At 56.2% G+C, this 60948-nt stretch overlaps 2 protein-coding genes across 3 annotated transcripts in view; both read left to right on the plus strand.

Annotated features, from left to right (window-relative positions):
- Positions 1-9064, plus strand: part of LEMD2 (LEM domain nuclear envelope protein 2) — a 16483-nt gene extending 7419 nt beyond the window's left edge. The window contains exons 4-9 of one of the 2 annotated variants that reach the window (XM_070456594.1): positions 1223-1299; positions 2228-2307; positions 3942-4087; positions 5041-5142; positions 5220-5322; positions 7754-9064. In XM_070456594.1, coding sequence (XP_070312695.1) covers positions 1223-1299; positions 2228-2307; positions 3942-4087; positions 5041-5142; positions 5220-5322; positions 7754-7904 — 659 coding nt within the window. In that variant the 3' untranslated portion in view covers positions 7905-9064. The remainder of the gene's footprint in view (positions 1-1222; positions 1300-2227; positions 2308-3941; positions 4088-5040; positions 5143-5219; positions 5323-7753) is intronic. The other variant, XM_070456595.1, reaches the window with a different exon arrangement.
- Positions 9065-29525: 20461 nt separating this feature from the next.
- Positions 29526-54216, plus strand: IP6K3 (inositol hexakisphosphate kinase 3). The gene is made up of 6 exons (XM_020881918.2): positions 29526-30404; positions 40187-40558; positions 47311-47518; positions 48501-48676; positions 49932-50107; positions 52795-54216. The coding sequence occupies exons 2-6, from the start codon at positions 40372-40374 to the stop codon at positions 53212-53214; spliced, it is 1167 nt and encodes a 388-aa protein (XP_020737577.2). The 5' UTR covers positions 29526-30404; positions 40187-40371; the 3' UTR covers positions 53215-54216.
- Positions 54217-60948: the final 6732 nt, after the last annotated feature.

Below are 60948 nucleotides of genomic sequence, written 5' to 3' on the forward strand. Positions count from 1 at the left end.
AGGCCATTGCGGCTCCATCCTGCAGGCAGGGAGGCTTGGAGCAGGGGATTGACAGGGAGCCAGGTGCAGGAAGGCAGCGCTTTGAGTGGAAGAGTCATCTAAGCAGGATCATTTTAAAGCTTGACCAAACGTGGATGAGAAAGGGGAGAGGAGGAAACCAGGAGACCTTGGCAGTGGTCCCAGCGGCCCTAAGCAGGGCAGAGCAGTCTGGGGTCGGGCGGGAGCACGGGAGAAGCCAGCTGGGTCTCGGGGGGGCCTGGAAGGACGAGGCCAGCTTTGAAGTAAGAAGATCTGGCTGCTGGGGGACGAGGAGCAGGCTTCAGTTCATTCTCAGGATTTTGTAATGTTATCTTCAGCCACTCTCTCCCCAGCACACAGACACATACATACAGACTGGCCCTCTGGGGCCCAGGCTGTGTGTGCCAGGCTGAGGACAGTCAGGCCGTTGAGGGGTTAAGGCCCAGCGTCGCACAGTCCCTGCTCCCGCGGGGTCTCGTGGCAAAGCAGCTGCTGGCGGGTAAGCCACAGCGGGCCATTGGGAGCTAAGGGCTATGGCGGGGCCCCAGGGCCAGCCTTCTGGCTAAACGAGGCCCCAGTGGCTGCGGTGTTTTCAGATGGGCTGGTCCATGGGCCAGGCCTGGAAGCCTGGGCCGGACGAAGGGCGAGGCTCCCAGCTCCACCCTAAGTGAGAGCCGGCTGCCCAGGGTGCTCGGCAGAGGGCTTTGGAGCACCGGGCCGGGGTCCCAGCACACGGACACCTCTTCTTCCTTGGCCATCGCTCCCCAGGGCCCCTCAAAACCTGGCATTCTAGGTCACCAGCCTGTGCCATGAGTCAGAAACCCTGCAGTGCAGTGGCCTCCCTGCCTTTCTTTTTCCCAGTCTGTGTCTATTTATAGTCCCATCCCAGTACCTTCCAGAGCTATCTGTCTGATCCTTTTAGGGATCAATTGCAAACAGGCCTTGGTATTGGGCAGCTTTTTAGTCATTTAATGCAAATCGCTGCACTGCTTTGCAGGTCAGGTTTTAATGATCTGGCCTCGATCCAAGCTAAGTGGCTTTTGATCTTGCTGCACAGTGAAGATGCCCCACAGCTGTCAGGGCCGGCGGGCCACACGCTCCCCGTCAGAGCTGATGGCTTGATTCTTGCTGCCGTGTTCAGTCGGTTGCCAGGTACATTTTTTTCACCTCTTTGTGTTTGAATGTGTGTTTTTCCCCCTCCTAGGTAATTTTGAATGTGGAAATCCAGAGAAGCTAAAGAGCAAGTGCATTCCTGTCATGGAAGCCCAGGAATATATAGCAGTAAGTAGGCTGGCGTGTGCGTCCATTCCCCGGAGGTCCTGGTGCTTCTGTATTGATCTTTCAAGCCCTGTGTTTTGTTTTGTTTTATTTTCCTCATTTTGTGTTTGCTTTTTGGCTTGTTTGCTTTCCCGTTTTTAAAAAAAAAAAGTTCTTTTTTTTTTTTAACGCAGTTGAGTGCTCAGCTCCCTGAAGTTAAGGCAGCAGTGGGGTGACTGGGCCCAGGATGAGCTGAGAGCTGGGGCCGGCCTGCAGGCAGCTCGCTCCTGACCTGCTGCCCCCTCCAGCTGGCCGGGCCGCTGCCCTGCCCCTTCCCGGAGTGGCCCTGGGTTCACTCTTCTGGCTCATTTTCCTCTCGCAGCAGCTTGTTTAGGACATGTCACCTGCCATTCCACTTCCCCTCAGGATCACCGTGTGGGTTGCTTTGGGTGTATTTGATTTTCGATGTGGCCTCAGGATGACAGAATTGTAGGTTTCTGGAACTGGCAGAAACCCAAGGGGTCACCTCGTCCAGCTTTCCTTTCACAGATGAGGCAGCTGGGGCCCGGAGAGGGGAGGGCCTTTGCCCGAGGCCACACGGCCAGCTGTGGCCGCAGGGAGGGCTCCCACCCCCACGTTTTCTTCCACGTCCCTCCAAATGAGCTGCCAGCTCTCTGGCCTGGCGCCGCCATCCTTGAGGAAATTGCATTCCTCTGGCTGCCGCAGACCTGCCCCGTTTTCCTGTGCACACTTCCTCATCACCTCCTCCAACAGCTGCTTCTCTGGGATCATCTGCCCCAGATCGCCATCCCGCCAGTTTGCTCTGCGTTTAGCGGAGCAGGGCTTGGGGGCACGCGGGGGACACGGAGGGGGCTTCCTCAACCCAGCAGGACCGTTGTGTTCCCGCTGCTCTGCCTAGATGGAGCGCTAATCTCCCTGCCCCCTCCCACAGAACGTGACCAGCAGCTCCTCCACCAAGTTTGAAGCCGCGCTGACCTGGATACTGAGCAGTAACAAGGACGTGGGCATCTGGTGAGTGAGACCCTGTCCTTGCCCGGCAGCTCTGGCATCTGGGGTCCGGAGGTGGAGGCCAGGTCTCCCAGCTGAGTCGTCAAGGGCCAGGCCTGAAGCTGGGCAGCATAGAGAGAAGGGTCAGCAATGCCACGGAAGGAGCAGTTTAGGATGAGACGCGAAAATCCAGGTGTCAGGGTGACTGCCTGGCAGTCCAGCTACACCTGTTTCAAGTAACCCAGGCTGGGCCCTGTGGTTTGCTGGAGAAGGCATTTTTCTGCTCTGTCTTTCCTTGGTGTTAGTTTTCATTTGCAGATGAGGCAATTCTGTATGGTTTCACTCAGTATGGAAACTGTAAATGGAGAGACCGGGTTTTATTCCAGCTGGGCGGTTTGGCCTGTTCTGTCCCTGGCGAGCATGATTCGCAGAAACAGTGCCCTCTTCACCTTCCTGCAAGGCCCCCGACCGGCTCCTCAGCCCAGGGGTGGGGGCACCAGCCACTTGCAGACTCGGGAGTCCCCTGCTGGGGAGACCCTGCCTCGGCACCCCCCACTCCTCAGGGTTTGTCAGGCCTCTGTTCAGGTTACAGCTGCTGATATTAAAGCACACTCTGGGGTTTTGTTCTCTTCCTCTCTAATCCACTCAAATTACTAATTCCATCAGCAGTGCAGCCAGCAGAAGCCCCTCGGGCAGCTGAGCCTGAAGCTTGATAACTGGATGCATGGCATTAGAATTCATTGGCTTTAAAAAATAATAATAATAAAGCTTCCCTGAGTGGCTGAGTGATTTTCCCGAGTGTTAGAAAAGGCAAAGAACACGGATTTTTATCCTCGGCAGCACACGCTGAAGCTGCCAACCCACGAATGATGACACCGCCTTTTCCCGTTGGAGGGGGCAGCCTGGCTTGAGCCCGGCCACCACGACAAGCATTAGAAGTAGGTCGCGGGACTTTGCTCTACAGCAGTAATTGACGTGATATTGTAAATCAATATACTTCAACGTAAAACATTTTTTTAAAAAAGAAGTCGGTCATGAGAAATCCCGACAGTTCAAGTGAACCAGCCGTTCACTGTGCCGTCCAGAGCAGGGACTTGTCACTTCCTAGAAGGACGGGGGTCGGTGGCGTCTCCCAGCGTCCCACTGCCCCCCTCGCTGGGGCTGGGGTCTGGCCTCTGGGAGCCGGTCCTCTTCGTGCTCCAGGGCCTTGTGGCGCCCCGTGGCCTCTGCACTTAAACAGCTGACAAGCCTCCTCATCGCCAAGGAGAAGCACCCCCTCCCAGACTCTTTCAGTCCCTCCCCATGCCTCGCAAAGCCAGCGATTCCGTAAACATTTCCATTTCTCTGTGCTGGGAGGTGGGAATCCAATTTACAGTTTAATCTTCCACACGCTGAGAGGGGTTGTCAACGACCCAACAGAGGGGGGCGTCACTTTAGCGGCAGGGGTTCAAGCCTGCTGCCGTCTTTAAAGCTTTATTCTTTCTAAGTAGCCAACGTGGGAAATTTCTGGAAAGAGTGCAGTCAGGGTACCAAGCCTATTTATCAGCAAGTGGAGGCTTCCCAGCCCCCTCCTTCCTCCTCTTTCTGCTGAAAGGGAGACTTCTACGGTGGCTCCTCGGGGCTTTTGAGCCTGTTTACAGCCCTGTGTCCCGTCTCAGGTTGAAAGGGGAGGACCCGTCTGAGCTGGTGACCACGGTGGACAAGGTGGTCTGCCTGGAGTCCTCGCGGCCCCGCATGGGTGTTGGCTGCCGCCTGAGCCGCGCCCTGCTCACAGCTGTAACCAACGTGCTCATCTTCTTCTGGTGTAAGTCCTGCCACCCTGTCCCCCTGCCCCGACCCCGGGGCTCAGCAACACTTTGGGGCACGGGAGACAAGGTCTAGAAACCCAGGCCCGCAGAGTTCATTTCTGCCCAGTGAACCTGAGGCCTGTCTAGTGAAACGGAAATGATCCGGTCCACCACTGTCCTGGTCGGCTTTCCTTTGGAGACCCGGCAGCTGGCGCACAAAGGTTAACTAGAAAATCTTGATGTGGGGTGGGGGCCATCAGCATCCCAAAGGGGCACCTGGCCTGGGCTGGAGTTGGGCACCGTCCTTCCCGGGGCTCCAGAGTGCAGGCCGCGTGGCGGGGAAGACGCAGCTGGAGCTTGGCCTGATTTTACTCCCTGAACAATGTAAGCACTTGCTGGAGAGCTGCAGACACCTGATGAAAGTGAGCCAGGCCCAGGGCGCTGAGCAGCAAAGGGGAGTCTCCTGACATCAGTGGCTGCCTTTGAGCGGAGACCTTGGGGTGTCTCTGAAGGCGAAAGCCCATGTCACAGAAGCTGCCTGACTCTGCAGAGAGAGCCGGCTTACAAATCACAGGCCATCTGGGCGTGCGCACGGCTCCCTTCCCGACGCAGGCAGGCACAGACATCATTATCGGCAGCAGCATCTCGAATACAAAGGGCCTGGCATGTATATATGTATGAATGCGAGTTCTGGTTCACAAGGGAGAAGATGAAAGCCCCAGACGAGGCTAGGAGGAGGACTAGGACGCCGCTCTTGTGACAGCTGGCAGGAGGAAGATGACCACTTAATAGCTTGTCTCCTCCCTGACCCCGCATTTCCCATCCTCCGTTTCCTGCTTGCTAGCCGGGTTGACACAGTAGGGACGCCACCCCCTTGGCCTCCAGCACAGCCACCTGCCCCGTGAGAGCCAATGGGCTCCTGGCCGGGGAAAGGGACGGGCGGGATTAACCAGGCCGTGTCCCCTCCCAGGCTTGGCGTTCCTGTGGGGGCTCCTGATCCTCCTGAAGTACCGGTGGCGGAAGTTGGAAGAGGAGGAGCAGGCCATGTATGAGATGGTGAAGAAGATCATAGGTGTGTGGCCCCCGGGAGAGGGCTGCTGGCCCCCCTGCCGAGGGGCCTCGCTCTGAACAGCACCCTCTGTCCTGCAGACGTGGTCCAGGACCACTACGTGGACTGGGAGCAGGACATGGAGCGCTACCCCTACGTGGGCATCCTGCACGTGCGCGACACCCTGATCCCGCCACAGAGCCGGTGAGTCTCCAGGCAGACCTCGCTGAGCGCCGCGGGAGTCGTGCAGGGCGGGGGCCGTCAGCCCCGGGGTCCCGGCGTGAGGCTCCATCCCCACCTCTGCCCCCTGCCATCACTCGTTAGGGCAGAATGCGGACGCGCGGTGCAGAGGCGTGGTCCCCCTGCTCTGGAGACTGCAGCGCTGTTAGCGTTGCCTCTCTGCACAGCGTGTCCTCGGTCTCCTCCTCCCTGAGTGGCTCTGCGGGGAAGGGCCTGATGGGGCTCCACGAATGGAGGTCAGGGACAGAACGGTCAGGTCTCTGGTTCCACCGCTCTGGGACTCTCCTGCTCTGCCCTCTGGATGCTGTCAGCTGGCGGGAGGTCCACGTGGGCGCAGAGTCGTGGCTGACAGGCAGAGCAGCGCTGGCCGTGTAGCCGGCGGAGGGGAGGTGGGCCCCCTGCCGCTCTCCTGAGCAAGGGAAAGCATCCCCAGAAGCCACTAGGGACACAGCTCTGAGGTCCCACTGGCCAGGGACTCATCTCTCCTTGAATCAGTTACTGGCGAGGAAGAGGAGGTTGTTTTTCATACGACTTTAGCCATGATGCACAGTCAGAAACATGTCTTACCTAAGCTAGCACAGTCCAATTCCCATACACAAATGCACACGCCTGTACTTGGAAACAGCGTTTCGCAGCAGTGAATGGGCTCACGGCTCGTGGGAGGAGTTGGCCAGCCGCTCATGCACAACTCCGGGACCTCTGTCCCTGTGGGCTGCAGATGCTGGATGGATCCCTGACAAAACCAGGGGTGGGCTCGAATCAGGGGAGAGTCCCAGGAGGTGGCCAGCAGGGAGGGCCCACCGCAGTGTGGGCTCAGACTCTGCCCAGTTCTCCAGCCAGATGCCGCCCTCTCGGGTGGTGCTAAGCAGTCCCCCTCGCTGGTTGCTTGCTGCGGGCTGGGCGCCGCTCTGAGCCCTCCATGGGTGCAGCTTTCGCACTCCACCCTCAAGCATGGTCCTGGGTGGGGGAACGGCGAGGACCCCACTTTACAGCTGAGAACCCTGAGGCATAAGGACGGCAAGGAGCCTGCTCGGAGGCGGTGGGCTGGGGCCTTTGCTCCCGGTGCCGGGCTCTGGTTGTCCGTCCAGGAGGAGCTGGAGAAGCAGAGCTTGCACAGGCCCCTTTCCGACGTGAGGATGCTGAGGCCCTCACGTCCACCCCGGCCCAGGAGCCTCCCGCGGACCGACACGGTATAGGGTGACCAGTTATCCTAGCCATTGGGCCCCCGTACGAGACCCCGCAGCCCTCCAGCTCTCGGGGAGGCCGCTGGTGGCCACTCGGTCAGGGCAGCCGAGCCCTTGGCTCACGGGGACACAGGCGGCCAGTCAGCTCTGCAGTGGGTGTGCTGCCCTGCGGAGAGGGCCTGCTTGTGGGCGGTGAGGGAGGTCTGAAGAGCTTGTTCAGGGAGGCACGCGGGGCAGCTTGTTCATCACTTGGTAACGGGCGGCCCGGGAAGGGGCTGAGTGAGGCCACCGTCCCTCCCAGCTCAGGAGCCCGCTGTGAGGTCTCAGTCCTCGGCGCGCTGTGGCCAGGGCCAGACCAGCCAAGTGAGGACTGCTGAACAGCCCAGGAGTTTGGACCTGACCCCCCCTGGAAGAAAGCCCCGAGACCCCGCTCTGCCTCCTGAGTCAGGGGCCACCTCCGGAGCTTCCCTCCATCTGCGCTCCCCACTGAACGCCCTGCTCCACACACCCCCACATTTCACTGCATGCTTGGGGTGCTGGAGAGTGGTCTGCAGTCAGACATGAGGCTGGGTCTCACCAAAGGGTAGATGTCAGAGCAGCCCTCCCCCACCACTCTGGGATCTTCCTCTCTGGTCTAGAGGAGCAGAGGAAATAGGAGGCTGTCTGAGGGGGTGCAGGGCCCCGGGGACCCCAAAGAGCAGGGGCTCTGGTCACTGCAAAGACGGCCCAATCTGGGGGCTCTGTCTCCACAGGCAGCTCCAATGTCCAGGCCTCCCCTGCTGCAGGCTTAGTTCAGCCCCATCCCCTGAAGTGCTGTGGAGTCTGGACTCAACAGCCCAGTGGTCACTCTCTAATTAGCCCACACGAGACATTAAAATGCAGCCCGCACTGGAGGGGGGCGGTGGGCCTGCCGCAGTATCAAGTCCTAGCAAGAGTCTTCCCACTTGGACAACTGCAGTGGGGGGGCTGCAGCCCCTTTCAGCTCCCTTTAATTGAAAGCTTTTGGAGCAGAGACGGTTGAGGAAGCATTTCTCTGGGCTCATGAAATTTCTCTCTTCTGCAAGAGTCCTGTTAGCACCTGACCACTCTTCCCTCAGATAGATAAATTCGGGGTGTGCTCCCAGCTTTGGTACAGAGGGCATCCACAGCCCAGCTCCCTTGGCAGCCCTGGGCCGGCTGGCCTCCTGACCCTCCCCTCCCCGTCTCCACAGGAGGCGCATGAAGCGGGTGTGGGACCGGGCGGTGGAGTTCCTGGCCTCCAACGAATCCCGGATCCAGACTGAGTCCCACCGCGTGGCCGGGGAAGATATGCTGGTGTGGAGATGGACTAAGCCCTCTTCCTTCTCTGACTCAGAGCGATAAACCCTGGGCGGGGGCTGGTACCTAATCAGTCTGTCCCAGGCCAGTCCACTCCGGGATGCGAGAGGGCCACGCCCTGCTGGTGCTGAATTCACACTTGCCTTGATTCACCCGCCTCCTGACCTTGGTTCAAAGGTGTGAGACTCTGCAGAGACGGGCTCTGTGGGAAAACGTGAGCGTCCTCAGGGGGCAAGGGAAGGAGACAGGGGGCAGCTGCCTCTGCATCTGGCCGATCCGCTCTGCCCAGTGTTGCTCGCAGAAAGAGGAGAGGGGTTGGTTTTTCACGAAGAAATAAAAGCGCAGGGGCCATGAGCCCCTGCAGAGCAAGTGTGCGCCTGGTGGGCCCACCGCACCTGCGGGAGGTGGTTTGGGGTGGCAGGCTGGGGCAGCAGGGCGCGGGGAGCAGCTTGGTCATGTGCCTTCGCGGGGTGTTCCTGGGGATCCCAGGAGTGAGGGAGAAAGCCTCCTTGAGCTGGGTGGGGCCTGTGATCCCGAGGGGAAGGGGCTGGAAGTTAGAACTAAGTACCCCAGGAGAACTGTTTAGACACGGCCTAGGCGCGCCCCCGCTCTGGCTGGGGGCCTGAGCAGGTGGGGTGACCTCCCGGAAGGAACCCTCCAGAGAGGCCAGTCGGGCTGCCGCCAGCTGGGTGGCCCCGAGGAGCCTGGAACTCCCGGTGGGTGAGGATCGCTGAGTTGACAGTGACCACCCCACCTCCCCACCCCGGGGCGATTTGCTGGAACCTCTGCTGTTGGGTTCCAGGTAGGGGTGAGGCCGACCCAGCACCCCCAAACCCTCGCAGGGGCCTGATGAGCTCAGGGCCGGGGGCCCCTCCGGCTGAGCTGCATCCCCACAGGCTCTCGTCCGCGGCGGGCCGTGGAGGGGGTGAGCCGAGGAGATGGAACAGCTGCCTCCAAAAGGCGTTAAGCAGCTCTCTCTGGTCTTACTGGTCTTTTTTGTTTCCTTAATAAAGCACCAGTCTCCCTCATTTGAGCAATACTCTCTCATTTCCTCTGATGTCTGGGGTGATGGGCGGGCCTGGAATCCCAGCGCCTGCCCCGTGGCAAAGCAGGTCTCATAAGCAGGCTCCAGCCAGAAGAAACTGCAGCAGACTTCACTATCAGGGCTGAAACTGTTGGATAAATAAATACTTATTAAAAATGGATGTGGTTCTCGTCTGTGGTTCTTTCCTCTCCCCTCAAAGCAATGTGTAAGGAGAGGCAACGTGCAGAGTTATTAAGCGCTGGCCAGGGAGACATGGTCTGCAGGAGAAGGCGGGAGCAGCCTCAGGCAAATCACACACCTTGGACCCTCAGTTTCCACTTTATAACACAGTGTGACGACGCTGCCCTGCAGGCTGAACTCAAAAGATACGTGCCTGGGCTCTGGGTAGTAAGGAGTGGGGGCCGCTTTCTCCTGCCCCATTTCTGCCTCCCTCGAAGCCCCAGAGGCTCCCAGAGGTGCTGAGCACCTTCCGTAGGAGGGGGAGAAAGAGCTGGGTGAGGTTGGACAGGGTGTCTCGGCCACTGATGGTGACTCCCAGAGAGGCAGGAAGTGGACATTGATGGCAAACTTGTCTTTTCGGGGCTGGCCACTGGGGAGAACACAGCTCAGGGGATGTGTGGGAGTGCCCCCAATGGAGCCAGAGGGTTGCTGGGGGGGCTTTGGGGTCCTACCGCTCTCTACCAGCATTGGCTGTACCCTGGGGCACCGTGGGTGAGCTGCTAGCAGTGGGGGTCAGCGCCACGTGCAGTGGGCCTTCCTGTCAGCCTCGGGGGAAGGCCGCCCCACTGCCCGGCCAACGGGTGCGACTGGCAGGTTAGCACCATCCTGCCATCCTCCCATCAGCTGGAAACTCGGCGGGTAAATTGATAGTCAAGGACCCAGAAATACAACCCAGGAAAAAACAAACCCATCTTCCCTTTTCTGGTTTTCAGTGCAAGATTTTCCCCACTGCCATGTTTTGTCTTAAGTTGAGAAGGGAGCTAACACGAGGTTCTATTTCTGTGAAGCTGTTTGGAGAACAGGAGCAAGATCAAAATAAAAGAAATAACAAAAGGCCCCCGCCGCCCAGCCCCTTCCTTTATGGTGGAGAGCGCCTGGCACAAAGGCCCCAGGCGGGCAAGCAACATCCTCAGTCCTGCAGGCAGCCCCACTCAGCTCTGCTGCCTTTCTCAGCTTTGAAGGGCCAAGCCCCCCCCCCCCCTTTTAGCAGCTCTCATTTCACTAGGAACAGCACGAGGCGGTGGGGTTTGCCTGACGAAGGGCTCTGAGGGCATCTATTGGGGGGGGGCCCGCTGTTGAGAAGTTTCCGCTGGCCCCTTCCCCGGCTCCCCAGGCCACAGCCCTGTCCTCGGTGACGAACGGCCCTCTCGGGCTTGGGGCGCACCAGTAAAGAAGCTTGATGGCTGAGGGAGGGAGAGGTGCACCCCACAAATCTCACCCGTGGACATCCACCCAGGAGCTCCAGGCCACCTTCCAGAGTCTCTGCTTGGGAAAAAGGTAAACACAGCCATTTGTCACTGACTTATCATAAGAACTGCGGTAGCAGCTGTTCCCCCTTAATTAATACACCGTTGACTTTGAGCCTCAAAAAAAAAACAAAAAACCCTTTTGTTGAGGCAGGTGTGTGGACTCAAATCCATTATCCTGTCGGCCTCCCCCAAAAGCGGGGATCACGAGAGCCTGACTCAGAAGTCAGCCCAACGTCTCCAAGCAGCACCTCTTGGGCAGCCGGGTCAGCTCTGCACGCGCATCCCGGAGCAAGCTTGAGAGAAAAGGATCTGAGCAGAGGGTCCCCGGGAAGGGGGGCGGGGTGGGAGGAGGCGGTGAGTGAGGGGCAGCATGCCGCCTGGTGCTGTTTCCAGTGGGTAGAGGTGGGCACCCAGCCTTCTCAGGACCACCTCGGGCTAATCAGCGTATCCCTGTAGCAGAGGAAGTTCTTTTAAAAGACATGATACAATTAGTCAGCATATGATAGCTTCATGATGCGCTCATGATGCCCCCAGGCGGCGGGTGTTATCCCCTCCTGGGGGGGCACTGAGGCTCGGAGAGGTCAGGAAGGTAACGGAGCCAGGGTGTGAACCTAGACGGCCTGCCTCTCTTTTCCTCTCCAAAGAAGGGAGTCTGTGCTCAGAACTGTTGTGTTGCTGAGGGTTTGCCAGAACGGAATGGAACCACCTTGTTCCAGACAAACAACCGGGACCTCACGGAGACCCTGGAGGCTCCTCCCTCTACTCAGGCCCCACCCCTCGCGGCCCTCCCCAGGCCCACCGCTCCTCGTGAGCCTCTGTTCTTGCCTCTCCCAACCCTGATCTCCAGACTGCCATCCCCACGGGGAGCTGTGGCTGCACCCCACACTGCACACTCTCTGGGCTCAACACCAGCAGTGCTACACACTTCGCTTCCTCACGCACCTCCCTGCTGCAGGTTACCAGCCTGCTTCCTGGCTTCCGAAAGGGCCCATAGCGCCTCCCCAGGGAAACACTGGCCACAGAGGGAATCGGGCTGGAGTCTCAGAGCCAGGGTGGGGCTCTCGGGCAGAGAAGCAGAGAGGGAACCAGCTTCCCCAGGCAAGAGGGGGTCTGTTTGCTGGATTTCCTCCTCTGAGACCGAGCCCCAGGGACCTGCCAGCCCACAGCAGAAGGTGCAGATGGCCCAGGCTCCCTACCTTCTGCCAGGCACTAAAGCAGACCAGCCCCCAGTTCAGTTCAGTCGCTCAGTCATGTCCGACTCTATGAGACCCCATGGACCACAGCACGCCAGGCCTCCCTGTCCATCACCAACATCCCGGAGTTTACTCAAACTCATGTCCATTGAGTTGGTGATGCCATCCAACCATCTCATCCTCTGTCTTCCCCTTCTCCTCCTACCTTCAATCTTTCCCAGCATCAGGGTCTTTTCCAATGAGTCACTTCTTCGCATGAGGTGGCCAAAGTATTGGAGTTTCAGCTTCCACATCAGTCCTTCCAAAGAATATTCAGGACTGATTTCCTTTAGGATGGACTGGTTCATCTCCTTGCAGTCCAAGGGACTCTCAAGAGTCTTCTCCAACACCACAGTTCAAAAGCATCCATTTTTGGCGCTCAGCTTTGTTTATAGTCCAACTCTCACTTCCATACATGACCAGCCCTAGGATTTGCATAAGATGCTCACTCATGAGGACGCCCTTCGTTCAAAATGGAACTTCTCTGCGGCCCTGGTGAGTAGGAGCTTGGAGCAGATTTCATGTGTTTTCTTTTTTTTTTTTTTGGCCCTACTCTGTGGCATATGGGATCTTAATTACCCAACCAGGGATCGAACTCACGCCCCCTGCATTGTAAACGTGAAGTCTTAACCACTGGACTGCCAGAGAAGACCACTTCATGTGTTTTCTGAAGAAAGAGTTGAGGTGTTTCTTCCTGCCAAGTGTGTGGGCCAGTCCCTGGCTGAGGCCCCAGTAACATTGCAGACAATCCTCTCAACATCACAGGGGTGAGGAGAGACTCCAGCCAAACCAGGGAGATGCTGCCCAGCACCAGGACTTGGGATCAGGCTACCCTGCCAGGTGGGTGGGCAGGAACAACCTGGAGTAAGGTCTCGGGAGCCGGGAATTGCTGAGTAGGCTCTGAGAAGAGAGGGTAGGAGAGGTATCACTGGTGATTACAGCCCAATTTCTAAGCTGCTTCTGTTTAGTAAGGAAGACAGGGGAAAGTACAGTAATTTTCTTCAATGAAAACAGGCAACAGAATTCCCTTTGCCTCGTTCCCCTTGCAATTAAGCCCTTCTCTGCAAATGAAATGATTTGGTTTCCGTGGGGACTAATTTAAGCACACTGGAAGGGCCGCTGAACTTTTTGATTGCAAACACCAGCACGTGCAAAACAGAATCCCAAGCAGTGATGCCAGGCTAGTGAAGCTGCACTGTGTGAAATTGGGGCGTCCCTGGGGTGATGTGGGGTGAGCTGGGTTAGCAGTCCAGCTCTGCTCCTAAACCCACGCCCCTCTTTGTGGCTGACCCCCTCTCCACTCTCCAGCCTCCATCCCCACATTCCTAGTGAGGAGGCTGGACCAGACCCCCAGAGGCAAATTCAGAAGCTCCTGATACATCAGTGATGGCCATGTGTTAAAAATGCCACAGGTTCTCTGCCACTTCCTCCATCTCATGGAAGAACATTCCACGCTAAACCCAGAAAACATGCATCCAAGTGGTATTTCTTCTTGAATCTGGGTTGGCCCTGGGTCAGCTTTGACCAATGGAACGTGGCCAGGGGGACACAGGCTAATTTTGGCTGGAGGCATTGCAGGCCTTGTCACTTCTGCTTTCACCCTCTTGGGCCTGGAGCCACCACGTAAAGAGGCGCAGCTGCCTTGCTGGAGAGACCTTGTGGGGAGACAGATGCCCGCCAGCCCCAGCTGGTGCAGCATCTCAGCTGGTGCCCCAGCCCCAGGTGAGCAGAGATCAGCCGTCCCCATCCAGCAGTGCCCAAATCGCAGGATCAGGAGTAAACGCCTGGTGTTGTCTTAAGCTACTAAGTCTGTTGTTTTCGCTTTTTTAATTTTTTGGCTGTGCCGTGCAGCATGTGGGGATCTTAGTTCCCAACCAAAGATCAAATCTGCACCCCTTACAGCAGAACGGTGGAGTCTTAACCCCTGGACCACCAGGAGAGTCCCTGTGTTATTATTATAAATTGTTCATTTGAAATAGTTTGACTCACAGTTACAAAACTAGTATTGCTATTTCTCCTGTACCCTTCAACCCACCTCCCCCAGCAACCCCACAGCATCATGTACCCTGTACAAACTAGGAAACTGACCTTGAGAGGGTAACTACTCACCCAGATACGGACCTTATTTAGGTCTCACCAGTCTGACATGCTGTGTGTGTGTGTTTCTATGAAATTTTATCACACAAAACCACTACATTTTGGGTGGTCTGTTGCTTATGATAGAACAGATACAGGTATGGACAAGGTCCCCAGGAGTGTGTCTTATAGCTGGAAGTGACAAAAACAAGCTCAGACAAATTTGGGCACCAGGAGTGCGCATGAGCTCACAGAAGCCAGTCCCTGGAGAGGCAAGGGTGAGGGGGCCTCTGAGCTCCATCAGGATCCAGACAGGCACCAGGGGCCTGGCTGTGGCCACATGTTCTCGGAGGGCTCCCCCACCTGGCTGCTGAGACACCAGAGGGAGGGAGGGATGGGAAGGGCTGAGACTGATGGGAGTGGGGCCCACCTCCTGGCCAGCCACTGGGGATGGAGCTCTGGGCCGCCCCTGGGCCAGAGCGCACCCCCACGTGCAGCACTGGCGATAGGAGGTGGGAGGTGTGTGCTCACTTGCTCAGTCGTGTCCAACTCTTTGCAACCCTGCCTGCCAGGCTCCTGTGTCCTCAGGATTCTTCAGGCAGGAGGTGGGAGGAAGACCTCTCAGAGGAAGGGGTGGCACATGGAGACCAGAAGAGAAAAGACAGGACATGCACCGCAGAGCAGAAATTCGAGAAATGAGGGCCACACCCTGGGCACACAGACGGTAGGGTGGAAATGGTAAAAACAGCCCACGCTGGACTCAGAGAGCCAGCATGCAAGTGGTAAGGTGGGAACTCAGGCCCCTCTGGGGGACAGGATCTGCTAGTGGGCAGAAGAATCACCGAGGCCATTTGCCAAAATTCCTGCCCAAAGAAAAGATCACTCTTCCCTACTCTCTTTGAAAATTGGGCCTGACCATGGGCTTCCCTTGTGGCTCAGCTGGTAAAGAATCCACCTGCAGCGCAGGAGACCTGCATTCGATCCCTGGGTTGGGAAGATCCCCTGGAGAAGGGAACGGCTACCCACTCCAGTACTCTGGCCTGGAGAATTCCAGGGACTGTATAGGCCATGGGGTCACAAAGAGTCGGGCACGACTGAGCGACGTTCACTTTCATGTAACTCGCCTTAGCCGATGACATGAAAGTGGCAATGGCACTGGGAAGCAGGGGCTTCAGGAGCTGGTTCAGTGCTACTGCGGAACCCTGAGTCCTGGAGAAACAACAGCCTTGGCTGGATCTCGGGCAGACCCACTGTGTGATGGTGTAAGAAATTGCTGTGTGTTGGCGCCAGCCACCAGGAATCAGGGGGGCATGTTTGTTACTAGCATCAGCTGAAGGATACACGTAACTCACTTTCGCCACCTTCCTGGAGAGAAGAACAAGAAGCTGGGGTCACTGTAGGACAGGAGGAGGCCACTGCCTGACCCCTCTACCCCGCCAATCCAACATCCAGTGCCTGGAGGCTGGGAATGGACTAGAAGATTCTGGAAGGTCAGTCTAGGCCCTGAGTTTTTTCTCATTCTGTCAACGCGGTGTCCAGCAGGCCTCTGCAGTGAGGATCTGGATCTTTCTGAGCTGGCTACCCCTGCTATGCAATTACTGCAAAGACGAAGTCTGGGGTCCCCTGAAGAGAAGGATCAGAGGGCTGGTGCCCAGCAGGTGCGGGGGAGAAGGAGTCCTCACCCCAGGCAGTCGGGCTGGCTCCACGCCAGCAGCCATCATCACAACCTGGAGGAGGGGGCGCTGCACGTTTAGCAGGGGGCAGGGAGGGCCGCACAGCCGTCCAGGAGACCCAAGACCTCAGTGGAAGAGGCTGGCAGGGCGTAGGCACGTCAGAGTTTGATGGAAAAATGGCCAAGGGAGGTTAGAAGGTGCAGAGGTCCCCAGAGTGTCCCAACCCCACCCCACACACACACAGCAATGTCTGCCAAGTGCCAGGTCCTTGGTGGGGGCACAGGTACCCAAGGATTTCCCCTTCCCAGGATCTTGAAGGTGGCTGATGGGGCCCAGACCGAGAGAAAAGTGTATGTGTGCGCGTGCGTGTATGGACACACGATTGTGCACAACTGTGCTCCAGCCACCCAGCTGGGGGAGGGGGCTTCGTCTGAGACACACACGCTCCATGGACTTTGTCAAATTTGCAGATGCCACACTGTTGGGGAGATGATGGCAAATATGCCAGATGACAAAGCTGGGATCTAAAGGGAAGCTGACAGGCTGGAGCGATGGGGTGGATCTAACAAGATGAAACTTAACAGGGACAAACGTGTTTATTTTGGTTTTATTGATTTATTTGTGCCCTGCCTTCATGTGCAGAGGAATGGGCGAGGAATAGCAACTCGCAGGAGGAAGGCAATGAGATGCCAGCACTCGGGACCACAGGCCTGACTGCACAGAACTGGGGATGCAGAGGGGGCCGGGGCTAAGTTCCAGCAGGGGTTTGGGACCACAGGCTGATGCTCAGGTCTACGGGAGGCAGTGGAGAAGTCGATTGTAGTTGCATCAATAAAGGTGTACCACTCAGGTTGGAGGTTAGTGGGACTGGGAGTCAGAGCACATGAGTATGAAGCCTGTTTGGTCAGGCCGTCCTCTTGGGCAGGTACATTTTAGGCATCTCAAGCCTGATTGCCCTCTTCTCTGTCCACCTGGTAATCAGGTCCCCATTTCTGTCTCTCCTTTCCTGGGGCCAGCGCACCCCAGGCAGCCTCTCCCTTTAAACACATCCCAGCAAGAGTCAGGCTTGGGACTTCCCAAAGTGGTGGGGGGCTGCACATGTGGGTGGATTACTCCAAGAACTCTCTCCGCCCTCCACTCCAAAGCTAACACAGTCCGGCCCAGAGTTCTGGCAGCTCAGCTGAGGACTGGGAGTGGGATGTCACACTCCCATCCGGTGGGCACCTCTCATTTTCTCTGAGGGATCTCTTACTGGCCCCCTCTTTTGGGTTTTGCTGAGAGAAGACTCAGCAGAAATATGGTCCCTTGCTCCAAACATCATAAGGAGAGGGTTAGGCTAGTTCTGATGACCCATGAGGGCCAGGGCTGGGCCTGTGAACAGAAACCTCAAGGAGACAAACCTTGGCTCTCTAGGAGAAGGAAGGCCCTCGATATTTTGAGCCTTGAACTGCCTTGGTAGATAATGAACCCCCCCGTCACTGGAGGTATGTAAGCAGAGACTACATGGGCACACAACAGATATGCTAGCATGGAATAAATGGATGGAACTAGATGAGTTTGAAGGTCTTGCCCTTTACTGAGATGGCATGACACTAGGCAAGCTCTTTTTTTTTTTTTAGTTTTTTTTTTTCATATTGTTTTGTTTGTTTGTTTTAGGCAAGCTCTTGGTTAAAGCTTAACCAAGATTTTTGACCCATGAGAACCCTGAATAAGGCACCTCTCTCCCACCCCTTAACCCCTCCCTTCCTCTATTAGAAGATACCTGGGGAAGAGGGTTCCTTCCATAACCCTTGGCTGTCTCAGGAGGACTTCCTGGAGGAGGAGTTGATCCATCTACAGGGTCTGGGGGAGAGGTAGTGGCCCCTGGCAGAGAAGTAAGAACATGCTGGAGAGGGGAGCTAAGCAGATGGTGGAACTGGGATGGGCACACCCCTAGCTGGCAAGGGCCTGGCCTCTGGATCTGAAGCCCAGGTTCTGTGACTTCCTGGCCGTGTGACATACTTCTGTGGCCCTCAGGTTTCCCGTCTATCAGTATATAATGGAGCTGACACAGGCACCAACTCCACAAGCGTTGAAGTGTTCGCTGACATACTGCAACATGCTGGTACGTAGACAGTATTAATAATGATGAGAATGATGAAAATGTGTAAACAGATGGAATTAACCAGTGTTCAGATGTCAGCTCACGACAAAGGACTTGCCTCAGAAGCCGAAGCGTTTCTGCCTGGAGCAGGCTGCTGCCTGGGGGTGATGAGCTCCCTGTCCTGGGGAGTATTCAAGCCCTATGACTTGATGCCTGGGCAGGGAGGGGGGTCTTCAGGGGCATGTAAGGGTGGCCAGCAGGGGTCAGCGGCACAGCAGGAGGGAGGGGAGGCACCGCAACCTCCCCGCCGGCTGTGGGGACAGCAGGGGCCGCAGAGTCAGGCGGCCTTGCCTCTGGCCCAGCCTGAGGCTTGTCCTGCAGGGCAGTCCTGGTACCAGCGGGCCGGGTGGTGTGGGGGATGGGAAAGGAGGGCTCAGAGGCTTCAGATGAGGAGTCCCGTGGCTGAACACAGTGGGCTTTAGGGGGCTCTGGGCAGACTGGGGAGACCAGAGCAGTGACGCTGGCACCCCAGGAGCCCAAGCTCCAGGTCCAGCCCCCCAGAAGGCTCACTCAGGTGGCCAGAGATGGGGTCAGCTGACCCGACCAGCAGTTCTGATCTCCAAGAGGGCCTGGCATCCCCCACACCCCTGGTGCTGGGCCCTTCTCAGCTCTGCCGGGGGCCTCCCTGGGCCAGGAGCCTGAGGAGGAGGAGAGCAGGTCTAGGGACGGACAGGGACTCAGCCATGGCCCCAGAGGTGCTCCTTCTCCCTTCCTGTCCTCCAGGACGGACGAGGGGGCAGGCGATTGTGCTGCGCTGAGTCAGTACCGAGGGGGGTGCCGATACAGCTGCTGCAGCCTGAGCAGGCACACAGGGCCCTTGGGTGGGGCCCTGGGGACAGAGGGTGGATGAGGGGTTCGTCCCTACCTTGCCCCCTCTGAGGCCTCCCCGCAGAGAGGGCGCTTGCCGCCCCCGATGGGGCGTGGGGAGCCGGCCCGGGTGTCACTGTCATCGGCCGGACTCAGGGTGGCTGTGCTGCCCTCTGCCCGGCCCCCACCGCTTGGGAGGGCATGCAGGTCACTCCTGGCCCCCCGGGATGCCCCCCACCTCCCTCTGGGGAGGGTGCGCCAGGGCCGGGCGGGCTGAAGGCAGAGCAGAGAGTCTGTGCACCCACCCTAACCCTAACCCTAACCCTAACCCTAACCCTCCCTGCCTGGGGCCCATTCTGGAGCCAGAGGAAGCTGATGATCCCCCACACACCCACCCAAGGGAGCTGGTTGGGGGAGGGCCTCCGGGAGGGAGCCTGGAGCTTCAGAGTGGCTCCAGGGATGTGGGGAAACGCAGACAAAACCAAGTCGAAGCCAAGACAAACAGAATCTCTCCTGAGAGAAAAAGGCCCGAAATCCCACCATTAAAAATTCATTCCTTTAGCTTAACACTTTGCCCTTTTTAAATATACAAGCCCATCAGAGCCTCACCTCTGAGTAGGTTTATCCAAGGAAGGAAGAGAGAGAACACTCCGAGCCCTGGAGAAGAAACACGTGAGGAGGCTGAGGCAGAGAGCCGAGCGGGAGTGGGTTTCTGGCATTTCCTTCCCCAGCTCCACGGACACCTGCCGGGGAGGGAGGCGAGTCTCCCAGGGCGGCCCGGGGTTCGGGGCGTGAGACTGGACGGGACAGACCACAGCCCTCCCACCAGACGCCATGCACACATGCGCGTGCACACACACCCGCGGGCTCGTGTGCACTCCTATGTACACACCTGTGCGTGCTTCGTGCACACATGTCCCTCCCCCCCACACACACACCACCACACTCACCCTCCGGCTCCTGCACGTGACATGGAATCCAGGACGGGGAAGACTCTAGGCCTCCACGGCCTCCCCATACCTTCCCAGGGGTGTGCCTGGAGCTGCGTCCCCCAGGAGTTGCTTTTCTGATTTAGGGTCACTGCTTCCAGCCAGTGAATATTTTTGGAGAATCTGCCAAAGCTTCTGGAGGGCCCTGGTGACATCTGAGAGGTGGAGCAACTAACCCATTAGCGAGGATTAGCTTCTCACACTGACATCCGCCTGGGGCCTCCCCTGAGCTGGCCCTCTGCTTTCACAGCCACCCACCTGCCTGGGTCCACTGCCGGCTTCAGCTGAGCCTGAGGTGGGGGGCGGGGGTGCGAGTGGGGGGCCGCCTTGGTGCATTCCGTCTTTATGTTGGGGGCCTCTTCCTTCCCTTTCCTCTTTTTAAATTGTGGCAAAAACATCCTCCCCTCCTTTTTTAAGTAAGTTTAACGTTTATAGTCACACGTGGACATAATTTTAAGAATCAGTGGACACAATTTTAAGAATCAAATAGTATTTCAAGGCTGATGCAGAAACCTGCCCCTGCCCGCCCCCAGGCCAACTTTCACCTCCGCTGGTCATTTTCTCCTGCTCTTGGGTGTCTCTCTTCTACCTGAGGTGCAGATACTACAAATTCACGATTTTTCTATTTTAGATTGTATCTATTGATTTCTTACTGTCGATTAGAATTTTACTTCCCATTAAGATTCAAGTACTCCACCACCCATTTCCCCTCCCCCTCCCAACCTCTAACCATCTACTACCATCTCTATGAAATCAGCATCTCAGGTGTACATTCCTGCTACAGCATGTCGATAGGACTGAATCTGAATCATACAGTGTCTTAGGAATAGATTTCCTCTCCTAGAAAACTTTGTTTCCCAAATTTAATCAAGTTGCCTCGAGGTTTTTTGTTTATTTGTTCCCGTCATCAATCTATGCCAGAGCCTCTGACCAGACTTTCAACCTTGGGGAAATGCCCTGAAGGTCCAGCGGTTAGGACTCAGCACTTTCCCTGCCAGGGCCTGGGTTCAATCCCTGGTCAGAGAACTAAGAACTCGCAAACAGAGCGTCACAGCAAAAACAGCAACAAGAGCCCTCCTCTCGAGGCGGTCACATCCCTTTGGTAATCGGACCAGTCCTGCGGGACTCTCCCTACAGAACCTTGGGGTCCTAGGCCTCCCCCACACCACCTTCCAACTCCGGACCCCTGCTTGCCGGGTCCACGATTGCCTTCTTTCTTGGTTTCTATCCTCACTTTGGTGGAAGTCATCCTTTAAGATCGCCTTTCCAGGCTTGGCCTTGAGACAGGACCTCCTGGCACCCCTCTCTCTTGTTCTGTCTGTGGGAGCCCCAGCCCTGCAGACAGTGCCTGGGTCTAGAAGCAGGGCGTCACCAGCCCCTAGAGCCTGGTCACTCTTCAGCTTTCAGTCCATCCTCCTGCATCAGGAGGACAAGCTGCCTCATTTCAGAGGCCTCCCAACTTCTTCCTTGTTGAAGCCCTTGACGACGGGCCCTCCCCAAAGTGAGGATAGCTAGATGTTAGTTGCATCTCCCAAAGCTGAGTCTCCCCTGCAGTCCTCTCCTGGCTCATCCTCTGTCCCCATAGTGCCTCTTTTTGCCCCCTTTTCCATCATTTAGGGGGGACTGTGGACCCAGTGTTCACTCTACTGTGTGGACCAACTGCAAGGGCATTATTGACTCATTTTTGTAAAGTCCCAAAACCCAGCACAATGCTGGTATGTGGCAGGTGCCGCCTGGATAAATGAATGAGTGAAAGGCAAAAAGACAGGATCCTCTGCCCTCAGAAACCTCACAGCAGAGTTGGGCAGAGGATGCAGGTTGGAGGGAGGAGGACGCCGATAGACAGATTCGTGCCTCTGAGCTCAGAGTGGGGCAGATCGTGGAGCCCACAGCCCACGGAAATTCGGGGCGGCCCGGCCCCAGCAGGGGGGACAGAGGCGCCGTGACAAGAGGCTGGAGGGAGTGGCCACCCAAAGCCATGCGGGGCAGCCAAGCTCCAGGCGCAGGCAGGTCCAATGCAGGCCGGCAGTCCGCCCTGCCCCATGGCTGGGCCCCAGCGCAGCCTGGTGCCCGGAGAGGATGGGGTCCCCCCAATGAGAGAGGTGAGCATGGTGCCAGAGTGGGAGTGTCAGATAAAATGCAGGAAGCCCAGGACCCCCCCAAGGTCTAGACCCAGCCCCCTGCCCTGCCCTGGCCCCCCAGGCAGCTGGACCGCCCTTCCTGACGTGGATCACCCTGCAGCTTGCCCCACTGCTGGGGAGGGTGAACTGGCTACTCACATCTCAAGCCTAATTTTCTTTCTTTCTTCTTTAATATTTATTTTTATTTATTTGTTTGGCTTTGCCGTGTCTTACTTGTGGCATGTAGGATCTAGTTCCCTGGCCAGGGATTGAACCCAGGGCTCCTGCAAGGGAGCATGGTGTCTGGGCCACTGAACCACCAGGGAAGTCCCCAAGCCTAATTTTCTCTGCTCCCTTAGGAGGGCTGGAAATGTCGCCAGAGCAGCAAAAGCCAGAGGGCCAGAGCTCTGGAGGTGAGCTGGCCAGGCCTACAAGGGCCTCCCCCCGCCTCGGAACTTGGGGTCCAGGCTTGCCCTGATCTCGCTCAGAGGGGCGGGCAGCGGGTGGCCAGCCAGGCTGAAACAGGGCAAGTGGCGAGGAAGAGAACGCCTGCAGAGGCTCATGGGACCATCATCATGATCAGGTCCTCACTGCATTTCCCTTTATCGCTGCTGCGGCAGCCCTCACACATCAGGACCCCCCTGCCCCGGAATCTCAGAGCCTCTCAATCCAGGGCAAGGAGTCAGCAGCCAGAGCCTCAGCTTCCTTGTCTGTGAAATCCGGGCACAAGAAGAACACTTCCTTCACAGGTGATCAGAGGATTAACCCAAGTTGATAACAACTAGTAGAACAGTGCCCGGCGCTTGACAGGGGCTTTATCCGTGTCTGCTGACATTCTGTGCCAAATGTCATGATTTGAACCCCCCCACCCTGTTCTTGCCACCAGGCCCAGGCCTTGCCCCTGCCCTCCTGGGTCCTCCCAGGCCCCTCGCTGCCTGTAGCAGCCTCCAGAGCCTTCCTGGGGCAGAGAAAGGGGCCTGGGGAGCAGCTACCCGAAGAACAGACTCCCCGATCACCAGCTTGCCGGGGCCCTGCTGGCCTGGGGTGGGCCGCCCTGGGGCTGGGGCGGGGGCGGGCCAAGGATGGATGGCCGCCCAGCCCCATGTGCTCAGCTCAGCAGAAACCACGGCTGATGGTAATGGGCTGGCGGCCCCCAGCTGCAACCAACTTCATTTTCTGCCACAATTAAACGATCGCCCACGTTTGCTCACACTCACTTATTCAATTACCTTCACGGCCCCGAAGGACTCGTGGAGAAACAGCCATAAATAATGTGCCTCAGCCGCCCCTGGCTGTCCCCCCGCCCATCACTCTCACAAGCCCAGGCCGGCCCCTCCTGCCAGCACCAGACCATCGCCCCGTGAGCCCCAGTTCCCCAAGTCAGTCCTCTGCTCCCACCACCCACAGCTGGCCTGAGAGTGGGCCATCACCTGCCTCTACCCACTCAGCTGGGGCCCCCAGGAGGCCACCCCCTCTGCAGGTCTCCAGTTCCTCACCTGTGAAATGACAGAGAAATTATGTTAGCTCTGCAGGGTGGCCCTTGCCAGGAACTGTGGTCCTGGCTTCATAGTCAAAATGCAGCACCTCTCAAAGTGGGGGGAGGGACGGGGGGTCCTCTCTCCACTGTCCCCACCCCCGCCACTCCAGCCACTCCAAAGGTTTCTGGGAACTTCACGCTCTCTGAGGCCTCTGGACTTCCATGGATGCTCTTCCCCTTGCTGTTCCCTCCATTCTCTTCTCTGCCCAGGACTCCTATGTGCCCTTCAAGGTCCAGCTTGGATGCCTCGAAGCTCACCCCATGGCAAGTCGATTAACCTCGCCCTCCTTAACGCTCCCCAGCACTTCACACATGCCTCAGTGGTACCCACGTGTCCTGCATTGGGGGACAGGCTCAGATTCAAATATTCTGGGCTGCTGTCCCCATAGAACCATTTCAGGGCATGAAGCTGAATTCAGAGATGGAAAATGTGGTCACTATGCTTCCCCTCCCCGACAGAGGCTCATGCACGTTGAGGCCTTGCTGGCATATATAATAATAACAGCCAACCTCTGGGGTACCTTGTGTCAAACACTGGGTTAAACGTTTTTTATTTGTACAACGTCATCAAAACGTCACAATAGCCCTAAGAAAATTATGCCTACTTCACAGATGCAAAAACTGAGCCTTGGTGAGGTTGATATGCTCATTACAGGTTACATCACCAGGAAATGGCAGAGCTAAGACTCGAACCCAGGTGTGTGCACCTCACCATACATGCTCTTCACCAGCCCCCCATCCCCTGCGGCATAGGCCACGGGTTCAAGTCTGGCTCTTCCACTGTTATGTGACTCTGGGCAAGACCTTTCATTTCTTCGAAGCCTTGCTTTGTCTCTCCTCCACTGTAAAATGAAAAGACTATAGCTGGTGGCTTCTGAGGGTCCCCTCCAGCTCAGATGTTCTGAGAGTTCACTTCTTTCTGAAAAGTGTTGCTCTGACCAGCAGAACCAACGAAGTTGTGAAACCTAAAGGCACAAATGGTGGGTTCACCCTCTGGGGGGCTGCTCTGGGGCAGCCCCTCCCCACGCCCCTCCTCTCATGCCCAAAAGGCCAGCGGCAGCCTGTGCCCTCCAGAAGAGCCACCCTCCATGCCAGGAACAGTGGCAGAGTCTCTGGGGTTCAGGGCAGGGCAGGCGCCTTCCTCTGGCAGCCTGTGATGTCGGCCTCTGGGGAGACCTCAGGCAAGTTAAGGCCAGAGGAGTCAGAGCCCAGAGTCCTGACAGTAACTGGAATCTCGGTCCTTGTCACACACTGGCTCTTTCTTGGATTAACAGCCCATGAGCATCCTCCCTCCTGAGTGCCGTCCGGGGAAGCAGTCCTCGCTGAGGCCTGGCCAGACGTGAACTGGGGACGAAACTGTAAGGCATAGTTCCGGCTAGGCAGAAAAGGAAAGACGACCTCAACAGAAGTAGGTTACCTTTATTCAGGCAAGGAGGGGCGACAGTCGGCCTAATGGCCAGGTTGAGCGCCGAGAGGGATCAGGGAGGCTTCATACTTATAGGGAGGTTTGTGGAATCGATAAGGGAAACGTTAATCAGGCGGGATATTTTGAGTATTCTTCTGTTGAGATGACATTTGTGGTTGGGCAGGGGGTGATAAGTCTTCTGGGCGGGTGAAGGGGGTGGAAGGTTTCTGAACAGGGTTTGATAAGTCCCAGATAGATGCAACCAGCCTGGTGCATCAGGGTGGAACTAAAGTTCTGTTTTGTTTTCTCCGAAGTTAGATGATTCAGCAAGGGGCCTTTGAGACTGTTGTTCTTTTTTCTAGGCCCAAAGACTCCTTCAGAAACCAGCCCCGTGCTGCGTGCCCTGCCTTTGTCCCCGTGTGGGGACCCAGCCACACGTCCCTCCTGCCTCCTCCCCAGCCCAGACCCGGCCCCGGGCTGGCCTGGGGGAGTGGGGGGGTCACTTGGGCATCTGGCCCCTCCTCGATGGGGGGTATCCTTGCCCACCGGGTGTGACCGTGGGGCTGACTGGTGAATAAGCTAGCGGCTGCCAGCGGGGCCCCGTGTGCAAACCCCAGCTCTACCAGCTCACGCAGCCTCTCTGGGCCTCTGTCTCTCAGCTGTGACCGAGGGTATAATAGCCTCCCCTGCCCTGGATGTGAGGGTCAGATGAGGGAATGTGTGAGTGTGAACAGCAGGTGCCCCCGACAGCTTGCTGCGGGGTGGGGGTGGCCACGCTGGGGGCTCCCTAGCATGTCCCCCGCCCCTGACCCCGCGCTCTCGCCTCCCCCTGATGCTCCTCCCGGGGCTAGTGGGCGACATCTCTGCAGCATCCTTGTCAGCGGAGCCCAGCCGGCTGACAGAGGGTTTGGCCCCTGCCCTGCTGAATGCAGTCTCCTCAAAGTTTCAGGTTCCCTGGGTTGGGGGGTGGGTGGAGGCTGAGGAAGGTCAGTCATGGCACCGGCAGCCCCGGAGGTCATAGCTCATCAGCCGTTTGGGATCCCAGCGAAGTGCAGGCTGCCCGTGATGCCAAGTCTGGGATGGGATCCAGGCTACAAGTTCCCTCCCAGGTGGGGTCAGGGTGGGAAGCGAGGCGGTCAGGCCAGTGCAGACCCAATTCGGGGGCAGTTGCCAGCTGCCCAGCTTCCCAAGACCGTGAGAAGCTGCCAGTGACCAGCGCCATCTTTCGGCACACTGTCCATCCTTGGCTTTCTAGGGAGAGGGTGGCAGCTGATGGCCAAGACGGCCAAATAGCAGAGGGCTTGGGCGGCTCGGGGAGAGTCTGGGAGACCTGGGGGGAGCAGGCAAGCGAGAGCCACACACCAGCCTCAAAGGGCCACTGTGCCCGGGGCCTTCCTCTGTGGTGCCCTCCCGGGGCCTATGTGGGGTCCCTTGAGGTCCAAGTCTCTGGGCAAAATCCATTCCCCTGCCTCTGCAGAGAACCTAATCCCAAAGGCCCGCTAATCAGGACGTTCCTATTGAGCCCAGACTGCCCCCCACTCAACTTGCTCACACACCCACACCTGGATCACACCTGCTCCCGTCAACGTGCACATTCACACACTTATACTCACACATACACACAGATACACGCACACACACACACATGTAAACCCACATACGGCCTGAACACAGCAGAATGAGAACAAGAAGTATCAGCAGAAACAGAAAAGGGAACAAGGGAATGTGAGGGAAAAAAGAAAAACCTGAGGCAGAAAGAGCTAAGACTGGGAATTCCCTCATGGTTCAGGAGCTAGGACACCACCCTTTCACTGCAGGGCCCAGGTTCAATCCCTGGTCGGGGAACTAAGATCCTGCAAGCCCACAGCACAGCAAAGAAAAAAAAAAACGAGGGGGTGAATCTAAAGCTAAGACAGCCCAGGCCCTAACTGACAGGAAGAGAAAGAGGGAGACAGAGAGACCGTGGAGGAGCTCACAGGACCGAGGTGCTTCCTCTCTGGGCCTCGATGTTCCTGCCTGTAAAATGGGGCTCCTCACACAGAGGGGGAGTGTTGGAGGACGCGGCCTGCACACTTGTCCTGGAGGACCCCACACCACCAGGGACGGGGAAGGGAAGGAAGCAGAGGGTGGGATACCCAGCTGGGGCCCGTGATGGAGGGGTGGAGGGGATTTTTCTGGAAACTGGGCGGGTTGGCAGGATCCGTGGCACTGTGATGTTTACCCCATGGGACGGGTGATGACACGTCCTGGAACACTGAGGGCCGTTGTCTCCAGAGCAAGAAAACTGGGTCAGAAGGGGAGCTGCTAAGGAGGGCTGTCACAATGACCAGGCTGAGGACCCCTTGCCCAGGGCCAGGAAAAGGAGAGGGAATCCCTGAAGGCTCACGACTCCACACACCCCCAGCTGTGAGCCAGAGCTGAGAGAGGAAGAGGCTGGGAGGGGAATTAAGAGACCCAGAATGAGTCCACCCATTCACTCATTCATCAAACATGTATACTGGGAAACTGGCACTGAGCTACATGCTGGGGACATACTGTCAAACAAAATGAGCCAGGTCACCGTCCTCGAGGAAAGAGAACATGCAGGAGCAAATAATCACGCAGGTACGAAAGGAACTGAGTGGCAGCCCACGTCAGAGAAGTCAGGGAGGGCTCCTTGGTGGAGGTGATGTTTAAGCTGATCTCTGAAGGATAAAGAGGAGTTAACTAGGCAGAGAGATGAGGGAAGGGCACCCCAGGCTGAAGGAACAGCTGGTGCCAAGGCCCCATGCAAGGTGTGGCTGGACCACAGAGTTGAACTGGGGCTGGGGAGCTGGGCCCCAGGGAGACACTTGGACTTTGTTCTTAGGACCAGGAGTCACAGAAGAGTATTAAGCAGGTACATGACGTGACCCAAACTGTTCTAAATTGTCAGTCTGGGGAGAATGGCTGGAGGGAGGACAGCATGAGGAGCTATAGAACCATCATGCGGGAAGCAGCAGGGTGTTGGCCGTGGAGATGAAGCAGAGGGGACCAGCCTGGGACTTGAAATCCACAAGATGTGGAGCTGGATGAACTGCTGGGCCAGGCAGCAGGGAAAAGACAGGGGAGGGGAGTCCTGAAAAGGTCAGGGGAGGCTGTGGACAGACGGGCGAAGGGGGAGCAAGCCAGGGTGGGACCAGCCCACCCGTTTGACTTGAGGGTGGGCCCCAGACAGTTGGAGTGTGCCTATGGCAGTAGTGTTAGTCGTTCAGTTGTGTCTGACTCTTTGCCATCCCAGGGACTGTAGCCTGCCAGGCTCCTCTGTCCACGGGATTCTCCAGGCGAGAATACTGGAGTATTTCCCTTCTCCGGGGGACCTTCACGACCCAGGGATGGAATCCGGATCTCCTGCACTACAGGGAGACTTCTTACCATCTGAGCCACCAGGAAGCCCAGAGCGTGCTTATGAACCCGGGCACTCTCTGCCTCCACATGCTGGCCGCTGAGAGCTAGTCTGGAATGTTGGGTGCAGAGAAGAGCCCGGGTGCTGGTCAGGGCCGATTTCCTGGAGGAGAGACAGCAACCAGGCCCAGCGTTACAGGGTCCCGGACGTGGCTGGGGAAAGAGGCGGGGAGCAGGCATCTTGCAGGCTAGGACAAGCTTCGGGAAAGTGACCACGGAGAGAACTTGGCTGCACCCAGGAAACTGAAATAGAGTGGCCTCTGATTGCGTAACAGAAAGGACCACATCACGGGTGCTTTCGCTTACTGCTGTGCCTCAGGTCACATCCTAGGTGCTCAAAAACGTTGTTCAATTCATGAGTGAATGAGAAGTCAGTGTGGCATCTTGCTCTTTGCAACAACAAAGCAAAGACAGAAACCACTGGAAGGTGAACTGACCCTCCCGAGGCCCTGGGTTCCCCCGGAATCGGCTGCTCAGGGCCATGGTGGGCCCTCCCCTCTAGGGGCCCCACTGCTCAGCCTGTGTTGGCTGTGAGGTTCCCAAACAGGGATCTGAGCCCAGCCAAGAAGGACAGGGGGATGAGGGAGGGTGGTTGGGAAGGAAGGTCATGGCCAGGTAACCAGACCCAGCCTTTTAGCTGGACCTGCTTTCCCTGCTGAAATGCAATTCGCCAGCTGGGGCTGGGGAGCAAAGGACGGGGGTGCCTGGGATCCTCACTCCACTTTAAACCAGGCCTCAGGGCGCCCCAGGAAGCCCTGTCTGGGGAAGGGGAGGACCCGCGGCGGGGACCTGGAAAAGAGTTCATTGGCAGGAAGGGCAGCTGGGCTGGGCTGGGCTGGTGGGCAGGGGTCCCCAGCCTCCTCTTTCTGCCAGTAACACATCTGTCCAGCAGCACATTCTGTGCCAGGCCCCAGAGTGGCTGCGGCAGGCCCTGAGTGGACAGGGACCAAGGAAGCCTTGGGGAGGAGGATCAGGAGACCCGGGTTCCAGCCCGGCCTCATCCCCCGGCTCCCCTGCTCTGAGCGAGCAGTGAGGGAGACACTCTGGGAGAGGGGCGCCATGGACACAGGGAAACACAGGAGGGGCGTGGGGGAAAGCCAGGCATCTGGTGCTGCAGCGAGAGCTCTGCCAGGGACAGTGGGGCGGGGGCGGGGGGGGAGGCTTGACAGACCAGGAGGCGGGGAGGGGGCCCTGGGAACCAGGACACGGGGGACGTGGCCCAGAGTGAGAGAGAGGCAGGACCCGCCAAGAGGGAAGCTGGCAGAGGGGACTGGGCAGAGCTCAGTGGACCAAGCGCTCACACACCAAGAAGGGACGGGCTGGTTCAGGGCAGTGGACCGCTTGGCACCCAGAGGCACCACGGCCAGGAGTGCAGGCACCTGAAGGGCGGACTTCAGGCCTGCCTGATACCTGGTCCAGCGTCACTCAGACCTGCAGTCTGCCCCTTGCTGAGTCTCTGTCCTTTGCTCACCCCCCACGCAGACCTTGTCCAGCCTGCCTCCTCAACATCTAAGGAACGCGCCTGCTGCCTCCACCCCGCGCCCGCTCTCCCTGCCAGGCCAGGACACGCTTGGAGGACAGCAGCTGCGGCTCAACACCCGCCTGTCTGCCCGCGACCCAGGGCCCCCCCAGAGCAGGCCAGAGCGAGACCTCTGCACACACAGCGGCGCCCGGCTCTCTCCGCAGGACGCCCTTGGGAGCCTCCGGAGACGCTGAGGACAGAGGACCGTAGGGCATCCCTCCCCACGCCCGCCCCTCTGAGCACTCCCCTTGCCACGCTCTCCCACACCAAACCCGATGACCCTCCTCCTCCTCCGGGTCGCCTCCTCCAGGATACCTTCCCTGTTTCCCCCAGCCTGGTGATGGCACGCACGCACCACCCCCCCCAACACACACACACACCACGCCCCTGTCCTCTCCCCAAACACCCACCCTGGAACTGCCCTGTGACTCACCGAACCCCTGACTAATCCCCTGACAACAGGCCCTGTCCTGGCGGGTTCCTGGCTCAGCCTAGCGGAGTACCCAGGACCCACGAGGGCCTCGAAAACACCTGAAGCACTGCTTGTCCCCAAGCTGACTGTGGATTGAATGTCTTGCCCAAGACTGTCCTTCTCTCTGGCAGCCACTGCTCGGGGCAAACTGGCAGTGATGCTGTCGGGAGTGGGGTGGAGACGGGGAGACCGGGGGAAGGGAGAACATGACCCCCACGCCAGCCTGACCCTGTAAACAGGGAACCGAAAGCTAACCAGGGGCCTGAGGCACTTGCCCCTCGGTGCCCAGGGCCTGACACCCCTCCGGACCCCTCCTCCCCTTCCTCCCCTCCCTCCCAGGCCCTCTGGCGCTGCCCCAGAGCAGCCCGACACCAGCTGACAGCTGCCCACGCCAGCCAGCGCCCGCTGGCCCTCCCCGAGGGTCAGGTGACCCCCCGCCCCAGGCCTCTGTAGTCCAGCCCCGCGGGCAGACCTGCGTCTGGGCAGACCTCTCCACCAGCGCTATCGTGGACGCTGGCTTCTCCTTACTGGGGCACTGGGAAGGGCCTTTGCCCAGCGCGACGGTTGGTGGTCACTGACCGGGAAGACCGCTCTCCGCTGGACCCCTCTCTCCCGCCCGGAGTGCGGCTACAGTGAGTGCTGCCATGGGGAATAAGCATGGGCAGGGAGGGCCCCGATGGTGCCAGGGCTGGAAGAGAGGCCTGTTCACACCGTGGGACTCAGGGGTGGACCCCCCGACTAGAAGTCAGCCCCACTGACCCCGAGGGGCCACCAGTGTGTCCGTGTGCGTCCGTGTTGGGGGCCTGGGGGCTGTTGGCACAGCTCAGCAGCACAGAAATCCTGTCACTGGCTCCTCTCTGCTTGCCCTCCCCTCCCCCAGGAGTCTCCCTCCCCCCCATGTTGTTCTGGAATCTGGGCTCCTGCGTGAAGGTGGCAGGGCGGGGCTTCAGGGACGCTGTGAGGGCAGGCGCAGGGGCTGGAGCCAGTCTCCCAGCCCTCGCTGGGTTTAACCCTTCATGCTGGGCAGCTGTCCCGGGAGCTTTGGGCAGCAAGGGCCCCGGGAACGAACGGCACATATTGTCCCAGTAGCTGGGAGGGGCCCTGGGACCGGATGACATCAGCATCTTTGGGGCCGGGGCCAGGGCCGTGGCGCGGGCCTCTGCGGAGCGGGCGTGGGGGTGGACACGGCCACAGAGGTGTGTCACTGCCAGGGCCCCCCCGCCCCGGGCAGGGGCAGTCTTTAGGGGCCCCTTCCCCCTGGGCTCTCCTGGGGCCACCCCCAGGGAACTTGAGACTTGAACCTGAGCCTGCCTTGGTCCTCAGGCTCTCTGGGGCCCTTGAAAATATCCAGGGCGGGCCCCTCCCAGGAGATTTGGATCCCACCAGGCAAGAGTCAGGCTTCTACGGTTTTTAAGAGCTACTGGTTTATTTTTTAGCCTTTTTACTATGAAAAACTTTAAGCCTACAAGAAAAAAATAGAAGGAATGACACGATGAACATTTGCGTGTTCTGCGGCTGGATTTACCATTTGTCTAAATTTTGCCACATTTGCTTCATTGTATTCACTAAGGCTAAGGTATTTTGAAGTAATCTGTGGACGTCACAGCATTTCCCGTCAAAGCACCTCAGTTCAGGTCCTTATGTAACCCCAGCGCTTTATCCCACTGACGATATTATTGGCTCCCCATGGACGGCTGCATACAGGCCGCATTCCAGTTTTCCCAGTTGTTCCTAAATAGTGTTCAATGCTTTGTTTAGACGAGGATCCGATGGGGCTGGGGGCAGGGGGAGGACCCTGCTTTCAGTCTGGTAACATCTCAGCCAGCCCCCACCCTCCCTGCCTCCGTTACACACACACACACACACACACACACACACTGACCAGCTGAACTGAACACCGGCTGCCCCACCGGAGGGTGAGAACAGGGCTGGCTCAGCAGCTCAGTCCAGTGAGGGAGACTGAGGCACGGAGGGGAAGGGGCGGGCAGTCTAGGCAGACCCAGGGCTCTGGGCCCCACTGCACCATGTCCAGGCACCTTCGCCCCCTCGTGCCCCTACAAAGTCAGCTTCTTATCAGGGATCTGAGAAACCCCTCTTCTGCAAAGGGGCTGCAGCCCCTGGGGGTCCTCCCAGTGCTCTGCCCCTGGACTTCCTGGGGGCGGCAGGCCAGGCCGAGCCCCCCCACACCCGCTGTGGTCGACAGCCTGCTCCTGCATCCTCCAGCTCCAAGCACAGCGCCTAAGACGTCCTCCCCACGTGGTTGCTGTCTTTTTCATCAGCAGCCACCAGGGAAGAGCAATCAACTTTATGAGCATCAGGCACCAGCTTGTTCAGGGAGCAGGTGGGGGAGGCCGGCCCGGCTGGCAGATATAGGGGGCGTGGGGTCCACCCATCCCAGGGGAAGGAGCCAGTGGGGTGTAGATGCTGAAGACGCTTCCACTCTGCTCAGCCAGACCCTTCAGCACCCCCACCCCGCCTCCTCAGCTGGCCCCCGTTTCTGGTTTTGAGGTCCTTCCCCTGTGAATTGAGCTGGGCACCCCGTTCCTCAGCAGTGCGCCTCACCGGCCCTTCAGCCACTGTCCCAGCTCTGAGCTGTTGGAGAAGGGCTGCTAGTCGCTGGGCCAAGGAGCTTGCTGATCCGAGTGCCTCCTCTCTGGGTGGTTCTGGCCCATCTGCTGCTGCCCTCTGCTGGGCAAAGCCTCACCCTTCACACTTGCCCAGCTCAGCTCCACAGCCTGAAGGAGAGTGACCACACACGCACACATCGTAGGCTTGTTCCACCCCCACTGTTGTGTTTTGACCTTAAAAAACATATCTCTTGTTAGAGTCCTAAAGATTCCATAGTAACCACCGACAAGACTGTCTATCTCTGGTTCGTAAAGCAGGTGGCTGGTCATGTGACTTAGAGGAAGGTGTGGGGAAGGGTGTCAGAGACTGGAAAATGTGGTCTGGATGTCTAGTAATATCCAAGACCCTGGGAGGAGGGTCCAAGGTCCCTCCAAGCTTCTCCAGTATCCAAGCTTCCAGGGGGAGCGGTCCCCAGGAGACAAGCCTGCCTGGGAGGGGCTGTAGGCAAGGTGCCCAGCGTGCCCGGGGGATGGAGGGGCCGAGGTCCCGAGGTGCTGTCATGAGGTCCAACTCCACTGCGGCTGGGAAGACAGAAGCCCTCTCGCCCCTCCCCTCCCCACCCCTCCCCACCCCTCCCCACCCCCGCTGGCCCCAGCAGCCCTTCCAGGAGCGCTGGGCTCTTGAGTCATCTTTGCCCCATGTGTCTCCCGCCCTGACAGCAAGCTCAGAACATCGTCGCTGCTGCTACGGACATTTGTCAGGGGCTGAAGGGCTTCTAAACTAATAATAGCTGTATTAAAATCGCATTAGGTCCTCAAGCTGGAGGAACGTTGGGAGATTTTAAATGTTAAGAGAAAAGGAGATGGGGAAGAATATCTTCCCTCAAAGGATAACATCGGCTCAGAAATAAGTCAGGAAAATGAAGTATTGCTCTGCTACTCTGGAAATCAAGCCTTCCCCGGGAAATAGATGCTCTCCAAAGCCACATCTTTCAGCCACAACTGAGAAGGTGATGTGTGACGTCCCCAGCATTCGGTATTGATCCCACCGGACTAGGACCGTGCGGACCATGGGGCTTGCCATCCCACAGCCCTTGAGTCGTTTCTAGGATGGATTTAAAAACTTGATTTCTTTTTCTCCCCAGAAAATAATCTTGTGCCTTCCAAGCCTGGATGGCCCCAGATGATACACAGCCCTCTGCCATGTGAGCAACTCCAAAATTCTCCTGCCCATTCCAACCTAAGTGGTTTTAAATGGTTTTCGGGTCCTCTCATCTCTAATAGATTAAAAAATGCTCCCTTGGGCATCACAGAGACATTGAGTGGTACTTGTACCAAACCTCTGGCTCTGAGGGGCCTGCGAAATGTACCTTAGAGCTTCAGAGGCGAGAGGGCAGGCCATAAACCATGCTGCTTCTGAGTCTGCTGGCCGACACGTTTTATTTTGCAGTCTACTTTTGCTGCAAGCTGTTTCTTAATTATCTTCTCCCCAGAACACACATCTCCCCCTTGGATCTACGAGACGCAGTCCTGAAAGCATTCATACCTTGGCGCTCTCAGGCAACCCCCTCCTGCCTAGACTGATGGGGGGGGGGGGTCAGACCTCCTCTGCTCAGACCCCAGCAGCACCCACCTCTGCCTCCCCGCTCAGCCCTCCCTCTGTTCCCATCTCCCTGCCTGTCCTTTCCCTCCTTGCTGCTCCCTGCACACACGCGCCCTGAAACAGGCCTTCCTCAAGCTCCCCCAGGCCCAGACTCCATCTCCCTGGTCTCACACCCCTTCCCGGGTCCCTCAGCAGTAACTCTTCTAACCTTTCTAACTAGGACTCATTTTTCAACTTAATTTGTTCCCTAGGAGTCCCTCTGCGATATTCATCAGACTTTCAGTATCTGTTGATTGAGAAAATAGGCAATGATAAAAACTACTAGGAACTTAATAATGCATTTAAATGAATTTGTATTTTGGTAAACACTGAAGCATTTAGATACATTTGAGAAATGATTGCAAGCTGTGGATATTGCTTTTCTAGTCTGCAGATAATGCTGCTGGTGCTGATGGTGTGGCTTTGGGTCAGGGCTTGAGTGGCCCACGGATGGGAGTCCTCCACCTGTGGCACTGTGAATCCACATTGCCCAGCTCCTCGTGGAACCCTGCCCCCAGGGATGGCACCCCCACCACCCTGCCAAGTGCGAGCTCCCAGCGGGCTCCCACTGCTGATGTGGGCAGCTGAGGCTCACAGCACAGAGATGGTCTCGGATAGGAGCCTGGGCTCCACCCAGGTCTCAGGACTCTCAGAGGAAGCCAGGGTGGTCCCCCTCCCTTAGAAGGGAGACCACACGGTGGGGCAGAAGCTTTGGAAGGAGACAGATTCACTGTGGCTGAATTCCAGCACCAGTGCTCACTCTCTGGACCCTGGGAAAGCTCTTCCACTTGTCTCCATCTGAAAATTATTCTGAGAAACAGAGAGGGACATTGTAAGGCCATTGGTCTGCCGTGGATGCTTCACAGGAGTGGCTACAACACAGAGGATGTATTCAAGCCTGAGGTTGCTCCCCACTGGGTATCTGGCTGTGAGCTGGTGAATTAGTCAGGATGGACTAGGTTGTGCTGTGTGGCAAAAACACCCCCCAAAAACCTCAGTGCCTAATATAACCCGGATTGCTTTCTCTGTCATACAGTCACTCAGGAAGTGACTCTGCTTCCCAAATCACCCTGGCCGGCAGAGTATGCGGAGCGCTGCTTACTCTAAATGCTCCTCCCGGAAGTGGCATCCGTCACTCCCATCCACATCACGCTTTAGCCGACGTACCTTCAGAGGACAAGGGAAGTGCAGTCATACCATGTTCCCGCAGGAGAAAAAAAAGAAAAAACAGGATATGTGTAAACAGTTTGGACAATAACCACAGTCAACCAACTAGTTTCCAGATACAAGGAGCTGACAGCCTCTGAAAAGACAGAGTTCGTGACTCATTTAGTCCAAGTTGAACCCTTACAAGTTTAGTTTGTGGTTTCACCTGCCATCCTCCCTAAAAAGGGAGAGACAAGTTCTCAACGAGGTGTGCCTTCTGTAATATTTAATAAAGTCCAGTTTAGCCTGTGGGGAGAGGTTGTGTGCGTGTGCGCTAAGTCACTTCAGTCGTGTCTGACTCTTTGTGACCCTGTGGACTGCAGCCTGCCAGGCTCCTCTGTCCATGGGATTCGCCAGGCAAGAATCCTGGAGTGGGTTGCCGTGCCCCCCTCCAGGGGTTCTTCCCGACCCAGGGATCAAACCCATGTCTCTTGCCTTGGCAGGCGGGTTCCTTACCACTAGCACCACCTGGGAAGGCTGTGGGGAAACTCAGATACCCACCAAGGCTCCCAGGAAGAGGAACTGACATGTGCTGACCTGTGGTGACGAGCCCTATGCCACGACACCCTCTTCCACCTCAGCTCAATGGGTGGCCTCTGTCCTTGTGCCTGGCTTCACCGCTGCTGTCCTCTGTCCCCACCCTGGGAGCCAAACGCTGTCCGTGACCCTCCTTCCAGACCAGGAAGCGTCTAGCCACCCAGCGCGGGCTGGCCGCCACTCAGGCCTCTGTAGCGCCACAGCTGGTCCAGGGCCTCGTTTGACACCCAGCTCCATGGCCGGGCCCCACTAGAGAAGTTAACCCCTTGGGTCCTCCTGGAGTGAGTCCTGGAGTCATTTCATTCAGGATGTGACCCAGCGACGGGGCAGGAGGACACAGGGATCTGAGGCCGTCTGTCCGCTGTTCCCAGGGCGGGGGCGCCTCGCCCTCCTCCATCTTCCCTCAGCCGCCCCCTCCCCGGAGCACTCAGGACTGACTGGGCCGGAGGTCTGGGCTGTGGTCTGCGAGGAGGCCTGGGCTGGGGAGAGGGCCCTTCGTCTCCCCACAAAGCACTAGGGAGCCCGTCGGCTGTCAGAGGGGCCGTGAGGCCCTGCCCGGGCAAGCGCCTCGCCCGCCCTCCCAGCACCCAGGCCGAGTCACAGAGGTTGGTCCCGGGCACCGTCCACGCGCCGACAAAGCCCAAGCGCTGAGGACGCCTGGGAAACCGGCTCTCCTAAGGGGGCTGTGCGCTCTGGCATCCGCGCCCTGCGAAGGTCGTGGCAGTGGGCGGTAAACCAAGGCTCAGTTCACCCCAGGGGTCTCAGCTAGCTGGTGGGGGGCCTGGAGCAGACCCGGGCACCGAACTACTGCCCCACGCTCCCGGGCCCAGAGGCACTGCTCAGGGCCGAGGCTCTGGCCACTGACTCAAGTGTCTGCCAGTGGCGAAAGGCAGGTCTGGGCTGAGAAAACTCTGTCAGCCTGAATTATTCATCTTGGACTTGGCAGGAGGGATGGGGGAAATGGAGGCTTTCGCTAGCTCAGTCCCACAGCAACGGATGGAAACCTCAGCCACCTTGGGAATCCAAGGTCAGAGTCAGCGCCTGGGGGAAGCCAAAGAGTGGCTCCCTGAGCGGCAGCAAACCCACTTGTCCGGCTCAGGCAGGAGCCCGGGGGACTAAGCCACTGCCCCTCGGTCCTCCCCACCCCCGCGCCCGTCTGTCCTCTCTGCACCCTTCAGTCCCCCCCGCGACCCTCCCCCTCCCCCCCCACGCCCCTCCATCCCCCCACCCCCCTCCGTCCCTCCCCCTCCGTCCCCCCCACACCAGTCCATCCTCCCCACGCCCCTCCGTCCCCCCCCACGCTCCTCCGTTCTCCCTGCCCCCTTCCCACAATCTGCTGTGCATCACGAGCCCGAGGACCCTCAGACCTCCCCCAAGCCACACCCTAAGGTGACCCTTAAGCAGAAGGGCCTCAGTTTCCCCCAGCTTCAAGTCCAGCATTTTTAAAAAACCGCTGCCAAGCCTGGGGGCAGGAAGGTTTCCGTTGCTGTGTGTAGGCCATCTTGGAGGGACTTCTGGCTGATCCGGGCTCCCTGAGATGGTTCGGCCAGGGCCCCTGAGAACGTCTGACCGTGGGGGTGGCAGTGAGGGGATGGAGGCTCTGGGAACACAGTGCCTCTCAGACCCAGCTGATGCCCCCTCAGCGGGAAAGCCCCACGCAGGCCAGTACCAAGGCCCAGCTCCAGGGGGCCTCAGCTGACCCCTCATGCTGGTTTCTGCAGATGTGTGGACCCCAGCCACCCCTGGGACGCGCATTCACTGTAGCAGCTGGGGAGAAGGCTGGCCAGAGGGTGTCAGGGTAGGAGAGACCAGGCCTGGGGACAAGAAAACCCAAGGGCCTGTGTCATCACAGCCAGTGACTTGTGAGTGACTTTGGCCAAGTCCCAGCCCCCTTAGGACTCAATTTCCTGACTCTGGATGTAGAGAAACAGCAGCCCCCGGCATCTCCGCAGGACAGCGGGTGAGCGTGCTCTGGGCTAGTGTATCTGGGTTCAAATCCCTGGTCTCCCCCTAGTAGCTGGGTGCACAGAGGCAAGTTACTGAACCTCTCCGGGCCTCATCTTCCTCACCTATGAAAGGCTGATACCACTAATTCCCTCATCAGGCAGTTGTGAGGCTCACATGGGTGAAGGTACCTAAAACACCTGGAACATTGCCTGTGTTGCGTGTGTTACCATTTACTGTTACCATTATTGTCACCGTTTATCCTTATCATCTCCTCCCACGCCACACTGCAAGGTAACATCTGTGTCCTTAGGGCTCCTCAGGAGACAGGGGGCGAGGGGCCGCCCTGGGTGGCTGCACAAGGGCCTGCTGGGGACGCTCCCCTGGCAGAGCTGGGCTCGCAGAGGTGAGTGCGCGCCTGGCCAGCGATGGGCCCCGGGGAGACTGTGCAGGCCGGGGCCTCGGCTCCCAGCAAAGGACATAAATGAACTTCACGAGCGGGCTGTCCTTGTGCTTCCCAGCAGCGCCTCTGCCTCCCTGACCTGTGGACAGGTCAGCTGCAAAGGCTGGCACCCAAGTGAGCCCAGTGAGAGAAGAGGCACTGGGCTGCCTTGGTTTTTCTCTCCCTTCCTCCTTCCTGCCTCGGCCGAGTTTGCAGGGAGGACTAGGTTCGCCAAGCAACTGTGATGTCTTATCTGATAACCAGACCAAAAGTATCAACCCATCCCTGATTCTCCTCACGTTTACATGCCTCCCAACTTCTCTCACCTCTTGGGGCAGATCCCAAGGAGGACTCACCTCGGGTGGTGGTGGGCAGGGTGTGGGTCTCAGAGCAGGGCTGGGGAAAGCCTTCACCATCAAGCCCCAGTCCTCCCCACCCCAAGGCCTTGCCCCAGCACCCCCAGACTCCCTAGTTGTGATTTAGTCTTGCATCCGGCATAGCAATTTGCACAGAACAGGCAGAAGACAGCCCCTTTCCCTTCCGAGGGGAACTCTGTGGCCTGCCAAGAAGTAACCAATTCAGGAACATCGTCGTGGAGGGGCGTGAACAGGCCAGGCTGAGGCTTTCAATGCCTCCCAGCGCTGGAGGTCCAAGTGGATGGTGGGCCTTCTCTGAACCGGGGGCTTGAACAAAGTGACAGGTACTGCTGCGCATGGAGGCAGCCAGCCATGCCCATGGTCTGGACTGAAGGTCAGTTAGAGAGTTGCTCATGCCCAGCACTGCCCGGCCTGGTTGCATCCTCGGCCAGGAGTCCAGCAGAGAAGAGTATTAATAACTCCATGGTGACGGCACCACTGCGGGACTGTCCTCTCGAACATGACAAATGCGGCCACAAGAGCCTCCCCTGGCAGTGTCTCCTTGGCTCTCTGCTGAGACAAAGTCAGGATATCTTTATACTTTTAAAATATATTTATTTGGCTGCACTGGGTCTCTTAGTTGCAGCATGTGGGGTCTTCAGTTGTAGTGTGTGAACTCTGTTGCAGCATGTGGGATCTAGTTCCCTGACCAGGGGTCGAACCTGGGGTCCCCTGCACTGCGAGCTCAGAGTCCTAATTGCTGGATCACCAGCAAAGTCCCAAAGTCAGGATGTCTTTAGGGGCCAAGTTTCCAGCCAGGGTTTCCAGCATTTGCCTGAGGTCTGGCAGGCCGGACCTCATAGAGGGTGAAGGGTAAGCAGACGGTAGGGGACCCAATCAGGAGCCCCTGCCTAACTTCTGCCTCTTCCTGGCCTGAGGTGGGCTCAGCAAGCCATCACAGGCTTCGCTTTTCTCATTTGCAAGCATCCATGATAAAGCTGGCCTTCCCAGGGCTGGTAAGAAAATCTGATCCCCTGGGCAATAATGCTAGAAATAATCATGATAGATCACATTTATTGAGCACCTAGCTCCAGGTACTGGGCTAACATTTTCATAGCCTTTATATCTCAATTCTGCCCCTAACTCCTTGAGGCGGGTATAATTGTTACCTTATTCTATAGATGGGGAAACTGAGTCCCAGAGAGGCTTAGTGACTTCCCCAGGTCACACAGCAATGATGTTGTGGGGCCCAGATGGTGCCCAGCTTATGTATATGCTATATCAAAATGAAGCATTCCTGCACCCCTCCAGCCCCTGCAGGATAGTGAGTCCCCACCAGCAGGGACTTTCTTCTCGTTGGGGCTGGGATCAAAGTTTCCAAAGGGGAAGGCCAGCCATGGGACATGAGCAGTTCAGACATGCTCACTACACTCTGCAAGCTTATAATCTTAGGGACTGTCTTTTGGAGTTTTTGTTTTTTGAATGTTTTAATATTTAAATTCAAATATTTTCAAGGCACTTGTAAAAAGTATTTAGTGAAAAGTCTCCCTCTCAGCCCTGCTCCCCCGAGGTGGAAACTGTTAGCAGTTGTTTGTAACAGACGATTCCAGAAGAAATCGAGGGCTTGTCTAACACCTGGGGGTGTGGCTGGGGATTTCAAGTGCCCTCCTCCCACACACGGTCTCCCTCACATCCTTTCCCTTTCTCCTCTGTTTTCCAGGGACCCGCACTGCCGAGAGCCCTCAGCCAGGAAGACTCTTGTGCTCTAGCCACAGGAAAGGCCGAGAAAAGGAAAGTTGAGGACTACTAACAGCCCACCTTCTGTCCGGAAGCTGCGACCTCAGCCCTAGACACCCCCTCCTCTTGTGGACTGCAGGGAGCCACCCCGCCCTCCCACGCTGGAGCATGGTGGTGCAGGACAGCGTGGACGCCCCCGGCGTGCCGCTGGAGCCCTTCCTGCACCAGGTCGGGGGGCACCTGAGCGTGATGAAGTATGATGAACACACGGTGTGCAAGCCCCTCATCTCCCGGGAACAGAGGTTCTACGAGTCCCTGCCACTAGCCATGAAGCGTTTCACCCCGCAGTACAAAGGTGAGTGTCGGGGCAGTCCCCTGCAGGCGGTGCCCCCTCAAGGGGCCCAGCCTCTCCGCACGCCCTCACCACCTCCTCAAGCGCCGTGGTGTGTTGTAGGGTTGCCATGGAGACCTGCCCCTCTGCACAGCCCCTGGCCTTCACCGCCCCAGGTTCTCTGAACTCTTCCAACCCCCAGGGCTGGAGTGTAATGCCATTTGGCAACCCCTGTAAATTAGCTCAAGCCACCAGTCTTTGCGGGATTGAGAACGGGATAAGGTGATTCTCCAACCCCACCCCACCTTGATGGGGCATTCTGGTCTGTGCTTTAGGTGCGCCGTGCCCGGGTCCTGCGATTGTGGTTGGTAAACACAGGACACTCCCTTGGGTGACCCAAGTGGATGGCGGGAGCCTTGGGTCTGGGACAGGTTATGGAGGAGCTGGTTCACAGTGGGTTTGGGAAACCAGAATCCCCACTGTTATCCAGGGGCAAAGCCAGGGTGCAGGCGGCTCCCCCAGTGTGTGTTCCTGATTTGGGCACAAGGTCTGGGGAGAGAAGGCTGCGTGGACAGGGCTGCTGTTTGCCGGCCTCTGCGGGGGGGGGGGGCACTCCAGGCAGCCGCTGGCATCCATGGGGCAGGTTGTTGTGTCCACCCCCAGCCTTTGGTAAAAGTGGCTTGCAGGGCTCAGGGCATGACTCTGCCAGTCGCCAACCCCACAAAGTAAGGAATGCTCAGAGAAAAGACCTCCTTTAAAGGATTTTAGACCTGTGACCTCGTCGTGCAAATATCTGTAGTGAAAGCGATGATGACATTCAGACAAGTCACTTAAAAACTTACCTGCATTTCAAAGATGGGGAAAACTGGGAAGAAGGGGACCTGCCTATTGGTTTGCCAAAAAAGTCATTCTGGATTTTCCACGTCACCTTATGGAAGAACCCAAATGAATATTTTGGGCAACCCAATACATTGGTGTTTCTCATAAGTATGATCTGGGGTCAAACAGCTTTACCAGAATCACTGATGTATGTGTGTGTGTGTGTGTGTGTGTGTGTGTGTGTGTGTAAAGGCAGGCTCCCAGGCCATTCCTAACCTGTGAATCGGAATCCCTGGGTCACAGCCCAGGAATCTGTATTCAGCATCCAGATTCAGACCCACTGAGAGGGGCCCAAGGCCTTGAGCCCTGGGCACTGCTTCAGTCGTGGGCAGCCAGGACCTCCCGAGAGTCTGCGATGAGACACACGAGAGATGGGGAGGGAGGCTGGCGGCAGCTTCCCAGGGGCCTTCCGGGGCCGCTGACCACCTTGTCAGAGCACCCTCTGGAGTTAACATCTGTCCCTTCACAAGCGAACTCAGGCCAGCACAGGGGCGGCCGGATCTCCGGAGGGGGGCCCCGCTGCCCGCAGCATTCCCTGCTGGTCCCACACAGCTCTGGAGCAGAGACCGGCTCCCAGGGCCACCCCAGGCAGAGCATGGAAGTGGAAGAGCAACCACACCCCAAGGCCCTCCCCGCTCCCCGTCTTCCCGGGTCGGCGTGGACGGCCCCACTCTGGGGAGCCTCGGGCACTGGTCAGCTGTCCAGACCCATCCTCTGCCTTGCATCCCTCTCAGCTTGGGCCCATCCTGGTATCTGCCCCGACGCCCCGCCTCGGAGCCCCGCTAACTCCGTAGATTAATTTGAGTCCTAATTTGGAGACGATGGTTGCAAACAAGTCAAGAGGAGCCGGGTCAGGGAGGCCCAGGACATCCATCAGGGGAGACCATGCAGCCCGGCTGCGGGTGAGGGTGAGGCGGAGCCCACCGGCTGATCTGATGCCCAAACGCGAGGCTTGGACGATGAGGAACGCTGATCCCCTCATCTGCCATACCACGGGCCGCCGGGTGCCAGGGTGCAGGCGCCACCCGAGGAAACACATGTGAGGAGACACTAGAAAAAGGCCCAGAAGTGGGGCCTGCGTGCCCTCGGATCCCCGGGGCAGGAGGGAAGAAGGTCGGGTCTGGGCATAGGAAAGGGTCCCTTGAAGGGCCTGGGGCTGTGCAGGTTTCTTCCTTCCCCCGATAGGAAAAGTAATGCCAAGGCTTCCCTGGCAGTCCAGTGGTTAAGACGCCGCACTTCCACTGCAATGGGGCACGGTTTCAATCCCTAGCTGGGGACTAAGATCCCAAAGACAGCTCAATGCAGCACCCCCACCAAAAAAAAAAAACAAGAAAAGTACTACTGGTCAACCTTTTAGCATTTACTCAGTGTCGAACACCCTAGAAGTTGTTTCTTTGATTGACTTGTTTAACCGTGACAACACTCTAGGAAAGGTACTCCCGTTGTCCCCACTTCATGGAGGAAGAAACAGGCCCAGAGAGGTCAACCAACTTGCCTCAGGCCACACAGCCCACAGAACAGAGCCAGGATTCAAGTCTGGCTCCTGAGTATGGCCTCTCAGCCCCCGGCCCTGATGCAGTGACCATCCCTGGAGAGACAACTCCCCAGATGCCAGTGCTCGGAGCTATCCAGCCCAATAAGGGAGGGGAAGTGACTTGCCCAGGGTCACTTAGCTAGTGAGTTGAGTGCCCACAGGCCGCTGCAGGGGTCTCCCTTTCCATCCTGATGGGACCAGCCCGGAAAGAGGGGCCGTTGCTGATGCGGCTGCCACATGCCCCGAAGCCCACCCTCTTCCATCTCACGCCTGCACGCTGACGGCTTTGGGGTGCTGGGCAGGCACTGCATTCCCCAGGGCAGCCTCCCCGGGCCCAAAGTGCGCCTGGACTCCTCAGGCATGAGAGCATCTCAAAACTCTGTCCCTCCTCCCCTCAGCTTCGGGCAAGTGAGGACACACTTCTAGGTCCAGCTGATTAATGGATGAGCCAGATTCATATTACAGACGTCGGCGAATTAATGTCCTCATGAGCTTAAAAATAAATACATGACAGAATACTCACGGAAGCTTCTCGGCCAAATCAGAATTGCTGAGATGCTCTGGGTGTGTCAGGGAGCGCTCCCGTCTGCCCTGCTGACGTGGTCACAGTCGAGGTGCTTGGGGGGCTGGTGAGCAAGCAGATGGGGCTGGGGTCTCCCACCCGCCTGGCTGGGCAGGGGCAGCAGTGTATTGGGAGCCTGTGGGTGTCTGAGACAGCTAAGGAGAGCTGGAGGCCAGGCTGGGGCCAACAAGGCTCTTGACAAAGGAACGATCCAAAGCTCAGGGAGTCTGAATCCCACTGAGTGGCTGCTCTTGTCAAGGACAGGCAACTCGAGATTGTTTGCAAGGTCACATGAGCTATGGGGCTCCCCTGGTAGCTCAAATGGTAAAGAGTCTGCCTGCAGTGCAGCGGACCTGGGTTCGATCCCTGGTTTGGAAAGATCCCCTGGAGAAGGGTATGGCAACCCACTCCAGTTTTCTTGCCTGGGAAATCCCTTGGACAGAGGAGCCTGGTGGGCTACAGTCCACGGGGTTGCACAGAGTTGGACATGACTGAGCGACTAGGACAACACTCTGTGCAATGGTCCCAGGTTCCAGAGGGAAGGGCTGGGCTGAGCTGAGAGAAGGAAGGAAGAGAGAGACAGGGAGCCAGGTAGAGGCACGCAGGGAGACGGAGCGAGAAGGCAGGACAGGAGTCTGGCTAGTCGCGCTGACGACATGACAAATAGAAATGACTTTTGGATTTTACTTGTTTGGCATTATTTGCACCTCTGATCACCTCCATCTATTTCGACACTCAGACCAGATGAGATCAGGCCAGAGCTGGAGTCTGGAGAAGCAGGCGAAGGTCACATTTCTTGTCTCTCCAGGGAGGCCCCCTGGGCCCAGGGCTCCCCAGGAACTTGGTTTCTGGCAGGCCCGTCACCTTAGCCTCACAAATGTGAAAGGCCGGGGGCTCGCCGGACAGTAACTTGAACTTTGTGAGATCCAAAAGGGCCTTGTCTTTGGCCGGCACACCTTCCTGCCTCCCCAAGCGGCCAGAAGGCTCCAGGCTCCCCAAGAACCAGCACAGAGGTCGTGGGGCTCCCCCTCTCCTGGCACCTGGAGGGCGGGCTCTGGGGCCTGGCGGGGGGTGTGGTTCCCAGGTCAGCCCTCCTTCCTGGGACCAGCACAGCAAGGTCAAGGCTGGAAACGAAGCCCCATATCCTGGGCTTCTCCGTGCTTCGGGGCTTGACGCTGATCGCCTCTCCTGAGGTGGTGGCTCTGTGGCCGCTCTGTCTGCCCCCGTGGAACAGAATGACCAGCCAAAGGTGACTGGGGACACAGCGGGACTGTCCTCATCAACCACACTCGGGTAAACACAGCGTGACAACCCCCACTCTCCCGAGAGATCCTGGGCTTCGTGTGGCAGCCTGTTCCTCCTCCCACAGTCACGGCTGGTACAGCCGTCACCCCTTACCAACCATGTGACCTGAGGCAAGTTATTCAATCTCTCTGAGCCTCAGGGACCACAGTCAACGCCTTGCAGGCTTAGCGATAGACACTAAGTTAGCAGTAAACAAAATGCACATAATGCTGGCACATAGTAGGTGTAAAAGACCCAGCAGCGATTATCACTCCTGTCTGTGTCCCCAGCCTCCACCAGCCCCCTGCTCTCATGAGCAAGAACAGCACGGGTGGGCTCCATCCAGGGAGGCAGGCTGCAATCCAGGTGAAGGACAGAATGCCGCACTCAGGGGCGCTGTGACCGTTAGCATCACAATTGCTCCACAGGATACTGGGGCCTGGGATGAGCTAAGGAAGAACAGAATTTTTAAGGAACATGAGGGAAACGAAGGTCACCGTCAGGCCGCAGAATCAGGGCTCTGGGAACTCAAGATGACAGGCCTGGCCCACGGAGACCGCTGAGCTAGTAGCACAGATGGGCCTGGAGAGCGACGTGCAGAATGACAGGGCAGCCCTGAAAAGGAGTGTCTGCGCTGAGCAGCCCAGGAGGGCGGGCAGGACCACGCGCACGGAAAGCAGCCGCCTCGGCGGCTGGCTCAGCAGAAATGACCACTTAGAGGCCAGGAAGGTGACCCAGTGCCTGGGGGAGGTAATAAACACCTGGGAGGATGCGATCTCAGGCAACCCTCCCACCTGTCAGGGTCCCAGCAGAAAATGAATGGCACGTGCCAGGGGTTTAAATGAAGAGAATTCTTCAAGGATCTATCGGCAGAACTGCACACAGGATGAAGGGAGCAACTGGGGGGACTTTCCTGATGGCCCAGTTGTTAAGACTGTGCTTCCACAGCAAGGGCCACAGGTTCAGCTCCTGGTTGGGGAAATAAGATCCCGCATGCCACGGAGCCAACAAAAAAGAGGTGAAGAGGAACAACTAGGGATGGTGAGGCAGCCGGGGACCAGTGGGATAGGAAAGCTACAACCACCCCTGGGCCTGAAAGGGGTGAGGGCATGGTAGAGCTGACCTGGCAAGAAGGAGGCCACAGAGAAACAGGGTGAGCCATGGGGCAGCAGGGAGGGAACCCGAGGGATGAAGGTCCCAACCTTTCTCCTCCTCTCCCCCCATCTGTCACCGGTGACCCTCACTGGCCCAACTGGCAGGCAAGGAAGCCACGGGTACATGACAGAGTCAGCCCCTCGGGCACAAACCAGGGTGGAGAGAGAAGGAGGGCAGGTTGGTAGGTGAGAGAGCCAAGAGGGGTCCTCAGAGCACCAGCTGCAGGGAGAAGAGGGGCAGCAAGGACTTTACAGAGAGCCAGTTTTCATAAAACCACTCGTGTGGCAGTCTCCTGGGCCAGGACCATGTGTACCTTCCATCTTCACCAGGACTCTGGCAAGGCTGGGCACCCACCGGATGCCAAGCCCCATGGAGGGAGGCATGGACCCTGCCATCAGAGCAAGAAGTCCACGGGGGATGATCACAGAGCCATCAATGTGGGGCCAGAGCCTAGGACCTGGCCTAGCCAACATCTCAGAGGAGAAGCCCGGCTAGTGCACGGGTTTCCGGGGGGTCCGCACATCCTTTGATATCATAGCCAGCGTCCAGAGGAGGAGGTCACTCTTGGAGTATAAACCCCAGGGGTTAGGGAGTTCTGGGGCGGTCCAGTAGTTAGAACTGCAGGTTCAATCCTTGGTTGGGGGGCTGAGGTTCCACAGGCCTTGTGACATGGCCAAAACAAAGACAAACACACACTGGTGGTTAGGAGGTACCGTTGGCAAAAATCTCACATGCCTTCTATTTTCTATCAAAGAACCACGTTCTGTCCATAATCCTCATGGGCTGTGCATCACGTGTCTCAGTGTGAAAGCCAGGGATGTGGGAAGGCTGAGCTAAGGGGCAGCCCGGGCGGCAGGAGGCTGTTAGAGGAAGGCTTCCTGGAAGAAGCTGCTCAAATAACGATTATGTGGAGGGGAAGGCAAGGGCGATGAAGGAGACAGAATGAGGTGCCCCCCCACCTCAACTTCCCTCACTGCCACTTAGAGGTGGGGCTCCTCTCTGCAGAGGACCAGCTCAGATGCCCCAAGGCTGGGCCCAAATGGGGTGCCACGGGATGCCTGGGTGATGTGGGCTGCATCCAGAGGTGCAGGAATGCAAGGATGAAATAAATGCATGCAGCTACCCTGTTTCAAGCGTGAAGGGGCAGGGAGAGGCCACGAAGCAGGGGCCATGCCAGCGTCAGCCCAAGGCCATTTCCGGCAGGCCCCACAGCTCTGGCTCGTCCTGGAGCAGGATCTGTGTCAGGCCAGTCCCCGGAGCGCTCTCTAGAGAGAGGAGCTGAGGAAGGGGGCAGGTTGACCACTGCCATTAAACTGTGGTTCGAAAGGACATCGCGCCGTGTCCTCCCCTCCCCCTCTGCAGGCACCATCACCGTGCACCTCCGGAAGGACAGCCGCGGCCGTCTCAGCCTGGTTGCCACCCCCCTGACTGAGAACCGGGGGCCCTTCACGGTCTCCACGGAGTCGGCAGCGGTGGCCATATGGCAGACCCTCCAGGAGAGCCCTGGCGGTGGCGCCCTCCCCCTCGCCCAGTGGCAGCACCCCCAGCTGGCACACTCGCTCACGGAGAGGTGAGGCCACGTGGCAGGATGCCAGAAGCCAGGCCGCGCGTCCCTAACCGGGACCAGCACTGCTCACGCCCGTGCCAAGGCCAATGGCTCCCCTCTGGGACCAGAGCCGAGAAAGTGAGCAATTCAGATGAGGGCTCTGTCGAGCAGAACCCATGTGACCAAAGAGAGGAATGCATCTTCTTTGGTGCCACTTCCGGAGGGAGCATTTCAACGCGTTTCCTATCGAAAGTGGGTGTGCGTGCCGAGTCCTATACAGAGAAGGCATTCAGTGTGTGTTTGTTTAATTAAGAATCTATTTCACTGAGACCATGGAGTGCATCTGGAGGGGGGAGATGTGCAGAGCAGAAGCCCCAGAACAGTTGGCATAAAGGAAAAGTGTGGCTAATGCCTCTAGAAATCCTCTTCCTTAGCGGCCAAGTGCCAGTGCGGCCCTGGAGACGCAGGCAGCTCAGGGCACCTGAGGTCCTCGGAGAGGTCTCCAGAACCTCCGATGGTGACCTTTCTCAGAAGAAAAGCATCCCTGGGGAATTTTAAACATTTATGGGAAACAAAAGGAAGCTAATACAACGAAAGTACCTCCCTTCCCCAAGGAGCGCAGCGGATCTAATTAAGCCTCCTGGCTTGGCATCAGGAAGCGATGTGTATTATCTCCCTGCTACAGACCCGGGGAGCCGAGATGTAGAGGGCAGGAGAGAGGGTGGACCGTGGGTCTGTGGTTCTCACCCTCAATGAGGCCACAGGAACAGCCTAACCCCCAGCCTTCTGATCCCAGGCAGGGTTGCCCCCTCTATGCTGCATGAGTTATTATGGACTTTAGAGAGACCCCGCGAGGCCGGCAGCCTGGCCTAGCCTGGGGCCTGAGCAGGGCAGGGGGGCACCGAGGTCCTGGGGGGCAGCCAGGGGCAGTCCACGGCCTGGTCCAGCCGAGAGAGCCCTGCCAGCCACCGGGGTCCTGACCGCCGTGCACGCCCCTCGCCCACAGCCCGGCCACGGCGCTCCTGAGGTCCGAGCTCCACCTCAAGGCCCAAGTCCCCTCGCTGGTGGAAGATGCTAACGGGAACCTGACGGAGAAGGGCAGCTTTAACCCGTGGGGCCTCCGCTGCCACCGGGCCCACCTGCATCGCCTGTGTGCCGAGTACCCGGAGAACCAGCGGCACCGTATCCTCGCCCGCCCATCATGCACGGCGCTGTGGGGGAGGCAGGGGGCGAGGAGGGGTGACCGAGACAAACATGTTGAGGCAGGTCGGGGGAGAGACAGGGATGGCAGGGAGAGTGGGCCCCAAGCTGGGCCCTGGAGGAGAGCTGTGCTGTGCGCGGTTGCCCAGTCGTGACCAGCTCTCCCTGACCCTTTGGGTCGTAGCCCACCAGGCTCCTCTGTCCAGGGGATTTTTCAGGCACAGATATATCCTCCTCCAAGGTATCTTCCTGACCCTGGGATCAAACCTGCATCTCCTGTGTCTCCTGCATTGCAGGCAGATTCTTGATCTGCAGAGCAACCAGGAAAGCAAAGAGAAGTCAGAGGCTGGGGAAGGCAGATGGGGCAGGGGGGCGGGAGTGCCTCTGTTGGGTCACTGGTCATGTCTCTGCCACCTGGGCAGTGAGGATGGGCAGGGCTGGGGTCTCTGTGGGCAGTTAGGAAGCATGATTGCTGCACTGAGGGGGGCCCAGGGGGACTCAGTGAGTGGGTGGGTCCCCATAACTCAACCTCCTTTTCATGCTTCCAATCCTCCCCACAGCCATCACGGAGCCGATGGGTGAGAATGTAGCACGGCCCCTCTCTTAGGGAGGGACCTGCGGGGTAGCCCCTTAGGAGAGGTACACTAGTCCCCTGTCCCCCTCGGCCTGCCACAAACTCAGGGAGCGTATTCAGGCTTGGAAGGCCCCCTTTGTCACCACTGGGCTCCTTCCCACGAACTGGTGGCTGGTTTTGCGGTACTTACTAAGACATCTGCAATCTGCATCCCTAAGAAGCTTTTTGCAGGATAATTATTCGGCTGAAATTAATATTCCTGCAACTCATCTCTCTCATCACTTCTCCCAAAATGTACTGGCCCATTCAGTGACTCGAGGTTTTAGCCTTCTGATTTTCTGCCATAAAATGTAAATTGGGCATGGCCTGCTGGGGATTTCACGCCTGCATTTAAATTTCAACCTCAGAGCAAAAAGGGAAAGGAAAAGAAGCTCACAACCTAATAAACCCTCTCTTAAAAATGGACTTATGAGAGCAGCCTGCAAAGTCAATGCCTTGAATTCTTCATAGCAACAACAGGCTGGTCTGTAGTTAAAGAAATGGGGATGAAGGGCTGGGGTTCAGCGGGGGGAGTCTCCAGTCGGCTTCAGAGGCCCCTGACCACCTTCTGCGGGGACGTGGCCTTTGTGTCCCAGGAAGCCTTCCTTAATGCCTCGCGACCAGGGTTCCTGTTGCTGGAAAACGTAGTGTCACAGTACAAGCATCCCTGCATCTTAGACCTGAAGATGGGGACCCGGCAGCACGGGGACGACGCCTCAGAGGAGAAGAAGGCCCGCCACATGCGGAAGTGTGCGCAGAGCACCTCGGCCCATCTGGGCATGCGCATCTGCGGCATGCAGGTAGGTAGGGGCGGGACAACCGCACGACTGGGCATCCCGGGAGGTCCGCTGGAGGCAAGGGTGTCCCCCAACCAGACACTGTTGCCTTCACTTTGTGGGAGCAACAGAGGCAGTGGCCAGGCACCTCTTTCCCCAGGGAAACACATATCCTGATCCAGGACGTGCTGGGTTTTTTTAAAGAGCACTTTTCAGGACAGTGGTGTCAAAATCCCACCGTTTGGGGAGGAATGTAAATTGGAGTAGCCACGAGGGAAAATGGTACAGAGATTCCTCAAAAACTAAAACTAGAGCTGCCATATGATCCAGCAATCCCACTCCTGGGGATGCACCCAGACAAAACTGTAATTTGAAAAGATGCATGCACCGCTATGTTCATAGCAGCACTATTTACAGTAGCCAAGATATGAAAACAACCCAAATGTCCATTGACAGATAAATGGATAAGGAAGATGTGGAACATATATACGATGCAATACTACTGAGCCATAAAAAAGAATGAAATAATGCCATTTGCAGATGTATGAGTGGACCTAGAGATTATCATACTAAGCAAAGTAAGTCAGACAGAGAAAGACGAATATTATGTAATAACACTTATATGTGGAATCTAAACTATGACACAAGTGAACTTTTATGAAGCAGAAATGGACTCACACAGAGAACAGACTTGTGATTCCCAAGGTGGGTAGGCGTGGGAAAAGAAAGGATTGTGAGTTTGGGATTAGCAGATGCAAACTGTTATATATAGAATGATAAACAACAAGGTCCTACTGTATTGCACAAGGAACAATATTCAACATCCTATGATAAACCATAATGGAAAAGTATAGGAAAAAGAATCTATATCTATAACTGAATCACTTTGCTATACAGAAGAAATCAACACATTGTAGATCAATAAATTTTTAAATGAAAATTTAAAAAATAAATTTTTAATTTTTTAAATATTTAATTAAAAAATTAAAAAACCACCAGCGTTAAACTCATCTCAGGGTCTCTGGTAGCTGGAACTTCCCACCCTGGCCAGGTAGGTCCTGCCTATGTTGAGAGCAGACCTTTGATGACAGTGTGTGAGCAGGGCTGGGAGAGAACTGAGGGAAAACTTCCCTGTGTGCTCCATGGGGTCCTCATTCTCTTGAATGATGAAGCTGAACCCTCTCCTTCTCAGATGCTGGGAGGCAGTCAGCTTTTCAAATCCATATTAGCCATTCTGTCTTCTTACGCTGCCTTTTCTGCTGCTTCTTACTACCTGTTCTGGCTAACAAAGTGATAAGCTCATAAGCTGCAAAGCCCAGCAAGGGAATGGCTAACTTCTTATTGCCCAGGCTCCACGCTTCATTTTTGCTGCTCTGATGTGGCTTATGGCTGGGACTGCAGGAGAACAGGAGGAAATAAACTTTCTCTACCGGTTCCCTCTTAGAATCTATCTACTCAAAGCAAAACCAGACACGGATTTGATGGTAAACACTATCGCTTTCCTTAATTGAAACTGCCACCCCTTGAAACTGGAAGTCGAGTCTATAAATTTGAGGCACAGATGTCCCTAGGAAAGCTTGGAATGTAGTTCTCAGAGAGGATGGAGTGTGATGCATTATGGTGTAAATGGAATTTCTCTCTGGACCCCAGACCTTCTGAAATTGGTCTGATTTATTTGGAAATTGAGGCCTATCCTGTGTTTAGGACGGGCCAATTTAGCAGCTGATCTTCAGCCCTCCAAAGGCAACACCAAGTCTATAGTATCTTTCTGATTGTTTTCCCACTCGTGTTTTCTGTAAAGATAACACGTCATCTGAAGGCAGGGAAGACCTGGGAAACTGTCGTGGCCGGGTACAGGCGGCCCTTCCCAGGTGTGACAGGCGGGGCGGTGCCAAGTCCCCCCTCTGGCCGTGCCAGCCACTGGCCTCCGTTCAGTCTCTGCCTGCCTCTGCCATCTGAATGAAATGAGGGCGGCTGCCACTGTTCCCCCATCAGCATCTCTCCTCCATCTGCTTCGTTCTGGTGGCCAAGACGTGACTGAGGACTGGGGAAGAGCTGGTGCCAAGGAGAGGCGCCACCAGCCCACAAAGCCCGCTCCCCTCGACATCCAGTCTCCCCTCAACATCATCCACCGCCTGAAAACTCCAGGCACACCTGATCTAGCCTCTTTCCATCTTCAAACAATTCACCCCACTCCACCCCTGGAGCCATTAGTTTCCTCAGAATCTGCAGAGAAAGGACTTCATAAACTTTGTTGGGGGAAATTTTAATTTACTTGGCTTCCCAAGGCCATTGGCTATGATTTCAGATTCCCACTAAAGCTTTCTGGCTTGGGTTTGCTAATGTTTGAAGAGGGCCAGAAGCCAGGACTTAAATCATGATTTGGCGGTTGACATTGGAAATTCACAAGAAAGGAGATCCAAACCTTTTCCTCATGGGCAGAGGGTCACCTCTGTAGGATGAAGGATCTTTGGACCTTGGATTTCTATTAACGGCTTGCACAGAAAACATTTTTAAGTGTAAAATTTACACTGGTGCTTGGTGAAAGATTGTCTTGCCAGTCACTGCAGGCATTCCTGCTCGGCATCTCTAGAAATGTGTTTCTGTATTAAGTTTGCTTGAGACGCCTCTGTAGCAGATGTGATTTTTTTTAAGTTTGCAATTCTTAACGTTGTCTATCTTTTTTTTTTCTATCTTCTTTTTAATGTAAGGTTTATCAAAGCGATAAGAAGCACTTTCTCTGCAAAGACAAGTACTATGGAAGAAAGCTTTCAGTGGAGGGTTTCAGGCAAGCGCTTTACCAGTTCCTGCACGATGGGACCCGCTTCCGGACGGAGCTGCTGGAGCCCATCCAGCGCCAGCTCCAGGCCCTCCTCTCGGTCATTAGGAGCCAGAGCTCATACCGGTTCTACTCTAGCTCCCTTCTCATCATCTATGATGGGCAGGAGACTCCACAGACGCCCCACAGCAGCAACATCATCAAAGTTGACGTCCGGATGATCGACTTTGCTCACACAACATACAAAGGCTCCTGGAATGAACACACCACCTACGATGGACCAGATCCAGGCTATATCTTTGGCCTGGAAAACCTCATCCAGATCCTGCAAGGTATTCATGAGGGACAATGAGACTTGTTGGGCCCATCTGGACTTTTCCAGAGAAGAACTCTCCAAGGGGACCTATTGGTAGTCTAGACCCCCCTGAGATGTGTCTGTAATAATTCTATCTATGTTCAAAAGCCATCTCTCCACATGACAGGCTATACTCACAGCTGCTCAGGACACCAGCTCTGGAGGTAATACACGTACCCTGGCATCTTGCGCTCATGCTGGCCCTCACAGGCTGCACGTGAGGATGAAATGGTGCCTTTCTGGAGTAAGGAGAGCTGTAGAGGAGTTAGGGGCCAGCGTCACAGCGAGATTCTGCAGCACCTGCGCTGAAGGACGCTTTCTTGTTGTCATGCTGCGCTCTCACAAGCTGTGAGGGGAAAAAAAAACCTTCCTTGAAGAAGCCTAGAAGAATGTGTTCCCAACTTTGTGGTTTTTCTGCTCGCATGGGCTGCTGGCTCCTGGGGCAGACAGAGGCTAATAATGTCTCTTACCTTCCTCAGAGTGGTAGGTGGGGCAGGGAGACGTGAGACAGAGCTTCCGTCTCACCAGCTCTGACCCCAGGTACAAAATGGACAAGGACAATCCCAGACACAGCACCGGCAAACCGAGACTCCAGCTTCCCAGTTTTTGCCTATGGAAGGGCAGGTTCTATGGGAAGTGATGATTCTGCCAGATTCTGACCATGAAATGCAGCTTCCGGTGGGGGTGGACTGCACAGAAGAAAGATGTGAACTTACACTCTTCGCTTTCTATTTATTTATTGGAGGTGGGGGTGGGGTGGGGGAGTTAGAAGAGAGGCCCCTGGAGGACCCAGGAAACCAGGTTCAATGTTTACAAGACGGGTGGACAGTATAACTACAGAACCGAGAGCAAACGGTTCTAATTAATTCCTTCTCCTGCAGTGTAGAAACCTATTACAATGCCCTCGAGTCAAGCACCGAGATACGTTACCCAATTAGGGAAATAAATTTGTTAATAAAATTGCTGAGGTCACCAGTGATTATTTGGTGTGCCTTATTACTCCTTCTGTTTGTTGATTCTGATCATCATACTGTATGGCATTTTCAATTTATGAGTGACTAGAGTATACCACCACAAGAACAGTTCACTGATTTCCTCCTGCAATGCGGGAGACCTGGGTTCAGTCCCTGCGTTGGGAAGGTCCCCTGGAGAAGGGAACAGCTACCCACTACAGTGTTCTGGCCTGGAGAATTCCATGGACTATAGTTCATGGAGTCGCAAAGAATCGGACACGACTGAGCGACTTTCACTTTTCACTTTCATTACCCTTTCTGTTTGTTTCTGATCATCACACTGTATGGTATTTCCAATTTATGGGTGACTATACCACCAGAAGAACAGTTCAGCGACTTCCTGCAGTCTTTCAGGGAACCTGGGTGAGAGATGGTAGCTGATAAAGTGATGTGCGTGTATCACAAGTCAGGGCCCAGACCTGAGAAGTGAGTGGTCTCTTCAAGTGAACCTTACACAATGCAAAAGGAAACAATTTTTGTATTCTCAGAGCTAATCAACTTTCAAAAATCCACACAGCCTCTCTGCCCCTCCCGCAAAGAAAAAAAAAAATCCACACCAGCAGAAAGAAAGAATACCTGGATAAAAAAAAAACTTCTTTACATTTTAGTTTACACTGTATGGATTTCCAAGCAAGGTAACTTGCCTGATTATCTTTGGCCTCTGTAAGGTTGTGACTGAGGTTCATGCCCTGCATCCTTGGTGAGAAAATTGTCAAACCACAGTGACAGATTTTATTTTCTTGGGCTCCAAAATCACTGTAGATGGGGACTGCTGCCATTAAATTAAAAGACGCTTGCTCATTGGAAGAAAAGCTATGACAAATCTAGACGGCGTATTAAAAAGTAGAGAGATTACTTTGCCTGAAAAAGTCCATATAATCAAAGTTATGGTTTTTCCAGTAGTCATATATGGATGTGAGAGTTGGACCATAAAGAAGGCTGAGCACCGGAGAATTGATGCTTTCAAACTGTGGTGTTGGAGAAGACTTGAGAGTCCCTTGGACAGCAAGGAGATCAAACCAGTCAATCCTAAAGGAAACAATCCTGAATATTCATTGGAAGACTGATGCTGAAGCTGAAGCTCCAATACTTTGTCCATTTGATGCAAAGAGCTGACTCACTGGAAGAGACCCTGATGCTGGGAAAGACTGTGGGCAGGAGGAGAAGGGGACAACAGAAGATGAGATGGCTGGATGGCATCACCCACTCAGTAGACAGGAGTTTGAGCAAACTCCAGGAGACAGTGAAGGAGAGGGAAGCCAGGCTACAGTCCATGGGGTCGCAAAGAGTCAGACACAACTGACCGACTGAACAACAAATGCTGTGTGGCAAAAAGAAGTCAGCTGAAAATGAAGTATTTCCTAATGATGAAAGGGAGCCCAAAATACTGCTTTTTCTGGGCCACTTCCTTGCTTGAGAACTTGGTACGGCATCAACTAAGTCCAAAACTCCCTGGCTGAGCTTCTGATTCCTGTTCCCATTCTCAGCCTTGGGTGCTGTGGGAGCTGCCTGAGGGTGAGGTGGGAATGTCAGCTGGAATCTGAGTCTTTTTTTTCTTTTCAACATTTATGTATTTATTTGCTGCGTCGGGTCTTAGTCGCAGCACCCAGGGTTTCTGTTGCATCACATGGGCTCTCTAATTGTGGCATGTGGGTTTAGTTGCTCCTCGGCATGTGAGATCTTAGTTCCCCGATCAGGGATCCAACCTGTGCCCCCTGCATTGCAAGACAGATTCTTAACCACTGGACCCCCCAGGAAAGTCCCTGGAATCTAAGTCTTTTAGGGCTGGCCACCTACGTGGCTAACTACGCTGCAGCTGGTCTCCATGGTGGCTCCGTCTTCCTGCCAGTGTGATGCCCTGCTACCTCTTTATCCCACAGTCCCCTTCACAGTAGCCTTCTTCCTCCTTTGCAACTCTTCCGAGATCCAGCCCAAATGATTCCCTCCTCCTCCTGAACATGTCACCAACAAAAGTGCAATTTGTGGCAAGGGGCTAAGTTGGCTACCATTCTAGACTGTTGTTCTTCATAGACTCCTGGACTCAGAGGGGCAACTGTGGTCTGAAACTTGTGCCAGGCTTTACAGATTCAGAACTCAGGTGGATGAGTCCACCCAAGTATTGCAAATCTGGGAAGAGGGAGAACAGAAAGATACAGAGAGGAGAAGGAGATGCACATGCGTGTATTAGCTCTCCAATCTGTGTTTACTGAAAAAGGGCAAAAGGGTGCAGGAGCCCCGGGTATCCAGCAATCTGCAAGTGCATGCCTGTCCTGCTCAGCTGTGCCCTGCTGATCTCTTTGCTAAGTGCTGTGGACGATTCAGCCCTTGGGAGCTAGATTCTAGTTGAGGAAGCAAGAAAAACACAAAGGAACTGACCGCAAACCACGTGGGACATACCCAATGATACAGCGGGTTAATCCACGTGGTACAGATGATCAATCCTGTAAAAAAGTTGAACCATTTGCGGAAAGTGGAGCTGTCACGGAAACCTTTGGAGGAGGTGGGACTTCCTCTGGGCCCTGAAGGGGGACAGGAGTGGGAAGGGGCTGGGGCATTGGTGGGGGTGGGGAGTAAAGGGAGGGGAAGGTCCAGCGGGCTGGTGAGTCTGTGGACAGACCAGCCCATTCTAAGTGGGGTTTGTGGCTGGGAGTAGAAATGAAGTAGAGAGATGGAGTGAGCCCAGAGGGTGGAGACCCCTGGAGATCTGGCTGAGTAGCTCATTCATTTGTTTATGAGGTCATTCATCTGTCCTTCTCTCCTTCCATTCATTCATCCAACAGATATTTTCCAAGTGCTTGGTACAAGCTACATGGTGCTAGGGCCTTGTAGGAAACCAGAAGTGTGGGGATGGTGATGCTATTCATAAAAACCTTTTGATTTAATGAGAGACTGAAGATCCTCATATGAAAATATCACTGGTGCTTCAGTGGGGGGTGGGGGCGCTCTGCTCAGCTGCACAGAAGGTTACACAGGAAAAGAGGCAGTGAGGACTCCCTGCCCTGTGGGGTGATCACAGAGGTGGTGTTGGAGTTGTGCCTTGGAAGGGAGGCAGGACTGAAAGATGAGAAAGAAGGGCGAGTGTTCCAGGAACGGGAATCGAGTGTTCTGCTCAGGGCACAGCCCTGTGCCGGCCATAGGAGATTAAGATGGGAAATGAAGAAACCCCAGAACGTGAGTGCTGGAAAGGGCCTTTGAACCTTCCGCGTTTCTGCTGGGTCTCGCCTAGGTCACCGTAAGAGCCTCTCTTACACAGACTGCGGAGCTCTCCTTTTATTAAAAAAATTCTTTATTTACTTTCTTGGCTGTGTTGGGTCTTAGTTATGGCTCGCAGGATCTTCAGGATCTTTGTTGCATCATCCAGGAATTTTCGGTGCCAGGCATGGGCTCAGTAGTTGCCCCTCAAGGGTTTAGTTGCTCCGCGGCATGTGGGATCTTAGTTCCCCTACCAGGGATAGAAATCATGTCCCTTGCATCACAAGGCAGGTTCTTAACCACTAGCTGCATTCTCTTCTTCTTCTTTTTTTTTTTTAAATATTTATTATTTATTTGTCTGCGCTGGGTCTTAGTTTCAGCATGTGGGTTCTCTAGTATGCAGCATGGGAACTCTTAGTGGCGGCATGTGGGATCTAGTTCCCTGATCAGGAAACAAACCTGGGCCTCCTACACTGGAAGCTGGGAGTCTTAGCCCCTGAACCACCAGGGAAGTCCCACTCTCTTCTTTTTGAACTGAGAAACACAGAGGTATTAGTCAAGGGAGGCTGTTTAGAAACAATGCTCAAACATCAGTGCTTTACGCTCCAATCCACTTGAGTCAGCAGACAGCCTCTGCTCCACATGGTCTTCCCAGGACCCAGGCTGCTTCCATTCTGTGACACCACTTCAACCACAGGCCTGAAAGCCAGACGGATGACGCGGAGTAGGCATACCCACATCCCCTGGGCAAGTTGGCCCCACCCAGATGCCCAGGGTGGGGGGGAGGCGGGAACAGGCAGAGAGTCATTTAATTGTATGCATAGGATGAGCAAGTGGATTTGATGAGACCCTAGCCAGTCTCTACTGTAACCTCTTTCTCCATGATCCTCCCATCAAATTGACACCTGACTTATGGAGGGAGAAGCAAGAGACATAAACAGTAAGAGGGGGGCATGTGGGGACAGCAGGGGACCGGCAGCGTCAGGACTGCGGATTCCGATCCAGTTCCTTCCCCCAGCCGCGTCCTCAAATAACAAGCATGCCAGAGCTCTGGCAGATGGGTTTAGCGTCTCCGTGACCTCGGTTTCCTCATCTGCCCCACGGGCCCTCTGACTTGGTCTTCAAGACAGATGATGTGGAAAAGCAGCTGCTCCTGACCGCCCCACCCCTGCCAGCTGGGGTTGTGGGCACAAGGGCAGCCCAGGCCACACTCAGCCAGCCCCGCCGACATCGCCCGTGTGATGGAAGAGGAAGCTCACAAGCGGAGTGTTATTACAGCTTTTCCATAATGCAATGTCATCAGGAAGGCCCGGGCCTCTGGGCAGCGCCCTGGCAGCCCCATTACTCTTCCCAGCTGCTCAGCGCCTTTCAGACGATGCTGGAGAGGGCAGGAGGCGCGCTAATAAAACACCCGGCAAGGCGAGACCACTCATCAGCAGCTCTTCAGAATGATCTGAACTTCGGACTTTTGATTTAAATCTGCATCCTCTGTGGCCAAAAACATAAAACAGAAGATGAGGGAAAGAGCAAAAATGAAAGCGTGGGTGCCAAGAATTCAAGAGGAAGGGAGGAAGACAAGCAGCTCTTGGAAGCTACCCCATCGGGAGCTAGCCAGGCAGGCTGACTTGCACCGGGGCTGGGTCCTTCCCACCAGACCTCACTCAGAATCCTCCCTTCTGTCACCAAGCTGCCCCGAGATGGGAGAGGAGGCTTAAGAGCTCATCCAGGAACAAAAGTCAGACATCTCCCTGGTCTGATTCGCCCCGCACCTGCTCCCTTAAAACCTCTAAAGAGCGGGTGGGGACTGCTGGGCTGGGAGACCCAGGTCTATTCTAATGTCCTTTCTCCTCAGATTCCTTTGGTAAGAGGTGACTGCTCACCAGGGCCTGTTGTCCAATAGTGAGTTTTGCCCCTTGGAGGCCAAAGGGGAGCAAAAGTGAGAATGTTGCTACTTTGGCTGGAGACCAAGGAGGGCCTCTCTGAGGTGACGTTGACTAGAGGGCAGAGTGGAGTGGGGAGGCAGGTCCCTGGGGCAGATGGCCAGGGACCTCACCAGAGCCAAGGGGTCTGGATATTCGGCTGCAGCTTAAGACCCCAGCCCCTCCCAGCACGCCTCCAATACCTACATAGCTTGAAAGGAAATAAGCTCATCTCCAGAAAAAGGCAGCAATCTGCTGCCAGCATAACTTCCAGGGGCATCAAATGACGAGGTCCCCCAGTGCAAGCCCAGACCAGCTCTTTATGGTAGTGTATCTGGGTATCGCAGCCAATCATGTCCTCCAGTTGAAGAAGCTGAAAGAAGAAAAATCAGGCAATTGTGCCCCACAATACAGCTAAGTATTTAATTTGCTTTTAATGTTTACATTATTAACAGCAGCATTACAAAACGATATTTTTACTTTCAACCGATTTCAATGTGCGATTCGATGTCTCAATGACTGGGATCATTATGACTTGAAAACCTGATGCAGAGCTCCCTCCCGCCTCTCTCCTCCCCCTGATCGTGCCTCCTTTCTATAAAGAGCTGGCAGGGCTCCAAGAGGCCCAAATACCCATTCTAAATGGATCAGGAGGTGCAGCCCTGCTGGGGGTTTTCAAGGAGCCAGGGGAGGCTGCATTCAGTGTGGAAAGAGTGACAACCAGCAGGTGGGTGTTGAAATGGTCATCAACTCGCTGAGGGGCTGGCACTGCCAAGCCACATTCCAGGCAGTGCTTATTAATGTGCCCAGAATGGTGCCCACTGACTGACAGGGCAGTGAGCCCGGACTCTGGCTCCAAACACCCATAGGACTGCAGGGCAGGGGTGAGGAGGTAAAACAAGGCCAGAGAGGCCCCCAGACCCCCCTGGGAAACACACCCTGCACACAGTTCACGGCAGGGACACCGCGCGGAGGCCTGAAGAGGCACCTGATGCAGGAGCAAGGGCACAGACTCTGGGGTCAGCCAGCTGGGGCTCATGTCCAGGCTCTGCCACTCCCCCACCTGGCGACCTTGGCAAGTCCTTGTCCTTTCTGTGCCTCAGTTTCCAGTTCTGTAAAATGGGGATAAAAGTGGAACCCACCGTGAGGACTAAATGACTCAATAGGAAGGCCCTTAGAACAGTGCCAAGCACACAGAAAATACTGTTTGTGTCAATATATCATGCTAATTCCTGTTTTAAGATAAAGAGCTGAAGCTCAGAGTCATTAAATAGCCACCAATGTTGGCTGCTCCGAAGGAAGGCTTTACCTTTGCTGCCCCTCTACCTGGAAGTCTTTTGCCCCTTGCATGACTCAATCTCTCAAACACAAGCCCCTCCAGGCCACCCAGACCCCACCTCTGCCCCAGTCACTGTGGACCCAGCACCCTGACTTGACCCTTCCCTTCCCTAGCATTTATCACATCTGAAATTATCTTGTTCATTCACTGAAGCACTGAATATATAAAAAACACTACTAGTTTCATTATTGTAGTTATTGTATGTCTGCTTGGTTGTTGTCTGTTTCCTCCACTTAACTGTAAAACCCATGGGACTGTAACTGAGAGT

Source organism: Odocoileus virginianus, chromosome 27 (genome assembly GCF_023699985.2).
Source record: "Odocoileus virginianus isolate 20LAN1187 ecotype Illinois chromosome 27, Ovbor_1.2, whole genome shotgun sequence".
Classification (NCBI taxonomy): Eukaryota; Metazoa; Chordata; class Mammalia; order Artiodactyla; family Cervidae; genus Odocoileus; species Odocoileus virginianus.

Bases quoted from the DNA above. Each gene is read 5' to 3' on its own strand.
- IP6K3 (XM_020881918.2), top strand. From the start codon at position 40,372: ATGGTGGTGCAGGACAGCGTGGACGCCCCCGGCGTGCCGCTGGAGCCC. The intron at 47,519-48,500 runs GTGAGGCCACGT...CCTCGCCCACAG, and splicing joins GCACACTCGCTCACGGAGAG to CCCGGCCACGGCGCTCCTGA. The intron at 48,677-49,931 runs GTATCCTCGCCC...CCTCGCGACCAG, and splicing joins CCCGGAGAACCAGCGGCACC to GGTTCCTGTTGCTGGAAAAC.